Source organism: Poecilia reticulata, linkage group LG8 (assembly GCF_000633615.1).
Source record: "Poecilia reticulata strain Guanapo linkage group LG8, Guppy_female_1.0+MT, whole genome shotgun sequence".
NCBI classification, from domain to species: domain Eukaryota; kingdom Metazoa; phylum Chordata; class Actinopteri; order Cyprinodontiformes; family Poeciliidae; genus Poecilia; species Poecilia reticulata.
The window spans coordinates 11,471,831-11,528,929 of NC_024338.1; the positions used below are offsets into that span (position 1 = coordinate 11,471,831).

Here is a 57,099-nt window from a genome sequence, read left to right on the forward strand (position 1 = left end):
CGCACACGCACACACGCACACACACACACAAACTCAAACAAACCCACAAAAGGCACACTGAGTCACACACGGACATTAGACAATACTGCTTGTTTACAGTTTGGCGAGCTGCACCAAGCACACACATGCGTGCACGTAAAGTCACACTAAACGCCACGCTGAGAGCAGGGTGTGTTTGCTCAGTTTACCCGGACAGTGATAGAGAGTGTGTGTATGTGAGCTTGTATCCGTGTGTGTGTGTGTGTTTATGCACTAAGGAGGGATAGTGGGGCCTGCGGAGATGAGAGGGATCATATTAGGTCCTTATGCCATTAAATATATAAAAAAAAAAACAGCAATAGGAACAAGTCAATCTCATACTGTGGCTTAAATTTTATACTCCTCCAGCCTGGAGGAGAAAGTAGGTCAAACATTCTTGCAACATACTCAAAGACTTATCACTGTAAGCTTCAGGAATATTTGGCCCACATATAAATGGATCTGCACAGACATTTTTTTGTCACAAACTCCCATTTAATCCAGTATTTTTGAGCGTCCTCTCCAGGTAGTTTAGGAAAACGTACTGTGGATCTGCATTAACATTTCATCTCATGTCAATTTTTTAAATATTTGAATATGTAAAGCTGGGCCAAAATCAATAACCAATGCTCATTTACATCTTGTTGCCTTTTGTGTATGTGTTTTGGGATGAGGGGGTCATGTGGTATTTGTGTAGGAATGTGACCGTGGTATATATACAGACAGTGCAGGATTGTGGAGTGCTTATCTGAAGCAGGGAGCTGTGTGGTTGTTTCTTTTTTCTTTATTTTTTCTCAAGGTGTTGAAAGGGTAGGCAATGGTGTATAATATTGGTAAATATTGATTATTGGCTACAACAGCAATATTTGTTTTTCCTCCCAACACCATTATTAATATTGGTTATTGACCCCAATGTTCATATTTCTGCATCCCTAAACTGGTTAGTTTATGGTGTCAAGTTATATTTGCTCAAAAAAGGGTTGAATTTACATATTTCACTGTTGCATACCTGACTAATGATAAAACAAACCAAATCCGATTCACACAGCGACATGGAAAGAGCAGAGAAGATTTAAGAAGAAAAGAAGATTTGTTTTAATAGAGGAAATATATTCCACAGTATTGACCATAATTTGTTGGCTAAATAAAAAGGACAGCCAAAGAAATACTTATTCTCACAACAAAAACTTATCAAATTCATAAGAAATTGTTTTTTGAATACCACATGTGGATATCTAAAAAAAAAAACTATTTTGTTTTTGTATGCGTTTTGGGTCACAACGTTTCATAGGTATGGGTATAAATAACTCCAAAGCTGTGTCTGTAAAAACAATATAGGTGTCCTAATTTCTAACCAACAAACATGAGCCGTCCCCATTGAAGATGAAATCATTTGTTTTGACATTCAACTCTTTTTAAAAGTTTGATAACAATGAAAATGTGGTGGTCACTATTTTGAACCTTCGTAGCTTTGGCCATTTCGCACACAACAAAGCCAGGTGTAAAGCTTATTCCAGGTAGAAAATGGTGCCATCTCAACATTTTGTGCTGACCATSTGTCAGTTTGTACCTACTAATAAGGGCTTTGGCAGCTGACAGTTTAAAGTAATTTCTATATTCTATTTATAGTCTGTTGGAAGAATATATGACTCCATTAAACACTAAGTGCCAGAAGGAGGCCTCTCAAAGTTAATTTGCTTCATTGCGKGTCCTAAACTCTCATATTCTCTAAGAGTCAACTGGCTAAAATGGGCATCAGAACGCCAATCAATGAAAAGGGTCAAATGCAGAATTATGCAAGAAAGCATACTTTTGTTTTAATAATACATGAGATTTAAGCATTTTTATACCCATTTCTCTCCATAATGTGAAAATATGTTGCCAAAACCAAAATTAAAGTCTAATGTATTGTCATGGATGTGAAATTGTTTGTTCGACATATCTCGTAATGATAAGAGATCAAATTAAATTGTAATTTGGGGATCAGAAAAGTTAATATAAAAGCTCAAATATTTGGATAAATAGTGAAATGTGACATTTGAGCAATTGTGTGACTGTAGAATTGTTAAAAAAAAAAAACATACTTAACAATAACAATAACCATGCGTAAGTTGGAAACTGGGCCACAAAATATTTTAAGAAACTCATTAAGGGTCTTGTCATTTTCCCACCATTGTATACATTTAGAATTTTGGTCACTTTTCTACCAACCAACATTAATTCGTACCACCAGAGGACATTTTGCACCTGCTTTGAGACGGTTTGAAGTAACCTTGTACAATAACCCATAGTCTGCTCCAGTGAAATGTGGAAACATAATAATAAACAAATCTACCAACTGAAAGATGCTTAGAGTCATTCTGCATTATACTTCCTAGGACGGAAATAGAAACTAGGTGCAATTACAAATTTTCAAAAAATATTAAGCGATTTAATAAAATCTTACATGAGATTAGCTGCAAAAACAACTAATCGGATTTGCAGTGATTCAAATAAATCAGTACAACATGTTTGGTATTTGGGTATGGAGGAGAGGGGATTGAATAACACAGCTCAGGTACCAAATGACAAACTCACCCAGAGCCCATAAGGAATTATAATAATAATAATAATAATAAACAACAATAAGGAAAAGAACACCAGATGATTAAAATTAAGCTATTCCGTACAAACAAAAAAAGATCATGTGACAACWTAACACCAATGCAGTTAATCTAGCTCTACATCTGCAGACGGCACAAGTTTTGACACAGCAACATGGATGATTCATGGAAAGTCACAGGTACACCTGGCACACAGTTCACTCCCTCTGTCGAGGCATTTCCTGGTTTGCATGTGTCCATGCCTGCATACCTGTGCTGCTCCTCTCATGTCAAGACATATACAGCTACAGGACTGATTTGTGATTAGTCATATCAAAGCAGCACACACACATCTATACCCAAAGCTTCTCCTTTCTGAACCTCTGCCCATGCATGCCTCTCTGTAAAGATGTTTAAACTGGCAAAGATGTCAAAATGTGATGAAGAAGTGATACAGAATCCAGTCTGTAAAAGGTGGATGGGGGGACGTGAGGCAACAAACCCCGACCCACGTTGTTGGGTTCTAAGCAGACAAGTCGGTGGCAATTAATCCCCTTTAGCAGAGTCTAAATGCTCCATGCCCTCTCCCATCCGCAGCAGGCCTATGGGAGGAGGCTAACGGCTAAGCTAACGCCACTGTTAAATATTTTGGGCTCACCATCCCACCTCACCGGCTGCTCTCATCCCGGCTGCACAATGTCGAGGCATTTCCGCGCTAAAAACATAAACAAAAGCAACACTTACTTCCCGAGAGGACGGGGCTTAGGGACGTGCTAAGGCCCCAGCTGTCGGAGACCCCAATTTTGTCTTCTTTTTAGCTTATTTGAATATTTTGGTGATGGGGGAAATCGGCTCCCCCTCTGCCATTCTCCATTCTACCGACATCAACAGGTCATCCCAGGACACGCAGCAGCTGAGGGCGAGCCAGACGGAACCAGTGCGGCACGGAGCAGAGGGGGGGTCGGTGGGAGCACAACAAGGCACAATTCTTCGAAACCGGCTATCGCAAGGGGCTGCCGGGCCAAAAAAAAAAAAAAAAAAAAAGACAGACATTGAGAGACTGCTTGCTTTCTTGCAAGTTTATTGAGACCTACGGAATAAATCTGTTAAACATCATTAAAACCCAGATCTGAGAAAAGATGGGGACGAAAGTTTAAGCTGCGCCAACCTGGATCCATTTCGCTCGCATGGTTAACCCAAAAACTTTAATCGTCCCGCATCTGCTAGACCGATTTGATCCCCACTTCCGCCGCCGCCGGATCATCATCAGACCCCCCCCGACAAGACGCCCCCACGGCAAAAAAAAAAAAAAAAAAAGCAAGACACTCACCCCCTCACTGGGAAGCTGATGCAGAGCGTTGGTCTAAAGGAGGAGACGCAGCGCTCTCTCCCCCCGTTTTTCCTCGATCCGGCCGGCCATTCAGTGCGAACGGAACGGCGATAGCAGAGCCATCGAGGGCGGTACAGTATCCCGGGGGATTGCGGAACACAGAGCCACTGATCGCACAGAGCAGAGGAGGAGGAAGACAAGCATGACGCGCTCGTCACTCACTCAATCGCATGATCGTTTCGAGCGCAGCCTCATTTTGGGGGGAGACCTATCCCTGAACGGCGGAGACCGTTTGCGCATTGGCACAGCAGCGGGGCTGCATCGAGAAAGACTAGTCTCTCAGTTTCCCTGCTGCTCCCCGCCTGTCAGTGGAGAAACCCGGGGAAAAGTAGGCCGACTGGCTGAACTCATTTCAGCTCGATTAAATTCTGGGCACGCATTTGAATTAGTATCAAACCTTCTGAAAAAGGAAAAATGCTGGGCAAGAAACCTCTAAAGCCATATTGTTGTATTTTCTTATATATGCATATATCGTGACCTTAATGTGTGGATCTGTCTTATATGGTTATTTATTGTGATAGGTTTTATTCCATGCTGCATCACAGTGGCGGTTCTTGCATTAACAGCACCCTGGGCAAGCCCCTTTTTTTTTTGCCACCCCCAAGTTGTACTACACAACTGTTTGTGAAGACTGGATTTCTCCAGCTAGAAAAAGAAAAGAAAAAGAAAAGTCATGGTAATCTGTGATTCACTCTAAGGTTGTTGTCACACCCGATAGTCTGGTAGACTCTTTGATTGTGGATGAAAATTGTAGCATTCGTTACATTTTCTGCTGGTGCAGTTCGCTGTCACACTCTATTGTGTCAAACAAACCAAACCCTTTGAAAAATTTGTTCCCACCCCTTGCCTGTGGTGACGCTCCACCAAAAACCACTGAAGGAAGCTACACGAAAACCTCTGAAGAAGATACTGAGCATATCTCCTTTCTTCATGAAATGTAAAAATAAAAAAGGAGTGGTGTCAGATTTTAGCGGCTGTAGGATTTCTCCTTTGTCCTTGACAAAAAACCACGAGCCATTTCTCACTCTTGCACTTGATTAGCACATTTGTTTTTGGTTGTATTTCACTTCCTGGTCTCCTTTCCACTTGGAATTCACATATTCATTCAAACCGTGCCAGAGTTCACTTCATTTGAAACAAGATTTAGGTGTTTAACTGGACCAGAGTGTGCTTTCTGGTCTGCACCAGAGTTTGATTGCACATTCACACCACCCCAAACAAACCAGACTGTTTAGGCAAAACAAACTAGTGTTCAAATAAACCAGACTAAACAGGGTGTGAGCAATGCATCCTACATGGACTTAGTGGTACTGACATAACTTGATGTTCTTTTTCTTAGATGCAAGCAGGAGGTCCCTGCTTAACATACCAGGCTCCAACTCTCCATTGACTTCTCATGCATAAAAAGCAATRTGAAACTTGTTGTGGGTACAAATCACAGATAAATAAGTCACTTTTAAGGACAGTACTTAACTTGATCTTACTTAAAGAACAGAACTTCTTTCATGGATGTGCAATGACTTTTTTTTAGCTGAAAAGAAACTAAATTGAAGTTATTATCTGTACATAAGAGTCACTGCACAGCTTCAGCTATTACAGCTAGAAAATGTAGTAGTGAGGGACTCAGACCTGAACCTTAAGAGAGACATAAAGACAATATTAAACTCCACCTTTCATCACCTGAAGAATGTTTTCATGATCTTGAGAAACTCATACATTCATCTTCAGTCAAATTGATTTTTGCAACAGTGTCTTCACAGGTCTGCCAAAAAAAGTCACACRTATGCAGCTGCTTACGCTCTCACTAAAACTCGAAAGATAGAGCACATCACCCTGGTTCGAAAGTCCTTCCTTTGACTTCCTGTAGCTCAGAGAATAGACTTTGAAATACTTTTGTTAGTTTACACCTTAACACCAAAATAAATACATTACAGCTTTGTTGCTGTTGTATCAAACGTCCACACCACTTAGGTTTCCTAGTTCAAGTCTACTCTGGACCCTTGGATTTAAAATCATACATGGAGAAGCAGCATTCCTCTATGCATAGTTAGAATTTTTTCAACATTTTGTCCCATCATAACCTCACGTTTTGGTATATTATGTTAAAATTTTGTGTGATAGAGAAACATTAAGTAGTGAAAAATTGTGCAGTGGCTGCAAAATGATAGCATTCAAAATGTTCTGTGAACCGTCTGGCAGCATCCGACTGGTTCTCCAAGGACAAACGAGAAATGTACTGCCTTCCTTTTGTATGCTGACTAATAATTTCAATTAGGATTTGCTATTTTAAATGTTGAATTTCTTTGCTATTTCAAATTCCATCTCACTTAAGAGGAACCGTTTCCGTTGCTTAAATTTGAATGCAGAAAAATGGCAACACAGAAACTAGGTTGTGTGATTCATGTGGAATTGGATTTAACACAGAAGGAAAGCCTTTCTGACAAGCCTCTGTAAGATATATATCCATAAACTTTTCATCTCAAAGAGACTTTGATTGGTTCTTTGAAGCATATGTTTATCACTGGAACTGAACTGCTCCTTAATTGATGCAATTTTCCAGCAAGTGTTTCAAATTTGGCCRTTCTTTTCAGTTGAAGAGCTCAAAACAGATTTCCATGTATGCATGTAAATGACCTCCTCCCTAGTCTTTGTGCAACWCTTGCAGCGGGTGAGCCTATTGATTTACTAGAGCCCAGTGAACACAGGGTGCTTCTAGACTGATGTTTCCACCAGGTGTCTCCACACAGGATCTGGGCTGGTTGTGAGTGGCTGTGAATGAAACGAAGATGCAGCTGTGGAAGCTCATCTGCTAGAGGAAGGTTGGGCCCAAGCCATTTGGAGCTCAAATCTAAACTTGGAGCACAAGCAGCAGCCTAAAATATGCACACTGCGATTTAGATCACCCAGCATGTGCCAAAGGTGCCACAATTTRTATATCAAAAAGTTTCAACGTTGATATGTATAAATGCGAAAGTTGTGATCAAACCGAAGCTGCRTGCATCAAATACATCAGATCTTTATCTCCTTTTATTCTTTAATGAAATAAAAAAAAAAAACTCGCTTTTTCATGAATTAAAAATCAAATTCCCTGAGTGGGACGAGCACTGCTGAAGAAATGGTGATTGGTCTGCAGCTCAGTAGCGGCTGTGCAGGTTAACCAAGACACAACAGCGGTTTAAATTCATGTGCTAAGAATCTAAATTTATTATTTTTCAGGAACAAAATTCATTTTAGGAAACACATTTGTGATGTATGCTTTTACTATAAATTGAATGTAAAATTTTATTACATTCACAAACTTAATTACTTCAGTGATAAACTGAGAACTTTAAAATACAGTGGGGAAAAAAAGTAGGTATTTTTCTTATATTTGCTTATGAATYGCTGCATTTGTTTTAATGTGCAATTACATTTCTTTACCGGAAAATAAACAATTTTGCATTGCTTGCCCATAACAGGAGTTAATGAATTAGATGTTTTTCTCTTTAGGCCTTAAAGAAGATGACATGATTATGCTCCTAATATTGATAAGGCAATAGGACTCCTACAAGTTTTGTTATTGATTTTAAGACAGAAGGAATTCTGGTGGAACTGATGGCTTGTTTGTTGCAGTGATTGGGTTTTATAGTTATTAATCAAAGCAACTCTGTCTATTGGTTTTCAACTTAGAGAAAGACTGTGGTTAAATGTAAAGAAGTCGGATATTTTTTAAAAAACTTTCTTTTCACAATTTTTTTTCTCCCTGCGCCCAATTATTCATAAGTAATCGTTGACTTTCTCACTCTGCTCCCATAAAGCTGCAATAAATGTTACAACCACTAGGTGACACTGTTACAATTAAGTTTAAGTACAGGTCCTTAGATGAACTGTCAGACCAAGTGACGTTTAGTAAACAGCTTCTTTTGAAGCAGGGCAAATTATGCCATTACAAATTAAACACCATTAAGAACATTTAGACTATTTTCTTACTTTTCTTTGAAGGCAATTTTATCTGCTGTACTATTTCATTTGAGTTTCCACCCTAGGCTTGATCAAAGTAAGCTTAAATATAACAATGATGACGTTAATTTGTTTAATCATGAATGCACTGTGGTAAAACGGACATGCATTTAATCGTTTTTGCTCATCTGTAGTTCAGATTATGGCATCATCTGACGTTAACAAGGATGTGTGAGAAATCTGAACATGTCAAAAATGTTTTTGTTTTTTTTTTTCCCCCCAAGGTGCTACTTGACTTTCAGGTAACATTCACCCTACATGTTTGACTGTTGTATCCGTGAAAAGATGTTTGTCTGCAGCTTAAACTTTGTTTTCATGAAAGTACAAAGGGATCGAGCCTCGTCTGATACTTAGGAAGAAATGGAGATGAGATAAATAATGCAATTACGGGGAAATGCTTCCATGATTCTTTTCTGTTGGCCCCTTGACACAAGACTGGCAGCAGCACACTGCGACTCCCTCCCAGCAACAGCGTCACAGATATGGGCCGTCTGCCACGGGGTCCACAGCCAATCGAGGACACAAACTCTGCCAGATCGCTACAGCAGCCAATAGTAAACCTTTGTGTTCCTGGTGTAATCCCTCCGAGAAATAGATTCCAATGAACCCACAAGGTGCACAAAAGGCAAACACAAGCCTAAAGTGGAAACTCAAATGAAATATGCACACAGTCCAACTTGTGCATCTGTAAATTAAAGTAAGACACACGTTTTAGTTTTGATAAAGTCACAATTGTTATTTTTGCTTCCACGTAACGATGCGCAAAAAATAAATCTTGGATTTAAAATTGCATAATCTCTGTGTTGGAAGTTGAAACGAACAAAGCTGAATGTGGAGCTTTGTCTCCACCTTGTGGACAATTTGTTCAGGTACAGAAAACGTTGATAGAATATCGCACACGGTAGTATCATTAATTTTATTTATCTGTAAAGCATTTACATCTCACACCAAATACATAAGAGAAACACGATAATTCTCCAAAAATATTTGCTATAAACTAGAACAAAGAACACAAAAGGAAAAAAATAGCAAAACAAAATATAATGAGCCACTCTATGCACACCAAAMAGAAAAAAAGTMAAATGTCTTCTGATTGTCACTATTTTGTCTGAAAGTAGAAGAAAAGAAAATGTGTCAMCATGACAGTGATTAACATTTTAATTCAAAATTGTACTCAGTGAAATACCTGCAGCAACACTATAGCTGATTCTTACCTTAATGATGAGGACAACAAGAGAAAAGATGATGGTGAAGAGGAAAAAGCAGAGGAAAGTTAATGCCATAGTCCAGGTTTCCTTCATTGTATCTTGACTGACATCAGTGTCTTTGATAGCATCAAAGAAGTTACAGTTCTCCAGTGTGTCTGTAGAAAATGTAGAGTTTCACTGGTTATAAGCTTATGATGACTTTAGTGAAAAAAAAAGTTAATTAAAAATAAATCTGACTCACAGCGTTAAACACTAACTCTTTAACACTCAAKAATAATGTAGTTCACATACCTGTTTCGGATATGTTTACTGAGACGGTGGCGCCTTCATGTGTCACCCGACAGGTGATAACCACGCCAGGTAAGGTGTCAATTGGTGCAAGGCGAAGGCGGCTAAGAATGTTAAATTTCCTATCTGGGCCTATGTAGGGCTCRGTTATGTTGTAGTCCGACAGCTCTGTGGTTTCACTGCGGAACCAAGTGATATTGATGGATTTTGGGTTGAAGCCCGAGACCAGACACATGAGCTCGTTCTCTCCCTGGAGCAAGACGGCTGAGGGTTTGGTGTACCTCACAGTGGCTGAGGAAATAAGTTATTTGTTTAGAGTGTACTGTAGAAGAAAATAAGATTTCTGAAAACTGATCGTTAGCTTACCAAACACGTCACTTATACTGGTTTCAAATGGAGTCTCAGAGGATTCATGTCTGACGACACAAGAGTAAGTYGAGTTATTGTTCTCAGCCTTAGTTACATTTAGTCTGCTCCTCATTGAAAAATAGCGTGCTCCCGGATCTTTCCAAGAAGGACTGTTAATATAGTGAGATGCTGGGAGTTGTTGGCCATTTTCTCTCCACTGAACAATGATGTCAGATGGAAAAAATGCTGAAACTAAGCAAGTAAGCGTGACGCTGTCAGATGTATACAGCTCATCAAAAGTTGGTTCCACTATCCTCAGAACTGGCTGATACAGATCTGGAAACAYCAACACAAAACAGAAGGAAGGAAATGTTAAATTGCATTTAAGATAACATTTGTAAATAGTCCTCAGAGTGCTTGCAATACCTGTACTTTTGCTGATATAGTCTATATAGTTTTTGTTGGAACACAGATGTTTTCCCTCACAAGACACTTGCTTATTTGAGTGCCAGTCCTCTGCTGACACATAGAGGGAGCTGAGTAAAGTTTCCGTTCCGTTGYTGTGACTCACAGGTTTTTCCATATTRMTTGGGGAAGCTTGGTGATCTCCTACTTTCCAGATTATGGAGAAATCACAAAGACTAGTCCCAACAAAAAGACATGTAACAGTCACCCGTCCTCTCTTTTGGAGTTCCTCTAGTTTAGGTCTCTGAATATAGACGGCAACCATATGAGAAGATTTTGGYGTAACTAAGGGAGAAAATAAATCCTTGATAAAGCAGGTGATCCATATTTAAAACCAGAAAACTACAYGGACAGATTTAATTAGAATTTTACCTGAACAGACACTGATATCCTTTTTGACATTTTTCTTTAGAGAACTGTCAGACACTTCACATGTAAATACCACTCCTCTTTTCCACTCTGCATGTCCAACTTGCAGTTGACTCATCACAGCAACAAGACCGTTGTTATTCATACTGATGTCTGGATTTGGTGGGTTTATTTCCTTTGACCCGTTAAACCATTTGATTTGTGGGTTGAAGCCSCGTCCGGAACACACTAGTGTTTGTTGCTCAAATCCTTTACTGGGAGCAAGATGAACTTCCACTGAGGGTTCCACTAAAGTATTTTTAGAAAGGAAATTTAAACAGATTAAAAAATTGCCACTAGGTAGCAATGAGTTTTTCAAGAAGATATAAACAACTCTCACCAAAAATTCTGCTGATCAAATTTGACTTGAAGGGACTGCTGGAGTAGCCTTGGGTCACTGTGCAAGAGACATTTGTGTCACTTTTCCAGGACTCTGYAGGAACAGAGAAACTTCTACTGACTGAATGAGGGCCGGATCCTTCAGGAAGATCAATATAATATTTTTGCAAAGCATCAGCTCCGTTCACTTGAAATGTGACAGAGGTGCGCTGTGAGGAGAGCTGTGAGACGTCACACTGGAAKACGGCACTTTGTCCCTTCTSCCGCTCTGAGAGGGATCTTCTGATCTCCACCTGTGGAYGTCCAACTGGAGGCCCTGGATCATAACAGGTAAAGGCAAAATAATATGTCATACGTGTGTTTCTCAAACGTTCTGTGAAGTGCAATATTTACTAWGTAGAGCTGCTTCACCTGCTACATTTACTGCCTTTTCAGTGGGTGAAAAACAGCTATGTTCTACTTTACACGCTACGGTCTTCAGCTGCTTCCACTCTCCTGAAGGAACTGTCACATCAACAGCTAAATGAGTCAGGTTTCGAAGTTGAGTCGTTGCATATTTGTTCTGAATTTTTCCATCTATCAGCCAGGTGACTGTGGGATCTAAAGCAGTGTGAACCAAGCATGTTGCTTTCACAGGTGCTGTCGTCACAGTCTGTGGAATGTCCAGCTCAATGTTTGGAGGTGGGCTTGAACAAGCTGAAAGGGAGAAACACAAGAAAAAATAATTATGACTAAGAATAATCATCAACAAGGACAGAGTCATGGTGATGGATTAGGCATTATGTCATGGTTAGGSCACTCTGTTCAGATGCAATTTTCCAAGAGGCAAAAGAAATGAATAGGACTTCATTCATCAACAAYGGCATTATCTTATTCAGGAATAACACAACKTTTTGTTCTTGGGGGGACAAAGAGTAGCTTTTTGATCAGTTGAGAGGTAAAACTTCACACCCCATATAGAACTACAGAACTGYAACACATGACCAACTTTTTACTACCACTTAYTTCTAATACAATRACTTATTTCATCAAGAGAAGTGAGGATATGCCATGGGATYTCTAGTTTTAACTACTGAGGCAAACATAMACACAGAGGTGGAGAAAATGGGGTTTCATGGTGGAAAGGTTGTTGAATATTGTTGCCTTGCAGGATAACTGGACTTTAAACATAGGATTTGTATATTCTTCCCAAGGATTCATGGGCTCTCCCTGGATATTCTGACTTGAGTGTGTGCATGAATAGAAATTAATCCTGCCTGCCGTTATGTTGCTCTGTAACGGATCTGTTCAGAGTGAGTTACATTTCTTGCCCAATAGACCGATTGAAAGCAAAAGAACAGGAGATAAATGGCCAACTCCTCAGTGAACTACAGAGGAGTAGTTAGTATATAACAGAATTGGACTACATGTACATCCAGATTACCTGAGCAGACACTGATTTCCTTTCTGACAACTTCATTCAGAGATTTGTCAGATATTTCACATGTGAAGACCTTTCCTGATTTCCACTGTGTCTGATCAACTTTCAGTTGACTTGTCACGGCAACGCGTCCATTTGCATCCATGCTGGTGTCATGATTTGATGTGGATATTTGGTYCAAGSCATTAAGCCATTTAATACGTGGGTTGAAGCCCCATCCAGAACACAAGAGCGTTTGTTGATCTGATGCTCCTCTTTGGGACAACAGGAATTCCACAGAGGGCTTCACTAAAAYATTGTTGACAGAAATACACAGATTTTTAACGTCCTTAGAAAATATACACATGTAATTGAGTAAAAGCTCTTATTAGAAAGCAATGCAATAAACTGGAAACAACTCTCACCAAAAATTCCGCTCATCAAATTTGACTTGAAGGAACTGCTGGAGTAGCCTTGGGTCACTGTGCACGAGACATTTGTGTCACTTTTCCARGACTCTGTAGGAACAGAGAAACTTCTACTGACTGAATGAGGGCCGGATCCTTCAGGAAGATCGATATAATGCTTTTSCAAAGCATCAGCTCCGTTCACTTGRAATGTGACATAGAGGTCCTGTGAGGAGAGCTGTGAGACGTCACACTGGAAGACGGCACTTTGTCCCTTCTGCAGCTTTGAGAAGGATCTTCTGATCTCCACCTGTGGACGTCCAACTGGAGGCYCTGGATCATAATAGGTAAAAAAWWAAARKWWKGKKRWWWWMMRKKKYMMCSRAAMMWYYKRWWWYCMMYYYTKKTTTKGKKSWMYKGKTTKRARSSKTTWWWAAAAAACGTAAAACAGAAAAATGTTACAGCACATTTTAGAGATTGTGTCACGTTTTATAACTTTGAAGACAGTTCTTTAGTATTCGTATTATCGTGCCATTTTACCTGGAATATTAACGGTCTTCGTAGCTGAGAAGCAAAGATGTTCAGCTTTACACTGAATTGTTTTYGTTTTTGCCCACTTCGCCGATGGAACYTTCAGTGTAGTGCTTACAAACGTGTCATTTCTTGTTAGGCTTGTTTGCTGCACTGGAACCCCGTCCATTTCCCAGGTCAGATTGGCATTAAGCACAGTGGAAATGGAACACTTTGCTTCCACTTCAGACTCTGTCGTCACTTTCATGAAGTTTGGGATCTCCATATAAATGGGAGGCGTGTTTTTTCCATAGACTGCAAAAACAGCAACAAAAAAAAAACAAAAAAAAAACACTTCAATATATAAAGACTAATTTTATCCAATTTACTATTTGGTTTGTGACAATGCCTGTAGAGACTTACTCTGACARATGTTTATTGTTTCTGTTGAATTTTTGTCTTTGTGAATAGACTTGCACTTAAATGTTGATCCTTTCATCCATTCTTCCTTGTCTGGAATAATCTCAGTGGTTTGAGTGTAGGTTCTGTTCTCCTCATTTGCGCTTATAAAATTTCTSACATCTTGCTTGCTTGTTAGAAGCTGGTTCCCCTTGTACCACTCCACAGTTAGGTCCTTGGGAAAGTAGTCGCTCAAAGCGCAGACAAGTCTGACATTAGAAATATTGAGTTCTCCGTCCCAAACAGGGTACAAGGTGATGTTTGGGGGATTACTCCGGACAGCTGTGGAAGAGAGGAGATTGCATGACATTACAAAGGAAAGCAGGGGTTCTATAAAGATGAAATCTGATTAAAGTTAACCCATACATACCTTCATGCTGTGGTCTTTAACTAACAACCAACTTTAACTAATAACCAACTTTGAATTTCAGGTGCAGTTTGCTTTTATTTACACTAGAGGGCAGAGTTTTATATTCCACATTGTACAAAAAAATTAGCAAAAAATAGTTTTAAAAGTCTGTTGAACAGATGTTGAGCTTGACAGAGCAGAGCGACCAGGGCGTGCAACGAGCGGAAGGCTTGTGTAACACCCAGGTCCAAAACGGGGACCGAAAAGCAGAAGTGAAACAGAGCAGAGAGCAACAGAGCAGCACAGACAGCAGGTGTGAGGTGCAGTTATGCCAGTAAGAGAAACAGAGAACACATCTAAATATCTCAGGTTGCTTTACATAAGACATCACACAGACAATCTCTCATGACTTTGCCAAAGATTTTAGTTTGCAAGTCCAGTAATAACAGACCGAAAAAAGTAACCATGCAGCGAAAAGTGCTAATTTACATGCAGAGTTGAACATGGGTCATTGGTTCCAGGTGCTGGTGGTGTGATGAGAACAACAACGTCAGGCAAAAAATACACAACTGAGAACAGTGTTAAAATATTGTAAAGAAATAAAAAGAGTAAAGCAGTTATCCTCTTTCAAAACTGTATCACTCCAAAAATGATTTGAAGCTTTTAGATTGGGAAGGATTGACAAATATCATTTGCAATTACTTACATGATATAGAAAGTATAAGAAAATTTCAGAAAAAAATATGTTTTTTGTATTTTTTTTAGTCTATTAAATGTCCTTTTTATGTACTTCTGGTTTCATTTGACCTGTAAAGAAAAAAAGAAAAAGAAAAACATGCATTAAAAACAGTGTTATATCATTGTGTTGCTGATATTATTTATCAACATTTATGGGCATAATGAATATAATAATGCTCTGCTGAACTGACACTCCATTGCTAGCAATGCAAAGCTAATTCAGATCAAAAGTGCTAATTATCTTTGGAACAGATAAATTATATCATAAAGTGGTTTCAGAAGACGCTTTACACATTAAAAATAAAAATGAAAAAATATTTTATTCATTTTTAAATAAAACAACATATTACACTTTTCATAAAATATTTGAACTGTATGAAAGGTGTAATAAAATTTACAAAAACTCTCTTTATGTAATTACATTTTTAAACTGAACATTTTTAATGCATTTAGCTACTATCATTTCTTACTAAAACGCCAAAGATTGCTAATTGTTTTCTTTTTAAGACACCTTTTGTTATTATGATTATGGAGTGTGAAAATATTGTGTTGTTTCTAGAATGTTAAAGTACTTAATTAACAATATTTAAAATTAATTGAGGTAGATTTTTTGATGATTTAATTATAAGTATTATTTTGGCTCAATAAAATTAATAAAAGAATGAGCTAATTTTATTATTATTTTTATTCTACAGTTTATTATTATTTTTATTCTGCCATGGAAAGCTTGAAATCCTTATTTTCATGGCACTATAAATATTTCACTTGACAAGATATCGGCAGAAAATATAAAGTTTTTTCTCAGAGAACTTGACAAACTCTGGTTATAATCATGTTTTTTTTTATAGCAACAATAAACAAAGTTATAAAAATAAATAGCTGGTGGATTTTTGCCTTGTTGGTCACTGATGTTATTCATTAAATCAATGTATTTTTTAAGTCATCACAATTAAATTAACAGGTTTATCAGCTAATTAATTTTCTCTTTGATTTAATTTAACTATGTTATTAATTTTAGAACCTGAAATGAAAAAAAAAAGTTTGAGATACTTGAAAGTGATTCCACCAAAGTGTTAAAGTGTCCCTTTTAGAGTAATTTCTAGAATCTATAAACTCTATCAACCAGAATAGCAATTATTGTGAACCAGTGCAATGAAAAGGAGTTGAAATGTTTGACTTTGAAGGGCTCTCTGACAAAATGTTGCATATTTCAATGGAGAATGACATTTTCTGCATTATGGAAAACAATTTTAATTTGGAAATTTCAATGTAGATCCTCTATTTCACCTGTTTTGACGTTACACTTTAGAAACTCCAGCTGCTGGAGAAATTGTCTCTCTGAAAAACCCAATTGTCTCCTATAGTATTAATAATAAAAATGGGTACACATTTTACATAAAGTACTTTTACATTTGAGAACAATCTCAGAGTTGCATAACAGTTCCACATACTTTTCATCTTGCTCAAATTTATAGGCCAAAGAAGTATTTTGATATGTCAATTTATGCCTAATTCCTAATCTGATTATAATCAAATGTGCAATTTAACTATGAAGAACACCATTAAGGTTAATAAACATAAGTATACTCTTCTGATAAATTTTAATATTCATTTAAAACAGCTAAAGTATTTAGCATTGCAACTAAAAAAGCCATAAGTAGAAAATGGTTAAAGAAAGAACTACTAGGTATGAAACTGTTTTATAAAATGATTGTTGGGCATAAAAATAGTAATTATTTTTATTATTTCTTGTGACAAAACACAAGAAACTCTGAATTAGGCAAAAAAAATAGCATTTTAACATCATATTATTGAATGTATGTAATTTAGTACAAAGGAAAATGACAAAAAAATGCATTGTTTTAGATTTCACTGCATCATAAATACTGTACATTACAGTTGTAAAAATGTTATTCAAGGGTGTGACTTCTTTCTCCTCCAAAACCTTTGCTCATATCCACTGTAGTGGAGCGTTTGTCATTTTGCAAATACACATTTGGTTTGAAGTTTCTAATCTCAGTAATTGCACATTTGTGCCCACATCAATTTGATGTGTTACCTTAAATGCAGTGGTCCCGATGGAGAAGACCAGAGTGAGGAGGAAGAGAAGGATGAAGGTGATTGCCGTGTTAGTCATGTCATCTTCTTCTGTGGTGAATCCACTTAAGTCAATCAGGAGGTCTGCAGTTTGAAATTAGTGTATTTTTCAGTAGTGTAAGATAATGATCCATATTTTCTTTTATAAGACTTCCAGAAAACATAGGTTATAATTATGCTTTTTTTTTATAATTATGCTGTTCCTTTCAATTGTTTCTAGTTTTCCGTGTCTTTAGCCATTTGAAAAGTGCTACAGTAATCTGATTACTTGTGATACTGACTTGCTTGTGAAAGACCTTGTTATCAGAGTTTAAGAGTCATCAAGACTTTTTTGGGGTGCAAAACCCAGTAGATGAAACAGTCACATAAAGACACCACAGAAACACGGTCAGCTCTACTTTTGCAAATAAAATGAGAAAATCTAAGTTCAATAACTGATGTTATTGAGGTGAAAATATTCTTGTAAGTACTATGGCATTTGAAATCCTTCTATATTATTATTGCTCAACTATTTGAAGTTTAAATATGTAGAACTCAAATTATGTTATTGGGGTTGCATGAGGACAAAACTCACGTAAAACGTGACATGAACATTCAGTTTCGACACCAGATCAAGTTCACACAAAGTGCAAGCGACAAACATCAACACAGTCGGCGAGTATTTTTTTTTTTTATTTTCATTTTAAATTTGCACTAAAAACACACAAAAAATTTAAAAATCACAAGCAACAGACATCAAACGAGAAGGAAAAATAAAAAACAAGACGCATAGACACATCTACTGGGCCTTGCACGTTTCAGGGACGTTCATGTTAAGGTTGACCACATTGGTTTTTTCAAAGGTTCTGGATCCAATGGATCTGACAATTGATTTGCTTGACTTTGCCACTGACTCATGATGAACAGCACAGCTATACACCACGTCTTTCTCATTCCATTGTTCTTGTGTGAGGATCAACTGGCTGTAAACGGAGAAGAGTCCATTGTTTTCCACGGGTTCTGTGGTACTGAACTGATATTTTGTGCCTGCCTTTTCATCATCGACAAGCCAGTCCACATAAATCTCCCGAGGAGAGAAGTCTTTCACATAGCAAGTCAGAACCACTGTATTTTCTCTAGTTTGCTCTAAGGGAGGCAACATAAACACTGATGGACGCTTAGAAGCTCTTCCTGTAAGCATGAGAGAACAGTTAGGGTCACAGATAAATTACCACACAATCTGACAAAAACGTCTATTGTTCACGGGAAGATGTCCCTCACAAAGTGTTTTCTGTCAAGAGAAGCAGAAATAAAGACAAATTCTGAACAGTTTTCTTACCGTTGTTTCTTCTGTACTCTTTCTTCACTGGATCAATCCACTCAGTGCTGTGAACTTCACAGACTCGCGTGAGCCCCTTGCTCCATTCATCAAAGGTGATCTCAATTTTAGCTAGATGTACATTGGATCCTTTATTCTCCTGTGTGGATACCACTTCCGTGTCGTCCTCGTCCAACCAGACGACCTTCTCAAATCCCGCTTTTTTTTCGGTGACTTCACAAATCAGGGTTCCTTTTCCATCCAAAAAGATGTCCTTGTTTGTGGGGGGTATGATCCTTATATCCATATCTTCGCTACACCCTTCAGTAACTAAAAACAAAAAATAATAATAATAACAAATTAAACAGACTAGAAACATCAATTTGGTGATAAGGTATAATGAAAAAACTACCATTGTACTCACCAGCTGAACACCGCTTGTGGGACACAGTAGAATTGGTATAGACTGGAGTTTTGTCGTCTTTTCCTTTTCCCTTAAATAAACATGTTAATTTTGCGCCTTCAGGCACTTCCCTGGACGGCAATGTGAGGAGACTTGCAACACTGTACAGGATAGTTCCATTCGTGTCATTTCTTCCCTGAGAGGATGTGACGACCTCATCTACCGTCCCGGTGATTACTTGATCATCTTTCAGCCATGTGATCTCATATTCATTTGGAGAAAAATCTTTGGCAAAGCAGGAGAAGTAAGCCTCCTCTTTCCCCTCATCAACGGAGGAACACACTTTAAGAGTCGGAAGCTCATAAACCTTGGCTGAAAGACAAACAGATACACATATATGTTTGCAGAAGCAAGGACAAGATCTATATATATGCAGAAGACCTGGGAAACAACATGAGGCTTGGTTCATGTGATCAGGTCTGGTGTATCATTAACTTGTTCCAACAACATAATCAAACTCATGTATTTAAGACATTCATTATATGAGCACAGCAGTAAGTTGTTCTATGCCATTCAAGAGGGAAATGCATCTGTCCAAAATTGGCATTAAGGAACGCCAAAGTACTAAAAGTCACTTCTGCATATACATTGACTGGCAAGCACAGAGTTATAGGGTTTACAACGAGGTTATTAATCAACAAACAGACACAGGCAGAAGTCAGGAAACAAGAAGGATTGTTCAGGCACACAAAAAAAAACAGAAGATGCAGAAGTAGTCTATGAAATGAAGAGAAAAGGTATTAGTGAGGAGGAAACCCAACTAAGTCAGATGCTGAAAATACTATTGAATTTACCCTCTAGTTCCACCTGGTAAATCCTTCTAGATATCAATAAAGATATAAAGTATATTCCCCATTTAAGCAATTTTAAAATCAAACTTTCATTGTTATGAATTTAAACCAAGAGTGACTTTCCAATTAAACATAATTAAATATACCTTCACCAGAAACTTTAGCTGTTAATTGTTTTTTTTTTTTGTTACATTTACTGATGATTCCTCATGTCAGAACTCCCATCAGTTCTGACATGAGTTCTTTAAATTAATGCAAATAATTCTAGTTAAAGGTCCACAATAACTAATAAAACACCAGTTATACAATTTTAGGAAATAACAAATATAATTTTTAATTTAAGAAATTTGAACTATGGCATACAAGACAACTAAATGCAATTTAAAAAAATACTAAAAAGTAAAGATTTATAACTTTGCATTAATCTTACGTAGTGGCAGTGGTGGCGTGACTATAGTATGTCGTTCTCCTGCAGCGTGAGTTGCAATGCATTTGAAGGATTTTCTTGCGTCCCAGTCCTGTCTGCTGACTTGAACCTGACTGATTCCCATGTATTCATTGCCTTTCTGGATTGAAGGGTACTGGATGACGTTGTTCAAAGAAGTACTGCCTTGTTGCCACGAGAAGGTGATGGAAGAAGGGTTGAAACCGGTGGCAAGACAGCCGAGGGTGACCATGTCACTACCACCAGAACCACATGGAGTCAGAGGAAACACAGTGGGAGCAATCTGAGCGGCTGAAAATGACAAAAAAACAAGAGCACATTTAAAACAACAATTTATAAATGAAATGACAACAATTTTCCTTCAGACCTACGAAAAACAGATATTCACAGTGTTCAATCTGTCTTTTCTTGCTTTAAAAACATATTTTAAAAACTTCAGTTACACATTTCATTTAAGCCAGTTCATACAAAGCCACAAACTTTACCTATGAGGCATCCATGCACAACCTAATTTAAAATTTTAACTCATTTTAACAGATAACATAAACATAGGTACCAGTCTTACCTGAAGAAACTTAGTAATACACATTTTCTTCATAAATCAAAAGCAACATTGTAAGACATTGTTCAATCCATTTGTACTGTTAAGAAAATCATTTATCTCATCATTTCATAAAATCTGAATAAGCAATCAAAGAACATGCTCACGTTAATTTCAAGAAAAATAAAAAAACAACCAAAAGGTTTGCAGATTTTAAACAATTCAAATTCCACCTTGCTTACAATTGTAAATATGTATTCCTTACCCACGATTCAACAGGCAACTTGTCACATTTGAAAAAAGTTTATTTGAACATATAATGACCATGAAAATCTCAAATACTCACACAATTTTATTTTGCAAACTCTGTTAAGGCTGCCCAGTATAGATTATATGTTATTAATTTTGACAGTTCAAGGAATAATTTTATGGTATTCACTTACTACAATAAATACCATCCAAACATAGTTCAGTTTGAGACATCATATTTTTTTTATGTAAACATGCAATCAAAAAATTTTATTAATTAAATGCATAATTGTTAAATTATATTTAATTTAAAAAATGTCTAAAATCAAAATCATATTTCTGTAAACTTGTTCACTGATTTATGTCCTAAGATAATTTAGAAGTCGCCTTTCCATTCTCTTTTTTTGTGGTTAATTTTCAAATCTATCCGTCGTGTGACAGAATATGGCAAAATATAATCCTGTAACTACAATTATCTTTGACAATGAGGAAAAAAAAAACATTTCATACCTGAAGTGACGGTGACCATTGTCCCTTTCCCCCAATAGTCAAAAGCTTCGTAGTAACACAGTGATTAATCGGCTTAACTCTTAGTTTAAAAAGGTTGATTTACTGAACTCAATTCAAGCAATATAAATGAATGAAAGTATTATAAATTTTAACAATATCATATTTAAGGGTACTGACATGCTACAATAAATATCTCAAGTGAACTTTGGAAGGATATTTCCAAAGTTCTCAAAAATAACCCTGATATCCCTGTTGCCACATGAACATAGAATTTAAAAATGTATCTAAAAAATTATTTTGAATTCAAGCATGTTCATAAAATTATGTTCCAACTTAATTTACAACCTACTATTTTTCTTTTAATTTAAAACATTATGGCCAAATTAGAAAATTTAATTTCATACCTGAAGTGACGGTGACCGTTGTTCCTTTCCCCCAATAGTCAAAAGCATCGTAGCACAGTGATGAATATACTAAACCCTTGTACATAAAAAGGCCCACATACACATACTGATGGAGAATGTCCAATTCTTCAACACCTAAATATTCTTAAGATTTTTTCAAATCCAATTAAACTTTCTAAAAAGCCGCAGTAAAATGTTGGTTATCGGTTTTAGCACTGTTCAATTTTGCAGGATATCTAGTTTTATGCAATTAAAGTTCACATTGGGTCATCAAAAGTGATTTTGCAATCAATCAAAAAAAAAAAATCTAAAATTATTTTAACATTTTAATCTGTTGCTGAATGTTTAGTTTGAGCTGAATGAACAAGCCACACGACTTTATACTAACAATCCTTAACATTACTGTTGAATGACAAAAAGTAACAAAAGCAGTTTTTTAAATTTAAAATTTCCTTTGCTACTTAAAAAAATGTATTTCATACCTGAAGTGACGGTGACGGTAGTCCCTTTCCCCCAGTAGTCAAAAGCACCGTAGCACAGTGATGGATTAACTTAAGTCTCAGTATGAAAAGCCTAATGGACTAATGCTGATCATTTTTACTCTTTAACATGTCACCACCTTCACTATTTTATAAAATACATCTAAACTAACCTAAAGCAATTAACCCTAATTATCAGTTTTGCTAATTATGCATCTGAGTAATTCCTTTTTACAGTAAATACTCTCGAAGTACAGTTAAGTTTGAGTATTCAGATACCGATATTACATGGTAATTTAATAAAAATAAACTGTAAAAATACAGGAAAGATTTTTAAGAGGTTAAAATCTTACCTGATGTTACTGTTACCATGGTTCCTGCTCCCCAGTAGTCAAAAGCCCAGTTGTCACAGTAATACAGTTTGGTCAAACTTGCAACAAAAACCTATTCCGAATAATATCTATACTTGTTTCCCCATCTAGTATAAGTCTGCCTCATGAGTAATCAATCCACATGAATTTAACAACCCAGAGATTTTAATTTGCCAATTTTGTCTTTTTACGTGCCGATTGTCATAACCCCATAAAACTGAAGATATATACTTTTTACATGTTTCAAATATTGTTTGAAACTAGAAATAAAAGCTTTTCATACCTGAAGTGACAGTGACCGTCGTTCCTTTTCCCCAGTAGTCAAAAGCGTAGTCACAGTAAAGCAATACTTAAACTGTCCCATACTAAAACACGTTCAAGGATTTACTTTGCCAGACAGCTTCATCAAACAAACCTTAAGTACTTATAAAGCCTCAGAAAGTTTAAAACACAACATTATTTTCACCAAAGCTTTGACTGTGCATCAAATAAATCCACAGATTATGAAGGGTTTTCCTGAAATAAATAGATTATTGTCTGTGGAAAATCTATTTTAACAAAAAATGGCTAAAAATCTTCTAAAAGTCAAATTTAAACATTACAGTGACCAAATAAGATCGTCTTACCTGATGTTACTGTTACCGTGGTTCCTTTCCCCCAGTAGTCAAAAGCATTGTCACAGTATGATAACTTAACAGACCCAAGTTACAAAAACAAGCAGTGAGAGTTTTCCACTGCCACTGGGATCCCAAACATATTCGACTGAACAACTTAATAATTACAATGTTTAATGTTAGAGAAAAACATTTAACCAGTTTTGACACTAACCTTTGTGTCTTTCCCTTAGACATGAAAATAATGTCTTAGTTCAATTTAGATGTTATGTTTAGATACATTTCAGGCTAAAATTAAGAAAAAATTAATATAGTTGATTCAATTAAAATACGTCAATAATAGGTTTTGTATTTTACCTGATGTGACGGTAACCGTGGTTCCTTTTCCCCAGTAGTCAAAGTAGTTGCACCGTGACAAATTACAATGACACTTTAGTGCAAAAATATCCTGTGTCATCTAAAAATTTATATTTTGTCACCAGTACCTCACTATTTTTCCACACTTTTTGGTTTTGATGGACATACATTGGTTTTCATAGTAAATAAAACTAATAACCAGGATAAATAAATGATTAAGAAATAGATATTAAATCTTGTCATCTTAATAGATATAAGTTTAGAACTTACCAGAAGACACTGTGACTTGTGTTCCTTTCCCCCAGTAGTCGAAGTAGCCGTCACAGTGCTACATTGCAGTCTGTTTTTAATACAAATACAATAGTTCATGTGAATGAAGAAAAGAATAAATGTTTATGGGCATTTCGCTCTGTAGTATTTACTATCATCTCCCTGGAGACATTTATTTCCTGTGGTCTGGGTTACATAAAAATKATGSCAGTTATTCCACAGCTCTTGCCCACTTCCTTCTTGCCTGATCTTATTGTCAGCTTTAATTTGTCCAGTTCTCTGTGCCAGGAAACTTCATATGAAAAGTCATTTATACTTAACAAGTCAAAACTCTTCATCTAAATTCCATTTGTGCCTTACATTTACTATGCTTTGTGAATGAAAATGCAAACATTTTCATTCACCTTGAAATCTTTCACATTGAACCAAACTCTAGGATTATTTTTCTTTTTACTAAGATAATCAGAAGTGTATCAAGCATGTACTCACTCCCTTTTACCAGACACATCTTCATTAAATCCAGTGCACTGGTTTGTAAATACAGTACAGTTGTGTGCAACTTAACACTGGTATAAATCCAGATGTTCTGCGAAGGCCTGAAAGGTTTATTTGAGAACATTAGTGAACGAACAGCAATATGAAGACCAAGAAACTCAACAAACATATCAGGGAGAAAGTTCTGGGGAACGTAAACGCAATCCAAAGATTGGAATATCTCCCACAACTTTTCACTCCTTCATCCAAAAAACAACTGAAAATCTACCAAGACTTGGCTAGAAATCTAAAGTGACAGACCAAATCAAAACATTAATTTGTGAACAACAGTGAGTGATGCACTCTACAAAACTCTGAGAAGAGGCAGGAAGAAACCTGTTGTTAAAAGAAACTTTTAACAACAAAAGAAACTTTTAACAAATCTCTGGGTTGTTAAGCTTGGAGCTTGTAATCCATGGAGAACAGCAAACATGTGGAAACATGTGGAAGCATGTGCAACCAGCTGCTTTGTCTCCTTGATGGAAATATGTTAGTAACCAGCCTGATGGTATGTCCAGTTGGATTCAGAAACACTAATGTGGAACTGTTGAAAAACAAAAACAAAAGCAGTAGTTGACATAATTGATGTTTTTTGCATAACACACATTTGTTTTGTAAAATTATTTTATTACACTTTTTTTGTCCCTGAAGATCAAGTCTTACTCCACTTGAAATTTCACTATGTGAAAAAAAGGTTCATATTTAAATATCAATGAGCCAAATCTGCTTGGACATCGACAATTTTTAATTTAATGTGTTAATGTTTAGATTTAGTGTTGTATGTTTACACCCTTTGCAAGTCATTCAAAATTAATTTCACAAACATGTCACAGTGGCATGAATTCACATCCACCGTTCACCAGGTAATTGTGAACTAAATTCAGTCTCTGATGAACTAGTTCACATTTATTTGGTGTTTTGGAAGGCATTTTGATCTGTACTATTTGCCAACATCTCCCCAGAGACATTTGTTTCCTGCGGTCTGTTACATAAAATTATCCCACTAGCTGCTCACTTCCTGTTTGCCTGTTCTTAATGCCAACTCTTTAGTCCTTACTGTCTGCAGTTCTATTACCTGAGAAACTGAATGTTAAAATAACACAATACACCTTCTCTTTCACCTTCTAGTATGATACTCTGCAAACTGAAATTTTATTTTGGAACTGATCTTACATCCCCAAGTCAGGTAATAAATATCTTTAGTGGAAGTCATAGCTTACCTGCATAGCAGTAACAGGATGATGTGGTACAAGATGTTGCGAAATGGAAGCACAGTAGGTCCTAAAAAAACATTTTATCACACAATCAAATAACCATGTTACCTTCAGTTGCTATAACATGCAGTATTTATCAAACAATATATAGGAGAAATTTTACTTATTAATTTGATGTCTTTTTTTGCTCCTGAAGAGGCAGCTCGGTTTCAGCCTGTCATCAGAATCACGTTTCTCCATTAAGCCGTTTACAGCGTTCTTAGGAGCGTTGGACTGAGAAGTAGTTTGACTGATGAGCTCAGCAGACTTGCAGATCCACCAGGTGTTTGCTAATGGCTGCTGCCACTAGTCTGGGGAAACTGAGAGGAGAGGAGTGCTGTGTGAGGATGAAGCTTGCCTTTAAGTCATTAAGACTTAACGCCTCTGGCTCACAACGTCCTAATATCACTGAACTAAGGGGTTATTTCACAGTTTTTAGGAAATTTGGACAGTAGAAACAGAGTTTGTAAATATTTAGATCATGACATAAAGATGTCATGACATTGCATTTGGAACCTGACATTTGCCAGCTCTTTTGAAACCATTATATTATTGGACCCTGATTATGCTGTTATTTAACCAAATTCCAAACAGCTCAGATTCAGATTTAAATGCTTTCAGAAAACAGAAGTGGTATATGAACGAATTTGTCCAATTTGTCAGGTGGACTTTAGACCAACCCAGGATTATATTCCTGAATGAGAATCTAACCCGTTTGTCTAGGAATTCCGAGTTTTTGGGGAGGTCTGAATGTAAATTTGAATTCCAAAACGAACTTAAAACCGAACTCTAGTCCGACTGAAAACCTAGTCCTTAGAACAGTTGAAGTGGACTCTAAAACGGTAGAAAACCTGTCTGAAAGCAACCTGACTAGAGACAGTCTCAAAAGCAGGAAGTGCAGGACATTGTGGTCAACATATTACTCTCTGTTCTGCAGGTTAACGAAGATTCCGTGTCGGTTGTCATATCAACGGGTTTGCGTGCCGACACTAAGGGTGCGTTCACACTGCAGCCTGAAGTGACCCAATTCTGATTTTTTTGACGTAATGCAACCTGTATCCGATCTTTTCATGGCAGTGTGAACAGCACAGGTCGGATTCTTTTTCGAATGTGACCCATATTGGATACACATCCAATTCAAATGCGACCTAACGTCCAGGTCGCATTCATCCGAACTGAACGTCACTGATACTTGACAAGCGGGAAGTTAAACAACAACCATGACGGACTATATGAGGATTAAGTCGTTAATATGTTGCTCCGGCCGGACAACAACTTCAAATATGTAAGCTAAGCTCCACCGTTACCCTCCATGTTTACTTTCGTAAACACTGGGCACTTCTTCTTTTTATGGCAGTTGGCAGAACACCGAGAACACTGACGCTATTACGCCCTCTAGTGCGCATGAGGGACACTTTCAGGTCTTTTGCCCGTTCATACTGCAGAATGCCCACAGGTTGCATTTACTGGCAGCGTGAATGCCCGGCAAGAAAAATCGGAATTGCCAAAAAAATCGGAATTGGGTCACTTCAGGCTGCAGTGTGAACTAACTAAGTTAGGAAAAGCAGAATATAAATAGTTTGAAGTTGTTTTGCAACTTTTTATCAGCTTATTGTCCCATTGCTGTGGCGCTCTGCAGCTGCTGTAATTTTAAACATTTAATAAAGGACAAAAACTGAACTAATTGCCTCATTTGTTTGAACATAATCATCAAATAGGATGGAGGAATTTGCTTAGTCCTCTCCTGCATCTTGATAGAAATTAAAGTTTTTATAGATTTATATCAAGGGAGAATACTTACAAACATCAACAATTTTCTCAGCTTTAATTTAAGCCATGTTTATATAAATCGGGTAAGAAATAAAGGCGCTGTGAACATTTTTATGATTCCTGTTCATCCCGAATTGGAACAGCCTTGTTTAGTGGACAGACTCACCGCGTAGTAACGGTGTTACGTCAATCTGCGTTTCCCCATCAGATACGGTTCCCCCTGCGTCTTCTTGCCGCCCCGCCCCGCCCATGCGGCACGCGTGCTGACCACTGAGAAAGCACGCGTAGGGAACTACGGACACCGTGAAAGCTCAAACAATATGTTTCGGCAAAGTTGTCATTTTCTTCACGTTTTTGCGGGAAACTAATAATAATAACAATAACAACAACAACAACAACAACAACAACAACAACAACGGTTACTATTTATTGTTCAAACATTTTACTTAAATTGGAATATCAATTTATTGAATCTCAGTAAGAAGCCTCAAGACAATTCAGTAACTAGTTTATGTTTACAAAAGACAGCTCCTCTGGACCACTTTAGGCAAACTTTGTAAACATTTATATGAAAAGTAGCTATTGACAGCTCTTTAACTCAAGCATTGATGCTGTGTCATATAGCTTTATTTTAGACATTAATTGGGAGAAAACATATTTAATGAAGAGAATGCTTTCATGAAATGTGTTTTGAATTCATGATTTTTCCTGTTAAGAGACTGATAATGAGGAGATCGAAAAACTTTCCCAAATGTGTTAACTTTGTTGGTTTAACAACAAAGCTTTTCATCTTGTTGCAATTTAATACACATGAATCCACTTTTTTTGCCTCAGTGACATGGTGTGTTACTGTCAGAGCTCCTTAAATTGTAGTTCAGAGCTTCTGTTTCTCAATGATATGTGGAAGCACCTGTTGTGGTGAAATACTTCCTGCAGTGTTACATAAATAACCCACTATAAGGATGGTAACAACCACAAGTCCATGATGTACACGTGTTGACACTTAACATTTAAACTTGACCGTATTGCATTATTAATTTGTAATTTAAAAATTAAAAACGTGGCCAACTTTAATGAACTAAGTTGACTGAGAAGATGGACTTGTCCTGTTTAACTAACACAATACATAAGTTCACCTCAAATATGAGTTTAATATTTTATGTTTCAAAAATCATTTTGTACAAAACAGAAAAGAAGGTTTTTTTTGTAGGCAACATGCAATTAAAACAGCCAAAATTGTAATATTCCATATGAAGTAGATCGAAGACATTACATTCCATTTTTCACAAACTGCAGCTAATTGTGGATCAGAAAATATAAGGAGAGGATTTTGTATTGGTGTTTCACATAGTGGTAGCCACCATTTCCACAATGACTTATACTCATACAAAAATGTTTGTCTCATTTGGTGAACTGGTCAGATTTTGAGTACTAAAATTCTGACATTTGTACTTGGGGAAAATTGGGATGAAAATTGACTCTTAATTTACTACTTTTCAAAGTTAATTAGATTCCACTAAGAGTTTTCCAGCATTAAAACAGTATTTATGTATTTATTTAATTAAATAAAATTTTTAACATTTTTTTTTTTTTTCAAAATTGTACAAATGCAGTTTTTTGGAAATCATTTTTTTTTAACATTTATTAATAATTTAAATCCTATTGTTTTTATTTAGTCTTTACATAACCAAGAAAAGCGCTAATTAAAAGAGCCCATATCAGTCAATCTAATTAAAATTTGATTATGCAAATCTGATGTATGATCTCTGTCCAGTACAATCAGATATAGATCATACACCAGATCCAGTAAAAAACTGTCTATCTGTAAAAGAGCAGATTGAATTGAACCCAATACAGTATTTATTTCTTAGGATAAGTTTATGTTTTAAGATCCACTAATACTGTATACACTGTGGTCAAATCAAAACACTGTACAAGAATATATCGCTGAATGTTATTATATGACCATTTTTCCTCTTCTTTAACCAGGCTTATGACACAAATTGATTTCAGTTTATTTGTTTATTTAGTGATTAGACTTTTTCGGAATATTTCCATAGATCTTTATATGCATTCTTACAAAGTGAAAACAGAAAAGTCACACAAAAAATACACAAAGCGTGTTTCTTCCTTTATTTTTAAAAGCCAAAGCCAAGTTTTCCTTGAGTGATTTCAGGCCAGTACTGAGGCATAAAATGCCTCAAAACATGTAGTTTGAAGCTGTAAAGTTTAATTTAAGTGCAATATCTGCTGTACGTAGAAATTTGTGGTTGTGTGATACTTTTTTTTCTTTTTGTTTAGGCAGGAGGTTTTTGTCACAGAGTAAATCACTGTGGCTGCCATAGTACACAGTAAAATGGTCCTATGCAAAAACTCCTCCCTTCATTCTGACTTACATTGACAGTACATGATGTTTACATGCATAGTAATCAATTTTAAATTTAAAACAAATATTTAAACAACAACTAAGTAACCCTGTGGAAAAAACATAATATATAAGAAGAAAATGTCGCATACATTGAGTAATTTCTACATTTAATAGAACTGCAGCTCTCATAGCTGGAATAAACTAAACATGATTTGGAAAGTGAAAGTTTAATTTTCTCTTCCTTTCTGTTTGCCAGGAGGTTTTTGTCATAGAGGACCTCACTGTGGCTGTTATACTGCACTGTGACACAACCCCAGACAAAAACAACCACCTGTTCACTGCATACAGTAATCTGAATAGGACTTCAGGTTGTAAAGCATGGTAAACATTTTTGTTATTCAGAAGAAATGTCAGACAAAGGTCACAAAGAGCTACAAGTAATGCAGTATAATCTTATCTTTACTGTTAACTAGGATAAAGTTTGTAGGGATATATGTTGTATTTAAGAAGACATGTTCGTATTGTCCAAGCTTTTGTTAGGGCTGCCTCAATGAAAATTCACAGAATATAAAAACAATGTATTATCTGTACTATGAAATCTTTGTTAGTTTTGCTTCCTTGACATTTGATCAATTGTGTCAATTTGTAACATTGTGTTTATGGATATTGCTCCTTTTTATTTTTTCAAAAACATTTTTTTGTTTAAACCTAAACATTGGGACATTGGTATACACTACTCATCCAAGTTTTGACATTTAACATGTAACTTTTTTTTTTTACTCTGTCTCAATAATGCTTCATGTGAAAGTGGGTCGGGTTGGAGTGTTTATAAAAAAATACATGTCAGCAAGCCTCAAATATTCAGAATTCAATCTGCATCTGGAACATGAAGCAACTCAATCATAACCCTGTCACTTTATAGATTTATGACATCATCAGCTCTATTAAAGACACAAATAGGTCAGCAGAAAAATAATTTAAGAAAATTTTAAATAAGAAAGAAGATCAGCTAAGGATCGTCTAATAACTTATGGATAAATTCACTTTATGAAGCTTTAGAAAAAAACCTTTGTGTAGATATTCTTCACATATAATGAATCTGAACCTCAAAGGAAACATGTCCTGAATTATAAACGAGAGAGGTTTAGGAGAAGATTGTTGTGTAGAATCCAGTTCTATTGATATCGTTTCAGATCTTTTATTAAAATTTGTCAATTTAGGAAATCAGCTGATTGTTATATGATTTATTTTTTGACATGCATTAGGTTTTTGCTATAGGATGTTTCACTGTGGCTGCCACTGTATACACTGTAGCTCAACACTGAACAAAAACTTCTCTCTGAACTTCTTGTTTTCTACATCCCATTTTCTTCTGACCCAACCTAAGATTAGGTTTTTTGTGATTTCATAATTCAATTATAAAATTGATTCTAAGTTTTGTTAAAAAATAAAGTGCTTGTTATTCTTTAATGCAACGAAAAATTGAGAGGTTTGTTGTCCTAAACATATGCACACAGAAACTTGTTTTATTTGTGTGTAAACTGTGATCAAATTTAATCAAAATAGATTTGCTTATTATTAGTTGTACCTGACATTTGATATGTTAAATCAAACTGTAGCCTTTAAGATGATACTGCTGGTAATGTTTTCTTATCAGGTGTACTTCCTGCAAAGTGTTTAGGTTACCTCGGATTGTCAAACCAAGTACAGCTACCTCACCTCTCGCCGAAGTTCAGTCAGATTTTGTATACTATGTAGAAATATTGCATTTTATTGCAAACATAAAACCACACATTATAATTGTTACATTAGGTGCTATCTAAAGCAAAAATGACATTTAAGATATTTAAAACATTATTTAAAATTTCCCTTAAATCGTCTACCATGCATTACTATCTGTTTAATAGTGCAGTCTTAACAAGATGTCTTAAATTAATTTAATTAATTTCCAAATGGCAGCTAACAAAAATACACTGTGACCTGATTTAATACTTTGTGCCCAAGCTATTTGAGTTTTTGGCTTTCAGTCAACAGCGTAAGTTTAGGAAATGAATGTGGAAGACACTTGTGGTGAAGAAAGTTTCCTGTATGTTACATAACTATGTAAGAAAGATGGTTGTGAACCACAAGTGCAAACAAATGCACACATTAATAATCAAAAAAGAAGAAGGTTTTTTCCATATTAAACTAGTTGGAACGGGATCCGAGTGAGTAGTTTGACGATAAGTACAGTTTTGAGCAGCACACCTCTGAGATAAATGGAGTCATGTTTTCATCAGCTAAGAAAGATTAAACCTATTTAAACTCATTCTCATTTGAGTGAGTTTTATTTATTGCTTTATTCTGTTGCCTTTTAAAGCACATGTATAGCAAAGCCATGGTGAAAAACACTTTGAAATGTTTGACAGATTTTATAAATTGTAATTTGGTGTAATTATCTACAAATTGCTTGTGCTTATGAAATAGACAGATCGGCACTTTTTGAAAGCCTTGGCCTAAAATGGGTTTTTGTATTGCCATTTATCACTGTGGCCGCTACCCCACACAGTGACGTGTGACCATACAAAAACCTTTCAAGTGCTCCTGTTTGTACATACAGTAGTTATGCACCATAAAACCTTAGTTAACTTGAAATATAAATTTTGTTGAAAATCAAACTTTTGACTAAGGGGTCTTACTGGTACTTTTTATATGTGCTTTATAACAATGGATGGATGGATAATATATATCGTAATCATGAAGCATCATAAAACTTTTGTTGCGCGGTTGTATTTTTTTATGCTGCACTGTTTATTATTTCAAATTTCTTTATTTCAAGATCTTTAAAAAAAAGTATTTCATCACAAAATGTATCAAAAGACAATCAAAGCTGTATTCTTATTTCTTTCCATCCAGTTATATTAAATGACGGATTATGTTTCATTTTTCACCAACTCTATTTGTGGAGAGGATTTTGTATTGGTATTTCCCACTGTGGTAGCCGCTATAATACACAGTGATCCATACTCATACAAAAACCTTTGCCTGCTCAGCTCATGGTTTATAGATGGTATTGGGATGTACCAGTATTTTATTTTTTAAGTACTGATATAGTAATTTCCTCTCTTTTTTCTTAGTCACAGGATGTTAATGTCACAGAGCGTATCGGTGTGGTAGTCATAGTGCACTGTGACCCAGATCAGAACAAAAACTCCTCCTTCAACCTGGCTGTTGTGCATTCACCTTAGATTACACTTTTAAACAGTTATGAGTTTCTTTTTTTATATTTTAAACATTAATTTAAAAAACTGAACAAAAGAGCAAATGTATTTGAAAAGAAGAGAAATTATAACTCCATCAAAACTGTAACCACATATTTTTGTTGTTGGAAGAAACTGTAACAGGCTGGTTTTCACGCTGCTTTTTTGAGTGACAGGAGGTTTTTGTCACAGAGCTCACCACTGTGGCCGCTATATTGCACTGTGACACAATCCTGTTCAAAAACCCCACCTTAGTTTCTGGCTGTAATACTGTGTGTGTTGACTTCAGCCACTTTAGTTTAATATTTTTTTTATGAACAGATAAAACTTTAAAGAAATATTAAACAGACCTTTGAATAGTTCAATGAAATCCAACTGCTAAAATGATCTTTGCGTGTTAATAAATATGTAGATTTAAACTGCAAGATTTACCAGATTTAAGAAGGGGGTGAGAGATTTGAGTGCATTTGTTATATAGTTGATATTTTTTATTAAAGTATTTAATGCTGTTCTAAGTGTGTTTGTCAAGTTGTGACACCCTGTTGGTCAAGTTATACATTCACAGAAGTTTCATAATGTTTTGTTTTTTTAATCATACTTTCCATTTTTATTCTACAGAACTATTTGCTCTAAACAGGTTTTTGTGCTGCTGCTCGTCATTGTGGCTAGTCTCCCACAGTGACTTGTGGCCATTCAAGAACCTGGACATAGAGAACTGTGCCGTTTACTTAATAAAATAGAAATAACTTCATTGTTGAAATCTTTTCAGTTTTTTTTTTTTTTTTCCTTTTCTGACTTTCTTTTCTCTCACATCGGTGCAGTTGGTAGCATTTTTGCAACAAGAACAACCTGAATTCAAATCCTATAGTGGGGTCTTTTGCATATTCTTTGGATGGGTACGCTTCCTGTAATCAGGCTGCCTCTCACAGTCCAAAAATATGACTGATAGGTATATTGTTTGCTTTAATTTCTCCTTAGGTATGTGTGTGTGTGTGTGTGTGTGTGTGTGTGTGTGTGTGNTGTGTGTGTGTGTGTGTGTGTGTGTGTGTGTGTGTGTGTGTGTGTGTGTGTGTGTGTGTGTGTGTGTGTGTGTGTGTGCGTGTGTGTGTGTGTGAATGTCTTCTCTCTGTTGCCCTGTGATGGACTTGTGACCTGTACAGTGTATTCCACCGATAAGCCAAAGACACTGCATGGACAAGGATGTTTCTAACAATAATCATGGAAAATACCACTGTCCTGTAGCACTTAAATGTCTCAACAGATATTTCAAAAGACAGCATTTTATTAAGATTTAATAAGTTGTTTTTTTGTTGTTTTTTCAAATGTTTGCACTCATCTTTCCTGGACATTCTTTAAATCTTCTTAATCCAAACTTTCTAAAACTGTTCACATGCATATGTAAGACATTTTCTGTCGGAAACTGAGCAAGAAATGGACAATTTGAACAACCCTTTGATTTCAGAGGTTTTTGTGCGGCTATATGTCAGTGTGGTTGCCACTCCATGCACAGTGATGCATAGCCATACAAAAATATAGTCTCTGATACTGATTGTCCTTATTTTCTGTTCATACAAAGGAACTATAGATATTTATTGTTTTGTTTTTTATTTTAAATAATTTTTTATATTGACCATATTTCCATAACATTAGCTTTGCCCAAGGCAAGATTAAAAACAAAAAGTCAAAGGAAATTGGCATGGAGTAGCTGATGACCTGAAAAAGAAAGGGGGAGCAAGGGATCAAGATTGAATGCAGTACAATCAAAATTAATTCCACAGAAAAGAATGAAGAAAGGAGGATTTTGTATTGCTCTTTCACACTGTGGTAGTTGCCGCACACTGGTTCCTGCTCATGCAAAAAGCCTGCCTACATTTGACAGTATTTTATGCACATTGCTTTTTGTCCTAAGTAGGTTTGGTGCATTTTGTTAATGTTATTTTTATGGTTGGTATTTAATTATTAACAATTTAAACTTGTTTATGTTCCAGGGTAGGGTAGGGTTAGGTTACAAGTCCATCAAGTATATATATTTTCTGACTGTAAATTTTTCAATGTTTAAATATAATCTTTGAAAATTGTTGTATTTGCAGGGAACAAAGGACATAAAATGCTACAGCTGACCTTGTGGATTTTTACCTTTTATTTTTTTAAATCAATTCATTTAATTTCAGTTTAATTTTATTCAAATCAGTTTATTTTGTACAACGCCAGCTGATAGAAGATATTATGTCAAAGCACAGCTGTACATAATGGAGAAAAAAAAATAAGTCCACTCTGCATGGTTTATAACTTACAATTCAGTCTTGACAAATTATACATATTGCACTTTAGTTCTTTACTTCTAAGAGATCTAGGTTTTTTGTTAAAGACTTTACCACTGTGGCCGCACTGCAAAGCATAGTACAAAGACCTCTAACCAAGGAATTTTGTATTTTATTTTGCACAACTCTATTCCTGCTTTTATAAACTTTTGACTAAGACCATTAATAATTACTTCTCAATAGATTTATTTAATTGTGAGTCACTTCTTCCCCAGTTTATTTTGCCTCCTTTTCAGGAAAATTGTATCAAATGTGGTGGGGGGGGGGAATAAATATATAAATAAACGTATACTTGCAAATCTCTGTAAAGCTGTTTAAAAGCTTTATTTACATTATTACATAATTATCTTTTTATACATTCACAAAAGTATCCATATAATGGAACATTAGCTGTTACTTCAGTGCAGGTTTTTGTGTTGACATTCACTACTGTGGCTGCTAACTCACAGTGAGTGAAGGCTGTTCAAAAACCATGACATGAAATACTGCACACTTCAATGACTTGTTCTCGTTTCTGAATATACTATACAGTGCACCCCATGCAAATGCTTTAATGAGCTTTAAATCTTTTTCTGTGTTTTACTAGTGTAACCATCAGCTCAAGATTCCATTACATGCAGGTTAATACTTTTTTTTTGTTTTTGCTTTACTACAGGTAAAGGAGGCATATAATCTTCAAAGCGGCCTCCTAAGATTATTCATCATAAAAACAATGTTACGACATTTACCGGTCAATGATTACTTTCAAGCATTTTCGTTCAAACATCCTCTTCACGAAGTTCAGCAAGATGAATTGCTGAAGAAAAGATAAAGTTTCCTTTTGATCATCTTTAAACAGAGAGGGTTTGATGCTTTTAGCATTGTTCTACAAAAGATGGTTTGGAAATATAACTTGTTTTCACTGATTAGCTGTCAGTAGCTCTTGGTTCTTATTTAAACTGTTACACTGCAGCATCAGTCATTTATACATGGCTAATTTGGTGCTTGCATATTGATTTGAGTGGCATCATACAACATCCCACAGCACAATATTTGTACTGTTACACATAGAGACCTGCAGATGGCAGCACAAACAAAGATTTTATTTTAGACCCCACATGCACAAAAACACACAAGTACAATATGAGTAAGATAATTGTGAACATAAAAAGAAAATTTAGCTTTTTAACTATTCTACCAAGACAGGTTGGCTGATGTACAAACTTAATGAACTTTTTTCATCTCAATCATTTCTGAAAACTAACCTATATGTTTGACACTTCTTGATCATATTTATGTATCTCTTCTGTCTTTTTACAATCATGCTAAGGTCTTTAATAGAAAGTGGAAAAAGTGGAAAAATTAAATTGATAATTTTGATTTGCTAAAACAAAATGCTACAGCTGAGCTTCTAAACAGCCTAAGTTGAGTTGTTACAACTAACTGATGAAATTCAGTATTAAATAAAAGCACAATTAAGTTTACTAAAACCTCACGAGCTGACAAAAAACAGGAAAAAGGTGGAAAATCAATTAGATGAGCACTCAAAGGACAAGAAGATCCCTAAAAACACTTCAAGGAGACAAAGAAATAAAAAAACTCCACCAAACACTCCTAACAACAGCAACAACAAAACGTTATTGACTTGTTAGCATACTTAAGTTCCCAAAGTCCACTGATAAGTCGACTGAAGAAAAAAAAAAAAATCACAAAAACACATCTGAGCCAAAGTCACCAACAGAGGGAGCTCATGTGACATGTTTCAACAGTCTGCCACATCTTTCCTTATTTGACAATTACTTTCGAGGTCATCATGCTTATACACACAGCCTACATTCCATTCTGCCAAGTATGGAGAACACAGTATGAGGAATTAGTATAACTTTAAATTGGAGTTTAACATTATTCCGGGGAACACTTACTGCTGACATCTATGCAAATTAGGGCTTATTAAAGGCATAATTAAGACAAATCTAAATGTGTGACCTGGCCATTGCTTCAGACCTCCTGCAGTCCTAGGGCCTTCGGAAGAATTTTAATTCTTACAACCTACTTAGAACCTATGTGATCTTGTAATGCTAAATATAAATACAACATTTAATGTTAACTGTTTTAGAACAAATTCTGTTGAATGTATGCATTCTGTAAACAATCACTTTTGGAAAACATCCAGGAGTTATTGACCTGTTAGTAGATGCTGAGCTGTACTGTAAATGGGTTGTTATTTTTACTGGTTTGTTAGTGCCTGAGTGCATTCTGAAACTAACAGATGTGTATGTTATTTCAAGGGAATTTATTTTCAGCTCTAATAGTTTCTACAGAGTTTCACTTGAGCAGGTGTAATCTCCGGGGTGCAAGGAGTCAGGAAGTGTCTTTCTAAACATAAATTATTTTGAGACATCAGGGAACTAAGACCTTCCAGAGAATGAAAGAAATGTTCAAAAAATGCTTATTTTAAGTTTTTTTTTTTTATGTGATTTGATTAAACAGTAACGTATTCCACATGAAATCTTTTCTTATGCGGGTATTTTGTTCTTTTTTTCATTGATCTGTTTGGGTGTATATTCAGTACAAACTTATATTTTCAAAAAAATTCTGATCTTAAAACCATAATTAATAAATGATCAGTGACAAATTAAGACAGCAACACAGTTTGAACCTCCGTACCCTATTCAGAGAGACATTAAAACCATAAGCTTTAATGTGTTTTATTGGAATTTAATGGCGTGTTAACTTTGCTTGCAGAAATATAACTGTTTTACAGGAATCTTACAATTCTATCAAGTATATAAATTTTTTGCATTTTATTAAATACATTAATATACAGTGATTTACAAAAGTTCTAGTATGAGAAGAAATCACAGATTGAAAACATTTTTGGGGTTTGCCTTATTACTGCTTTTAAAGGCTTGTTGAACCAAAAAATCCCTCCTTAATAGCTTTACACCTGAGCTTCAACAGTTGCTAAAAAAAAAAAAGCATATTAGCAGTTCCAGTGGCTCAGGTGCAAGACATAACTAAGTAAAAAGGTTAAGAACATTTTAACAATTTCAATTTAAATTAGCCCAAAATTAAACGAATCTTATCTGTAACTGGTATGCTGCACTTTATTTCATACATAAATGTGTTTTGTAATTGTGCAAAGGTCAATAACTGTCCTTTAGTAACTTGTGTCTATAACTCCTAGCTCCCTGACATAGTTTTCAAGTTTAGTGTGACAAAAAAAACAACTAAATATAAACTTACACTGATCCTGCCACATCAGTTTTATCTTTGGTGATAACCTCAAAATTGAGGTTGAAAAGCCTCCCTGCTGTCACCTTCGACTCCCTGTTTTTATTTGTATTTATTTATTTTTTACTTTTAGTCAGGTTAAACTTTTTATTAAAATAAATTATTTCACCAAATCTTAATTTGCCAAAGGAATTATTCATTATGGGCTTAACAAAATGTACATACATTTTAGTATGATTTTTTTCTTTTTAAGTTGAGCTCTGACAGTTGCTTCATTTATTCAGTTGTTGTGACAGAGGGATACAAACAATGCATTTCTTTTTAGAAAGGAAACTTTGAAAAATATACCAAACTTCGGGGAATTAATTTGACAGTTTCAAGAGAAGCAACAGAACATTGGTAAATGTTTGGTCCATATACAATGTTTTTTTATTTTTTATTAAAACCCCACAGTTTAAATGCTCACAAAATTAAATGATCATTATATGTATTTATAATGCAGCCTAATGAAACATAATATTAACATGTACATAATATACAACTATTAATGAACAAAAGACACAACCAACAGAAGTGAATCAACAAACTTTTTTTTTTCAATGTCATTTAGTTTAATTCCTTTCTTGCTTTTCTTCACGCTCAGGTTCTTCAGTTTTTTCATCTAGCAAAGGAGTTAAGCAGGTGTGAACTGAAATAAAAAAATCACCACATGAAAAAGAACTTAATGACAAAAATGTTTACATTTAAAAAAATATTTTGACTCGCTGCTAAATTATAAAACAAAAATTTAAAGCTTGTTTTATGATAAGTAATTACTACATGATAAGTAACAATTATTAGATATGTGTTACACATAACACACATATACGCTGCTAACAAAGGCTGCCTAGAAAGGATCCTTTAAAAATTGAAAGAATCCTTTAATAATAATCAAATGACAATGCTTTCAAAATTAATTAACAGAAAATTAACTGTCAAAAATCAAAATCAACAAAAAAATGGCAAACAATAGACCAAGATAATGCGAAAGTCACAGTAGAGAAGTTTATTTGAATAGCTAGGTAAACGAATATATATTTTAAATTTAACATTGATTCTACTAAAAAGCATCCAACAACAAAGTAAAATAATTGAGTACAGTTACTCCAATCAGCGAGTATGTATATAAGTTTAATCAGTACCGACGATTGTGTTTTAATTTCAAATTTAAATGTTTGGCCAGGATCTCTCTTCATGCTCACATTCTTCAATGTTTCTTCATCTGAAAAAGAATGATAAAACAAAAAAAAATTACATTCTAAAATAAAGAACAATAAAATTACATTTATTCACAACTTCAGTTTTCAAATATTTTCATATTTAATTATCTCTCATAAAATAGACTCATTGAAAACTGCTTGAATTATAATCTTAATAATATACTTAACAATTTGAAACCATTCAAATTATTTAAATGAAATTATACACTGTAATGAAAATTAAATGAAGTTGAGTTAAAATTAAATGAAGTGAATTACACTAGAGGGACTTGAATTTGATTAAATTGAATATTGGAACTGAATTCTGTAAGTTTTATCTCCACAATCCACTCTTTCAATCTATGAAGTCTTTCCAAATTGATCTCATATCAGGACATTTGACGTTTTATCATATATACTATTAACTTCACCACAGAGACCCACTTAAGACGTTCATTAGTTTAATCTTGATGAATTAGAATTTAGTTGCAATGATAAGACTACACACAATGTGGACGTCATAAATTCATTGTTTGGTAGACAGCAGTTAGCTGTCTGCATTTTAAGCTTATGCTTGTGAATATGCATTATCCCGTTTAGTTTTATAGAAATGCACAGTCGGAGCATTTTACCTGATGTAAGCTGAAAATCACATTATAGGAGAGGGAGAATATGAAGAGGAATATGAAGAAGGAGGTTGTTGACCACAAGCTGCTAAAGTCATCTTCGGCTTCCAATATGCAAGAGACTGTCATATTTGAAAAATCTAAAGAAAGAAAGTTGGATTATAAATTATTAGAAAGAATGGAGGGTTATTCATGTGCATGCAATAAAAAGTTCATTTCACCTTTCACAACTAAAAAAATCTGACCAGTGTACAGTTTGAATAAGAAAAACGTGTATCGAAATGTTTTCATTCAGACATAATGCACAAGTGTCTCCATGCAACATTTATTTTGAAAAGTATGCACACTCATTAGACAATTACACAGTGCAACAAACTGAAACAAAACATGCTCGCAAACAAAGCATTTGAAACATTGATGTATATTTTTTTTTTTTCTACTCGCAGTTTACCGTGACATAAGACAGTGCACAAGACTTTCACAAATGGCAATTCACTTACAGACACAATGAGACATCAGTAGAAAACACAACATTTAAAGAATTTAGCGACACTCCAATGTTTTACCTGGAGCATTAGACACTTGTGTGGAACTAATCTTATCGCTTCTACCAGCAGGCCAGACGTTGCACTCAAACATGTAGGTACTCTCCTGCTTTTTCTTGGTGGTGGTGTACAGACTTATAACTCTGTAATGATCATCATGCTTCTCTGGGAGAAATGTTATCCCGTCAGTGTAGACTCCGTTATTCTTTCCAACATATTCTGACCAGGCGATGTAGAAATCCTGCTTCACGGAACTGGAAACCAAACATATTAGAGTGACTTTATCCTCAATAAACTCATCAGGGAGGATGTGGAGAGTCACCTTTGGATCTTTTCCATCTGAAAAAAAGGTTCAAAAAGGAAATCTTAATCATTTTGTTGACAGTAACTTCCATGATACAATATTTGTCTGTCTGATGTTGACCAAGTTTTTTTTCCCCCTCTCTAGCAAACCTACCTCCTTTTTGAACAATTATCTCTTCGGTAACTGGTGACACATGCTCTCCTTCTGCAGAACACCTCACTTTCTCAACAGTCAGCCAGTCAGAGAGACTTTGAGTTAGTGTGCTTGTTTTTTTGTGTGCAGCACCTTCAGACTTAATTTTTTCTGTAGTACTGTTTCTCTGGTTTGGTCCATCAATCTCCCATCTGATCCGAGTGCTTTCTACACTTGCTTTGTCTTGTCCAGCAATAACACACTCCAACTTTGCCTGTTTGTTGTTGAAGAGTTCCTCCGGACTTGGTTGCTTTAGGTTCACTGTGATAACAGCTGTGAAAAGAATAATTATTATTTATAGGAAGACAAAATATGTTTTCATTTTGTATACTTCTTTTAAAGGATAACAATCTTTTACCTTTGGATGCTTTCTTGATGTAGAGGTTTTGTCTGTGTGAAACCTCGCAAGAGTAAACAGCCCCACTGTTCCAGTCTGTATTTGAAACCTCAAGAAGACTGATGGTTGAATATGTCCCTCCATTCAATTTTGGGTCCCAGTCTTTAGCAGTTACCTCTTGTCCATTCTTTTTCCATTTCACTGTGATGTCTTTTGGAAGGAAGTCCTCCGCGGTACAAAAGAGGATCTGGCTGGTTCCTCTTGGTTCTTTCAGCAAACTAACTTTTGGAGGTGATGGTTTTTCTGAGAAGGTGTAAGAATCAGGGAATTAGCTTGCATTTCACATTGAAGATGTAAAAAAAAAAAAAGTTAATCCAAACCATTTTAAATAGTCACATTGATTATAATAAGAATAATATAATATAAATCATAGTTTCACAATATGAAAACATGAAGTAGAGGACATAAGTGAACTCAGCCATTAAGTAAACAAATAACATACTTTCCACTTGTGTACTTTGATTACCCACAGCACACTTAAAAGACTTCCAAGAATCCCAGTCAGATTTTTTTATTTCGATGGAACTAAATCCAAAATGCATGTTGTTTCCTGTGACTGGAGGATATCGGACTGAAGTTGCCAGTGCAGTTCCTGCCGCATCAGTCCACTCAATTGTACTCGTCGGGTTGAAATTATGTACAAGACAGCCAACTGTCAGCTTGTGTTGCTCACTTTCAGAGCCACACTGAACCACAGGAAATAAACTTGGTGTAATGGATGTAGCAACGTCTGTAAAATAAACAAAAAGACACTTTGTTTCACATTACAATGAATATAGATATTTCATTTTTTTTCCTCTACGACCTATGATTTTCTTAAATTAAAACATACATATTTCTGGCCCTCCTAATAAAGACAACATGAAAATGATTAATAAAATTGAGAATATTTTTACATCTGATGTGACATAATTTTAAGCCATGCTTAAAATGTTTCAAGCAATAGATCTTCAAACTCTCACCAGAGTATTTAAGCATTATTTTACATTTTTTTATTTACCGCCTTAATTTATTTTATTAATTAAAAGACATTTCTATCCCTTGTTTTCTGTTGTGATTCATATACCTCTATAAAATCATGAGCATCACTGCGAATATCAACAGATCACAATTAAAGTTGAAACATGTTTGGGTCGCTCACTTTTTTTTTGTTGAACCAAGTACAGCTGGAAAAAACCCGAACAAAGTTAAATCATAGCTTCCACCAGCCGTTAAAACTAATGCTGGAAGATTTTAATAAATATGGTCTTTCAATAAAAACCATATTTAAATATCTTAAATATGGTTTGTAAGATATTTAAAGACCACATTTTATGGCCATTAAATATGGTCTTTAATGACCATAGTTTTTGTCTGTTTTATTTAATAATTTGTTTTAATCAGTTTGACATTCCTCATTAAAATCTTAATCTTCCAATATATATATAGCACAGATGCACCGACAAACCACGCTAAAATTGTTAAATAAATGCTACAGACATAAACCATTGTTTGCATAAACATAAAATAACATAACATTCTCTAACCTTTGACATGGCTTGTGAATATTATTTTAATTTACATATCAAATATATTTAATGCCATATTGTATTTTTATTTATTTTTTTGCCACAAGTGATATGTTTATTACCAAAAAGGCAAAAAACAAACAAACAAAAAAAATAAAATAAAAAGTCACTTACGAGAAAAAAAAGTGGAAAAAAAAACACTTGTTGAAAAAATTTTTTAAGAAGATGGTGAAATTATTTTTCAGAACACATTTCTAGTGACTTGAAACAACTCGCATTTCAGTGCAACTGAACAGATGTAACTGCTAAAGCAAGTTACATCTGGTTTAACCGATGACAATTTTTAACAAAAAGAAAGAAATACAAAACAACAGAAAACTAACAGAGAATGGTATCTTGCTGGTAATTTTATCCTAATCTGCTATGTATACATGCAAACAGTTTGGGAGGATTGATTTAATTCTTAATATTTAAATTTATTGTACAGCTGAACTAATAAGATCTCATGTGTTTGTCTGAAGGAGTATGCGTCTGCAGACAATCTCGCAAAAAATAGTTAGATTTCTAGTGACTTTTGATGAATACGAATACCAGTTGATTTGCTGCAACATAGCACAAATATCAATATCTAATTTCTAAATGTAGAATTGAAATAAAAAGATATAAAATATCCTATGAAAATTGCCCGACAAGTATCCTCAGAGCAAGTTGTCAAGTTGTTTTTGGTTGTTTTTTTTTCACATAAGGTCCTAAATAACATCAAATTAGAAATCCTGTTAAACTTAAATATTACAATATTACCAAAAATAAGAAAAAAGATACCTGTATAATATTTTTAAATGATCTTACCTGACAAAACGGTGACTTTAGTTCCACTACCCCAGTAGTCGAAAGCATCACAGTGCTTCACCTTCACTAAGTCCTTGTACAAAAACATGAAGGACCAGAAAAGTTGTGTTAAAGGTGCTGGATAAAGAAAATATCAATTATTTAATTATTTTTTGTAAATGCTGATGAGCCCAGTATTTTTGTGTGATGGTTAAAAAAACAACAGTACTTTTAAATTATTAATCCTAACATTAGGATGGTATTCAGAACTAAATAAAAACTGTATTTGATTACTGTAAATGGCCATATGGAACAAAACTCACCTTATAAATAGAGCGCTCGCCTCATATTGTAATCGTAAATTTGCTTTTGTATTTTTTTCAGCATGATTCTAGATTCAGGTCAGGTTTTTTTATACAGAGGTTTTTGTATTACTGTACATCATTGTGCTCCCCAGTTATCACCATGAAAATCTCTAAAACAAAAACTAGTTGGCTCCAGTAGAGAACGGGTGGGGCCTAAAGCCCAGTGGGAACGTAAAATAAAACAGAACTAAGACAGCTGGAGAACATTCATTACTTTTTCAAATACAGTTATACATTCAGGTTGTTACCCTAAAATGTACACTTATCCTTTTGTTCAGGCACGTGCAGAGTGGGGAGCTGGGGGTGCTTGAGCACCTGCCCTTTTTGCTCCTTGCCCCCAAGTGCCCTTTTGGTCAAATGTTTTTATTTTTTATTTTTTGGTATTATTTTCTAAGCCCTCTTCTGACACATAACATGTACTAAAATTATTTGTTTTTTTTTTTTGTTGTTTTTGTACAACATAATAAGCCCCCTGGTCACCTTGTTACCTTTGACCTTTTGCCCGTGACGCATGTCGCAGTTGCCTCTCGCGCAGTAAGGCGGCTAACTGGAGCTCAACGTAGCGAACGTTCCAGATTACAGAACAGTTTTTGGTGAATTAAAAAAAAAACGTTTTTGGTGAATAAAAACGTTTTTGGTGAATAAAGTGGAGTAGACTTGCTATTTGTCAGATGACGGAAAACGTTGAAATATCGTTTCTGCTTCAGCATGGAGTAGCGGTTTAAGCAGAGAGGTAATGAAATACAACAGACACTGACAGGCCTCTGCCTTTCTCTGAAGAACTACTGAGCGGGAGGAGACAGCCAGGTGAGGAAAAACTGTTCTTATCCATCTATTCAGTAGATAGATGTTGTTGTTGTGCTATTAGCTAGCTGCTAGTTAACGACTTTGCTAGCAAAGCTAGATAACTAAAAAGCTTCTTCCCTGTACCGTTAATGATCGCAGCCATTCTTCAGAATTGCTTATGCAATAGGGGCACATCGCCCGTCCAAAACCGATCATCTCCATAATGGATATATGTCAGATCTTCTAATTTCCTTTGCTGCATAATGTACATTKCATTTATTCTGGCGTTAGGTAAATGTATCATGAAGGAAAATGGCACTTAAATAAAAGACCAACAAGGATATTAATTTAGAATTAAAAATAACTCACCCTGAATTACCATGATAGATATAAAAGTAATAAAAGTGTGTCATTAATGAAGGGGAAAAAACTCAATCCAGACTTTAAGTAAGTTTAGGGTCTGGTTCGCAGAGTCTGAAGTTATTTCCCCCCCCCCCCCAATTATTCAATGAAAAAAAAAAGAAAAAACCTCGGTTAAGTAAAATAAAATTGTAATCAAAACTTTTGGAATTGCAATGATTTCATTTTTAAAAACAAAATGTTTTGTTTAAATAACTTTTTTCTAAATTAAATAACTAATTTTTGTCTCATGAACTTCAAAAGTTATTTGCCAAACATAAACTTTTATTTGCACACATCAGAAATATTTTGCGATTTTAGGCTCTGCCCACGACATCATGTGAGAAAAAAGTTTTTTAAGCAAAACTCAGTGGGCCTTTCTCATGGTGACATGCATTAACAATAAAAGTTTTGCTTTCGTTTTTTTCTTTTTTCTGCAGTTCCACGTTAAAGTTTGATGCAGCTCTGCTTTCCTGAATGGACCATCTTCATCTCCACTGCAAGTGTAGCAAACAGGCAGCTCTTTGCTTTATATATTACAGTACACTAAAAGGTTGCATTGTGCCCTTGTTTATATTTTTAATAGTGTAATTCGGTAAAGACAAAATATGTCTGGTGGTCTAGCTCTGATTTACATATCTTGCTAAATTGCGGGTTTGAATATGGCAATACTTTCCTTAAACAAAATAGACCTGCAGAAAGAAATTGCTAATAAAATATCTTATGCATAGTTGTATGCTCTATATAGAGATTGTCCTTGGCTTTGATTGTATATCTTACAATTTTGTAATTTATCATTGTTTATTAAACTCTGAAAGGGTGGACATAACGTAGTTGTGTTCGCTTTCATCGTAGAAATGTAGAGCATGTGCTCCTTCACTTCACTTCCTTCGACATTTTGTCTTCGCATCCGCCAAATAAAATGTAGTTGCGACCCATGTGGTGATTTATTTATGTTTTACTGAAAATATGTTTTTTTTTACGAGTAAGGATTTCTTATTTATTTGTTCATTACTTTGTAGTAAAACACTCATAATTTTATGTCATTACTATTATTTTCCTTTGTTAGCTATACTTCAAAAAGTTCTTTTTTACTGTTTTACTGCGTTTCAATAAAAGTTTTCCAGTTGGAGTCAAAGTAATAGCATTCAGTTCATTATTATTATATATATATTACACATTTATACATATAAATGTGGTAAATGTCATGACTAATGGTTAGACTATATGTACTAAGTGTCATTCAATGGTAATCAGTGATTTAATTTAAAGAAATTCCCAGTATTGATGTGAAAAACACATTTGGCACAGTTTGGAGACATTTTTGGATAAATGACCTCTTCAACTGGGACATTTCTCAGTAAAACATTTATGAAAACTATATTTTTCACCTAGTGAGTCCAAATTTGGTGAAAATTTACCCAACATGTGGATTTACAAGTCTAAACTACTTTTTTGTGTGAAACATAATATTTTAGTGATGTTTTGTAATGTTTATTTATAACAACATTTTTGTGAGGTAAAAAAATGCTAGATTTATTGTATTTAATTCAGGCAGGATAAAAGCTACAATAGCACTGACACCAGGAAATCATTCTTTGATGTCTTACCTTTACAGAGGTACCAAAAGTTTGCACTTTAATCTGATAACTGTGAGGCTATTAGTGATTTATTTTTGGATGTTTACAAAGCCCTTTCCACCCTTAGGGCTTAAAGGGATCTTAAATAAGTCAAGGAATGGATGTCAAGACTGAACATAAAGACTTCAGCTGACAGGAATATAGAGGAGTAATGAAGGCCTAGGGAGGAGACAAGTGAGTATAGAGCATAAGGGCAGACGTCACAGTTGGAAAACATGATCTAAAACACTAATCAACTCAAATGTTCAGTGAATGAAATATACAAACAAACTAAGACGAAATACAAAGCTCTATTTGCAATAACTTCATAACTAAGTTATTGCCTTAACTAAGCAGAAAACAACCAGGAAATAATCTAAATACGATAGCTGTAACCGTGAGCCCAAGCACTCTGGAGTCGTAACAGTTTAAATGGTTTGTACAAAGTTTCTCTTCAGCAGGTGTGGTCTCCTGGGTGTAATGGGTCAGGAAGTAGCTTTCTAAACCAAACGTTTCTAAATTAATACATAGAGGGTTAAAATGTGTCTAGACATTTTCAAAGTATAGTGTACTCTGTGTTATGTTCAATGTTGTCTGAACTTTGTTTTGAGACAGAAATAATTAAATGTAATACTCATAAAATAAAATCAAATGGCAATCTGTATTAATTTATTCTACTTTAATATGTTAATATGTTAGTTTTAATTGTGTTGGAAGAACAAAAATACTTTTTCTGCTGACCTGCTTCGTCTCTATGGATTAGATCATGTTAATCAAAAATTCCTGTACCTTCAATAGACCAAATTTGAAAAAAAAAAAAAAAGTTAATTCTGGAAAATCAACCATCACAAATATTGTTGCATAAGCTATGACTTGTTTTAAGATATGGATACTTCTTTCTCATGACCCCAATAGTTGAAAGATTCACAGGGCTGCATATTCACACACTGAACAAAAACTTGAAGCACTAAAAAACACCCAGTGAAATTATATCAACACATTGAATAAATAGAACACTTAAACATGGCAGACATCATCTGAGGATTTATATTGTATATATTTCGAACAAGCTAAAACATCTAACAGTGCACTAATGAACTAAATGTAATTACCAATATGTAAGCTTAAATCTATTTCATCAGAAAGATGTAGACAGTTATTTTACATTTCAATTTGAAAATTGATATAAAAATAACTTTTATTAGACGGTGAGTAAAGGTATAGTTTTTGTATGAGTGTTTATCACTGTGCGCCAGCCCACGTATATCACTATGACAGACCCTATGAGAAAAACTCCTTCATAAGGTACTGAAGTGTAACAAGCATCTGTGGGTGGATACTTAAATGGAACTAAATTATTATAAATATATAATATTTAATTTGCAGTAGGAATAGGTGTTTCTTTGATTTTATTTTTTTGTGAATTTAATTTGAAGACATTAAACATTTTTGATTCCACCAATTAAAAAGATTTTGTTGCAATCTCAAAACATTTAGACATATGTAAACCTACATCTTGAAATATAAATGACACGGAAATCACTACATTTATGTTGTGTATGGTTTATTGCAACTTAAAATATTTATTTGTTAAAAAAAGAAAATTGGCTATCTTAACTTTATGACAGAATTGACAATGTTTGTGCTATATCTTGGTTCTGTGCCTATAAGTTTCTTTATGCTTAGCGTCATGAACATGATGTCTGTAAAGGGTATTTTCAACAAAAAGTGTACAGTACTATATTAATAGTATGCATTTTCTGCTTTGACTGTGGTCAGAGTGGAGCAAGAAATGAGAAAACTGAGAGTCGGATTAAATAAAATGCTTGGAAACATTAAGGACATTTATTATCATTTGAAAGAAAAAATTATTTGAGAATTTTTCCTGTTATTATTCATGATAAAAGCACTTTGCTCTTGGAGAACAAATTTTTACCAATGGTATAATTGAATAAACAACTCACCATGAAAAATATGTTTTAGAAAAGAATATGCACATTCATGAAGTTTCTTGGACAGTGGAAATTTTGATAATATTGTTTGTGCGCTATTCATTTATAAAACAACTTTCTTCAGCAATATGACGATCCACTAATCAATCAGGCTCTAGAAGCTTTTGTTAGTGTTATATATTTAATATGGGTTTTTTTTAGGTTGAATTTATTTGTTTTTATGTTAACAGGTCTTCTTGCTTTTAGTCCTTAATTTTATCAAATTTCTTGAGGATTTTTTTTTTTATCATAATTTTAAATCTGTTCTTGGGGTCCACTAATCCGGGGACAATGGATGAAAATATACTAGAAGTACAACTATATCTTAAAATGCCTTTAATTGTTTACCCTAAATTCAAAAAAGACTGGTGGTGTTATATTTAGATCTGGAGACTTTAGAAACAATTTTACTACTTGATTTTCTCTGACTGAAATTAGCTTGGCCTCCAGTGAAACTGCAATCAGTTTTGGTATTTTCTGATCTGGATCTCTTTTTAGTTGAGCATTATTCAAATACCTTCTTATTTAACAGGTGCAATATATTTTTTGTCTTTTTTTCTTTCTTTCCCCACCATTGTCACATTCGTACAGACAATGCAAAGGCTAACATTATGGTAAGGAAAAAAAAGTTTGATTTAAACTTTCAAAAGCATCCAGTTTTTGAGTATTTCCAATACCAATTACTCAAGACGTTTTCAATGATTGTCAAATTATACAACACTGTTCTTACTTATATTTGTGAAGACATTACATTTCTGATAAAGTACTAATGTTATGTTGCATATAAAGTCTTGGATGGCATTAAGCTAAAGATCTAGGAGCATAAAGAGAATCATTTCTAATAGTTTATCACCTGTAGCACTTTGCCATTCCTACTTAAATGAGCAATTAATCTGTATTTTTGTATGATTTAACGCATGATTATTCATTAAAATCTGTTTTCTTATGGGAGGTGTTGTCAGAAACGATAACCAGGTCAGCAGTAATTTCACTTTAAGCATTCAGTTTTATTGTTGTCGCAATGTTTTTGTATGGGTGTGTTTCATTGTGGCCCCATAGCCATAATAGTTATCACCACAGATAACTCTAGCACAAAAACACACTCTTCTCTGCACTACAGAGGAGGAGGACCTACCACAATGAGAAAGTGAGTGAAAGAACAAATACTAACAACTTATGTTTCTTTATATAATTTAGTAAGAAAGTTCAAAATGTATTATGCAAAAGTGTCAATTCTTTTTTCTTCTTGTGAATTATAACTTTGATAAACAATCAGCCAGTGTATTTTGCAGTGATGCTTTAGTGGAGTAATATTCTCAGAAAATTATTTACAGTGTAAAATATTTTTTGATTACATTTATTCCTCTTTCTTCCTTTCAGAGTCAAATATCAGCAAATGACCTGGGAGATAGAAATGTTTTTTTGTAGCATGTTGCACTAAAATAAGATTTTTATTCATGTTGACCATTAGATGTTAGTATTTCCTTGTGAAGGACCTTGAAACTGTTAACTAGTTTATCTATGGAGTCTGTTTCTATCACCGGAAAAAAGAATCTTGTTTCTTATTTTCAAGATGTTTTTTTTTAACAGATCTTTCATTAATTTGTGATCAGCTTGAATGAGTTTAAATTTCACATGTGCAAAAGTATAATGCTGTATGTTTGTTGCTTATAAAAATTGAAGTCCAGAAAGCATAGGACAGTGTTTTATACATCTGTACACGTTACAAGTCAAAAGTCATATCAGATACGTGAGCTAAAATGAAATGGTCAACACACCAGTCAGAAAAAGATAAAATAAATTACTAAAATTATGTATAAACATTAAAAAAATAGCAAAAATATATTTAGTAAATTACATTTAAATAATCAGAGTAGAAAAGTCAACAGTTTCTACATTTTCATGCCGATAGGTTGAAGTCAAAATATCCTGAATTTGCTGTTTTGCAATGATCAAAGTGCATTCTGCTATTCATTTTTGCTTTAGTCTCAACTCTAGTTGTTCATTTTTAATAAACAACTAGAGTTCATTCTTTGTTCATCATTAACATTGTTTTCTATTTATTTGTCATGCTTTAACATTTTTATGGAATAACTAAAACATTTTTGTTAAAGCTACTTTTTTTAAATTAAGTTCAAATTAAAAGCTACAAAATTATAGCTTTTAATTGAGTAGGTTTCTTACTTAATTACCTAAGACATATTTTCATTGATCTCAAACTATATTTATAACGAATATTTGTTATTAATAATTATTAAATAATTTTAAATTGATATGTACATATAATTTATTTTTGACTATTTAGCTACAGATAATCTAGAAAAACATTCATTTTGACAGTTTTCACCTGAACAATAGGCAATAGGCCACTGTGGACAGTGGTAAGAATCTGTCCAGGAAGTACCCTGCCCCAAACCCAATGATGGCTAGAGAAACATAAAACAAATCATCATGAAAGAGGTCTTTAATTTGCCTCTTTCATTGTCCAGGGTGTCCCCTCCTCTCGACCAATGACCACTGACGATGGGGACAAGCTCCACCTCAAAACTGCATCGACAGTTGGGTGGAGATAAGGGCTGGAAAGATATAAAAAGAAAAAATGTTTGCACATACCTCCCCCTACAAGTTTAAAACAGGAGCTAAATGAAAGGCTTCATAATATATGAGTAAGTGTTTTTTTGGTCTACATTTTTATACTATCCAACATGCTGCGGTAACTGTCAGATTCCTTTTAAGCACATGTATCATCTTTAAGGTTTTTTAGGTGGTATGTTTATGTACAGGCTTTGAACCGACTTCAGTCACTGTGAGTTTCGAGTACAATAATAAACCGCAGAATCTTCAGTTTTTAGGCTGTTTATCTGCAGATACACTTGCTGTCTGTTGTTGTCCCTGGAGACGTGAAAACGACCTCGGACTGACGGAGAGTAATACTGGCTGCTCTGAGTTTCAGTAGCGACCCACTCTGGTCCTTTTCCAGGAACCTGTCTGACCCAGTCCATCCAGTGGCTGCTGAGTGCGAAACCAGAGCCTGTACAGGTCAGTTTGTGGGATTCCCCAGGTCTTTTAATCACTGATTCAGACTGTGTCAGAGTCTGACCATCAGCACCTGTCAATGCAAAGAACAGTCCATGTCTATAAGTTGGTGAACAGCATAAAACACACATCAGTTATATTATTTACCTGCACATGAAATAAAAATAAGCAACAATGGTGCCCTCAAGTCCATCATGTCTGCCTCAGTTTTCGGTTCTCTGCCAAATATTTCATGGTCAAATAAGTAGAGGCAGAACAGATATACATTTTGCATTAACTCCTCCCAAAACCAAACAAAGAAGGTAAGAGGACTTTAGTTTATGCATAGCTTATAGGTGGTTAAGGCAGTGATATTTAGTTTGGTCAATGTACTCAAACATTTTCTGGCAAACAACAAAACAAAGAAATACTGTCGCTTTAAATATATAGACAAATGTGAAACCTCGCAGCTATAAAAATAAAAGATTGTTCAAGACTTGTATGGAAATTTTCAAATTATATCTCAAACTAACACATATAAGAAAACATGTTTTTTATAATTCAAGCGTCATAAAGGACGTCTTACTGAGCACTTGAGACTCAGAGATTGATAGATAGTGTAAGTACCATTAGTATTTATTGTTTCTTCTGTTTGCAAATACATACTCAAAGATCAGATCATATAAGATAAGATCATAAAAACCTGTAAAAGTAGTTAAAAATTATGTAATTTTTTAAAACTACAATTTAAATGGGCATATTGGGGAAATATATAAAAATATAAAAAATAATGATGCAATTCATGCCTTAAAATATTTCTTATTTATTTATGACAAGTTTAAAGCCATACAATAAAAAGCATTGTCAAAGTCATATTATAGTCATATCAAAGTGTTATTTTGATTCTGAAGTCAAAAACTCAACTTCATGAATGGACCCTTAATTTTGAAAACCTTTTTAACATTATGTACCTTTATCAAGTCAAATATTTCCTTTACTTAAGTAAAAGGCTTGTTTAAAGCCTACCGCCATAGCACTCCCACTGTAAATCATCTCTATAACAGGAGAAAACAAAAAGCAAATTCTGCACCAAAAGACAATCTGTTTGAAAGACGTAACTTATTTGTATGTTTCTTTTTATCAAAAAATTATATGGCTGTAAATATTTGCAGTTTTCATATGTATTATCACTTTCTTTTCTAATTTTCCTAAGCTGAGGCATGCGTTGGTTTATTCGCAGTGCGGCGGCTCCCCCTCTGGTGTCTCTAAGGCCTCAGGGGTTTTTGTCTGGTCGTCTGATGCTTTGTGTTACGGTGCGGTCTCTTGCACAGAAATACACAGCAGTGTCTTCAGGCTGCATGTTCTGGCCTTTAAGAGTCACTGTGTTCCTGGATGAGTCTATGTCGATGCTGAACTTATTTTTCAGTGAATCTTTGTAGGACGTAGTTGAGCCAACTCTGCATCCAAACCACTCCATCCCTTTCCCTGCCGCCTGTCGGATCCAGCAGGTCCAGTAGCTCGTAACAGAATAAGATACCTGGCAGGTGACGGTGAGAGGCTGACCGGGATGCACGTTTACAGAGTCCGGCTGTGTCAGCTGTTCACAAATCACACCTGTTGGTTGGAAAACATGTCTTAGTGACTGTGATAAAATGGATCTGTTGGTTGGGACAAATGCAGAGTTACTCACAAGATCCAGCTGCCAGCAGCAGCAGAAGAGCTAAAGGAGACATGCTGTGCTTTGGAAGTGACTTCACTCCCAGCTGATGTAAATCATAAATACCTGAGAGGAAGGAGGAGCTCAGTGAGTTTGCATAAAACCAAACAAGCCTTTACTGTCAGTAGTGGTTTAATCAAAGTGAGCTGTAATTTTGGGTTGCTATATGCCACGTGCATAAACATCCACTCACACTTTACATTTTTATCACAGTTTGTGTTAAATTGAATAAAATAATGAAATGTTACTGCAATTTTAGAGTTTTAATGACCACTGCCTGTCAGGAAGTCACAAACCACAGCAGCTGTTCTTTCTGAGGCGTGTTTTTTGTGTCTTTATGTTTACATAAGTTGTGTTATCTTACCACATTTTCCTGTCACTTGTGGGTCAATGGGATTCGTAATTTAAATGAATCCCATTTCAATATTGAAAGTCATCAAACATTACATGTATGAACATTGTTCATTTTAGCTTAAGGTCTTAGGAAGACAAACAAAAAATCTTGTCCATCCATCCATCCACCCACCCACTCACTCACTCACTCACTCACTCACTCACTCACTCACTCACTCACTCACTCACTCACTCACTCACTCACTCACTCACTCACTCACTCACTCACNACTCACTCACTCACTCACTCACTCACTCACTCACTCACTCACTCACTCACTCACTCACTCACTCACTCACTCACTCACTCACTCACTCACTCACTGTGTTGGGTCATACCTGCAGGGTAACTTAGGTGACTTAAACTTGTTGTTTAATAACTCTAGTATTTACAATGTCTTACATGACGACATGAGCTATGTAAAAAAAAACACTGGATAAATTTGTGGCATATTTATTCTCAAATAAACTATTTTGGGACCAAAGTTAGACTTATTATCTGTGCCATATTTAACTGAATGTCATTTAGTGCATAGTAAAGTGATAATTGGTTAGAAATAAAGAATAGTCTTAACATTTTTTTCTTTTTTTTTGTTGCTTTTTTTTAAGTTAAATTTATATAAAAGTACTGAATAAATGACTTTGAAGACCCTTTGTGATTTTGTACAGCTACTGAATCAACTTTAGTCAGTGTGCCTCTCGAGCGCAGTAATAAACAGCAGAATCTTCAGTCCTCAGGCTGTTCATCTGCAGATACAGCTGCTGTTTGCCGTTGTCTCTGGAGATGGTGAAGCGTCCTTGGACTGACTGTGAGTAGTACTTGCTACTGCCGCCACAATCAGCAGCAACCCATTCCAGTCCTTTCCCAGCAGCCTGTCTGATCCAGTTCATGCAGTAGCTGCTGAATGTGAATCCAGAACCTGTACAGGTCAGTGTGTGGGATTCTCCAGGGACTTTACTCACTGATCCAGACTGTGTCAGAGTCTGACCATCAGCACCTGAAAACACAATCATTAAGGTAAATCTCTGTTTGCAGACAATTGACTGATCAAAGTTATATGAGCATTTTCTCACCTGCCATCCAGATAATAAAAATAAGTAGCTCTAATCTATGATCCATCCTGCTTAATTATATGTTGTTTGTTCTCCGTCAACCTCTTCAGTTGGATAAATAAGGCCAAACGTTTTGCATTAACCCCTCCTGAGAAAAGGGAGGAACTGAGATCTGTGGTAAACTCCCAGTCTTACTTGGAACTGTTTTTAGATGTATGATGAGGTACATCAATGGACGTAGAGAAAAGATGAAGTGCACAACTGATGGAGTGAGGGCATCTCTCCTGAAACTATTCAGATTATTCTGACTAGTTTCTGTACATCTGTTGTTACTGTGTGCTGCCTCACATTGTAGTACTAACGTCTAAGGTTGGATAAATTTGTTTATGTAAAGTTGCTGTTTTGCTAAAGGTGTTTAAATTGTCACAAAACTTTTTTGTCTAGTGAATCTTTGCTGTATAAAGCTCCAGTGTACTTCACAGTAATCCTCTCCAGATGTTTTGCTTCGTTTCTGACTCCAGCTGTGCAGTAGCTGCAGAGAAAGTCCTTACAGCTGAGATTCATGCAACTTTCCTGTACATGAGTGGAGATTATTGGGTTTGGGATCACAGGATTCTAAGTTGAAAATGATTTATCTGTATATTGAAGTTTTCTAGAACTAAATATATGGTCCTGCATTTGAAAGCTGGAACAAATTGAAAATTGGATCGTGCAACAAGACAATGTTCAAAAGCTGTTCACTAAATAAAACAGCAGGACTGCTGAAAAAAAAAAAACAAACTGAGGCAGTTGTGTAAAAATGCTAATTTGAGACAGTTTTTCTTTAAGTTGATCTAAAACACCATATGATTATACAAAAGTATCCTATTACTTTAAGCTGCGGAAAAGCTTCTTCAAGCTTTTCAATTTGTGACAATGTTCTCTCACACACAGCTTTAACTGTTTGTGTTAGCATAGATTTGATGAATAACTTGTTGCTTGTTGATATGTTTTTAATCCAGCAATGCTGAACATTTGAAGTCGAATAAATTGCGGTAATAATCAGTTAAATTATGATCTTGTTCTAATATGAAATATGTTCCTTCTCTACACCATGATCATTTAGATCTCTCTAACATCAGCATAGTTTGTTTTTGTACAGCTGCTAAACTATTTTTGGTCACTGTGCAGATGCCGTGCACAATAATAAACAGCAGAATCTTCAGCCTTCAGATTGTTCATCTGCAGATACAGCTGCTGTTTGCTGTTGTCTCTAGAAATGGTGAAGCGGCCTTGAACTGATGGAGAATAGTGTTGGGTGCTTCCACTGGGGCTACTTATGTATGTGTTACGACTGGCTCAATGTCATAACAAAAACATGAAACCATACCATGGTTAAAGTGAAATAAAGTAAATGTTTATTAACACAAACAACTATCAAAACAAAAGAAACTCAAAAGTGCAAAAGACGGGGAGCTGGGGCCTGGCAACTACCATTGCCTCTGCAGGATGGACGCTGAGGGCCATAGGCGACAAACCACCAACGACCAGTGACCAACGACCAGCGACAAGCCACCCAGCGCCGCTGAAAGACGGAGACAGCCAGCTTTAAGTATCCTGCACTCCAATCACCCGATCAGGCACACCTGTA

At 35.2% G+C, this 57,099-nt stretch overlaps 2 protein-coding genes, 1 long non-coding RNA gene and 4 gene segments (V, D, J or C); all 7 read right to left on the bottom strand.

The window, feature by feature from the left end:
• nacc1a (nucleus accumbens associated 1, BEN and BTB (POZ) domain containing a) overlaps window positions 1–7,205 on the bottom strand; it is a 13,762-nt gene extending 6,557 nt beyond the window's left edge. Inside the window, exons 1-2 of one of the 3 annotated variants that reach the window (XM_017306061.1) lie at window positions 3,769–3,873; window positions 3,345–3,613 (exon numbers count right to left, since the gene is read on the bottom strand). The gene's annotated coding sequence lies outside the window, so the exon portion shown is untranslated. Of the gene's footprint in view, window positions 1–3,344; window positions 3,874–3,930 lie in introns of those variants that run through there. The other 2 variants (XM_017306059.1, XM_017306060.1) reach the window with 2 other exon arrangements.
• Window positions 7,206–8,886: 1,681 nt separating this feature from the next.
• LOC103468629 (uncharacterized) lies at window positions 8,887–14,473 on the bottom strand. Its single transcript, XM_017306303.1, has 12 exons — window positions 13,785–14,473; window positions 13,392–13,676; window positions 12,870–13,184; window positions 12,469–12,753; window positions 11,457–11,741; window positions 11,047–11,361; window positions 10,671–10,955; window positions 10,260–10,583; window positions 9,852–10,169; window positions 9,489–9,776; window positions 9,204–9,352; window positions 8,887–9,097 (listed from the first exon to the last, which is right to left on the bottom strand). Exons 1-12 carry the CDS (start codon window positions 14,128–14,130, stop codon window positions 9,089–9,091), a joined length of 3,204 nt encoding a protein of 1,067 aa, XP_017161792.1. The 5' UTR covers window positions 14,131–14,473; the 3' UTR covers window positions 8,887–9,088.
• A 3,200-nt stretch (window positions 14,474–17,673) lies between these two features.
• On the bottom strand, window positions 17,674–22,610 carry LOC108166509 (Ig mu chain C region secreted form-like). The segment is given in 5 exon segments: window positions 17,674–18,174; window positions 18,323–18,631; window positions 18,726–19,076; window positions 19,986–20,291; window positions 22,537–22,610. Coding segments are annotated over 5 exon segments (1,377 nt in total).
• Window positions 22,611–24,397: 1,787 nt separating this feature from the next.
• On the bottom strand, window positions 24,398–26,638 carry LOC108166516 (uncharacterized). The gene is made up of 3 exons (XR_001776876.1): window positions 25,707–26,638; window positions 25,550–25,610; window positions 24,398–24,873 (listed from the first exon to the last, which is right to left on the bottom strand). It is a non-coding gene; the product is annotated as an uncharacterized LOC108166516 (long non-coding RNA).
• A 26,594-nt stretch (window positions 26,639–53,232) lies between these two features.
• On the bottom strand, window positions 53,233–54,518 carry LOC108166510 (Ig heavy chain V region PJ14-like). The segment is given in 2 exon segments: window positions 53,233–53,920; window positions 53,997–54,518. Coding segments are annotated over 2 exon segments (384 nt in total).
• A 219-nt stretch (window positions 54,519–54,737) lies between these two features.
• On the bottom strand, window positions 54,738–56,117 carry LOC108166511 (Ig heavy chain V region 914-like). The segment is given in 2 exon segments: window positions 54,738–55,414; window positions 55,491–56,117. Coding segments are annotated over 2 exon segments (357 nt in total).
• A 73-nt stretch (window positions 56,118–56,190) lies between these two features.
• Window positions 56,191–57,099, bottom strand: part of LOC108166514 (Ig heavy chain V region 6.96-like) — a 5,758-nt gene continuing 4,849 nt past the window's right edge. Inside the window, 1 exon segment of the V gene segment in view lies at window positions 56,191–56,784. Within this exon segment, the coding sequence occupies window positions 56,619–56,784 (166 nt within the window).